General features: G+C 36.6%; 1 protein-coding gene and 1 long non-coding RNA gene across 3 annotated transcripts; one reads left to right on the top strand and one right to left on the bottom strand.

Moving 5' to 3' along the window:
* Nucleotides 1-28,931: 28,931 nt before the first annotated feature.
* LOC113735254 (guanine nucleotide exchange factor SPIKE 1-like) lies at nucleotides 28,932-50,290 on the top strand. Of its 2 annotated transcripts, none has more exons than XM_072082880.1 (31): nucleotides 28,932-29,356; nucleotides 29,718-29,808; nucleotides 29,914-30,076; nucleotides 31,965-32,092; nucleotides 32,179-32,291; nucleotides 32,406-32,461; nucleotides 32,586-32,683; nucleotides 32,851-32,988; nucleotides 33,586-33,891; nucleotides 34,405-34,692; nucleotides 34,933-35,100; nucleotides 35,163-35,369; nucleotides 35,514-35,557; nucleotides 38,031-38,100; nucleotides 38,299-38,460; nucleotides 40,034-40,141; nucleotides 40,323-40,360; nucleotides 40,531-40,675; nucleotides 40,966-41,092; nucleotides 41,615-41,808; nucleotides 42,684-42,814; nucleotides 43,411-43,486; nucleotides 43,618-43,728; nucleotides 45,475-45,657; nucleotides 46,269-46,412; nucleotides 46,541-46,714; nucleotides 46,791-47,138; nucleotides 47,234-47,566; nucleotides 47,656-47,841; nucleotides 48,587-49,558; nucleotides 49,777-50,290. In XM_072082880.1, exons 2-31 carry the CDS (start codon nucleotides 29,725-29,727, stop codon nucleotides 50,029-50,031), a joined length of 5,550 nt encoding a protein of 1,849 aa, XP_071938981.1. In that variant the 5' UTR covers nucleotides 28,932-29,356; nucleotides 29,718-29,724; the 3' UTR covers nucleotides 50,032-50,290. The 2 variants fall into 2 exon arrangements, with proteins under 2 accessions (XP_071938981.1, XP_071938982.1); XM_072082881.1 differs by having other exon boundaries at nucleotides 28,947-29,356; nucleotides 35,178-35,369.
* A 4,187-nt stretch (nucleotides 50,291-54,477) lies between these two features.
* On the bottom strand, nucleotides 54,478-58,396 carry LOC140038162 (uncharacterized). The gene is made up of 3 exons (XR_011841982.1): nucleotides 57,861-58,396; nucleotides 55,352-55,407; nucleotides 54,478-54,660 (listed from the first exon to the last, which is right to left on the bottom strand). It is a non-coding gene; the product is annotated as an uncharacterized lncRNA (long non-coding RNA).
* Between the last annotated feature and the right edge of the window lie 2,116 nt (nucleotides 58,397-60,512).

Here is a 60,512-nt window from a genome sequence, read left to right as displayed (position 1 = left end):
TCGGACACAGAAAATCTGCCTATCGGACGTCCGAAAGAATTGAAGAAAAAGTCTTAAACTCTCTGCCTGCTGTCGGACGCATAAAACAGAGCTATCGGACGTCCGACACTGCCAACGGCTAGTTGACTGTTCAGCTACTTTCTATCCGTTTGAAGCATTAATGAGGCACTTTCTTGGTCCTATATAAATAGTGGTTGGTCAGACACTTCAAACAACTTTGGCACACTGAAGATACAAAAGATCTAGAGAGATTTTAGTGAGAAAATACTCCAAAAAGAATATTTGTAGTCTTAGTGGTGTGAGGTTCATTGTAAGCGTTTCATTTGTGAGTGAATCTTTCATGAGTGTAGCTCTGTGAGGGTTGTCCTGAGGGATAGTAAAACGTCCTGGCTTGACCGAGTGCTGCTTGGGCCAAGGAGGAGGTGAACCTTCCTTTGTACACAAGAGTGATTGTAATTCATCAACTTGAAGTAGCTTGTTTCAATTAATCTACAAGCTCAAGAGGAGTTGGGTAGTTAATTGATTTGCAATCCTTTCCTTTTATTTACTTACTGTTACATTTGTGATTTTTCCATTGTTTATGTTTGTCTCATTGGTTGTTTTCGGGCCTAACAATTGGTATCAGAGCTTGGTCTCCTAGAGATTAAGCTCAAGCGGCTTGGAGTAAAGATGACAACCAGTCATGCTATGTTTGTTGAGGGGCAATCTGTTATTAGGCCTCCCATGTTTAGTGGCTCCAATTATGTTAGCTGGAAAGAAAGGATGATTATTTTTTTGCAATCTATTGATATTGAGTTATGGTTTATTGTGAGTGAAGTACCGCATGAAGCTAACTTTCTTGATGCAGATACAGGTTTGCTTCGGCCAAAAACGAGAGCTGAAATGAATGCTCAAGATAGGACTAATCTCACATTGAATGCCAAAGCCATGAATGTTCTTTATAGTGCCTTAGATTCAAATGAATCAATTAGAGTAAAAGGCTGTAAATCGGCCAAAGAAATGTGGGATAAGTTAAGAGAAATCCATGAGGGTGGTGACAACGTGAGAGAACAGAAAAAGGCTATCTTGGTCACAAAGTATGAATTATTTAAAATTGAACCTCTTGAGAATATTGACAAAATGTATTGCAGGTTCAATGACTTGATCAAAGATCTCGAGGTGTTGGGCAAAGAGTACACCTTGGGAGAGAAGAACAGGAAAATTCTCAATGCATTGGGCAAAGAATGGGAAAATAAAGTGACTGCAATAGAGGAGGCTAAGGATTTAAATTCTGTGCCTATTGAATCTCTCATTAACTCACTAACTTCTTATGAGTTGAAGTTGAAAACTAAAGTGCAGGAGGAAGAGGACGCTAGAGCAAAGAGAAACATAGCTCTAAAGGCAGCTCAAAGTGAAGATGATCCAGCTCTGTTGGATGATGAAGACTCGGATTGTGATGACAACGATCTTGCTCTCATCACAAAAAGGTTCAAGAGAATCTTGAATAAAAGGAAGTTTAGAAGGGGAGGACCTAGCAATCAATTCCAGAATCAGTCTTCAAACGCAAGGCACAAAGGAAAACAAGAATTCAACAAGAAACAATTGGACAAATGCTACGAATGTGGACAGCCTGGACACTATGCAAGTGACTGTCCAGTGATGAAGAAGAAAGAAGGAAGAAAACCAAGATTAAACAAATTTCAATTCACTTGGAATGAATGCAACTCCGATGGTGAAATTGAAGAGAAAGAAGAGCCTGCTCAATTGGCTTTTATGGCCATTGGAGATGATGAGGTAACATCTTCTAGCTCTCAATTTGAAAGTGATGATGAAAATGATGATGATCTTGAATCTTTCATTATAAAATTGCATGATAGTTTGAAAGAATCTTATGTTAGAAACAAGGAGTTAAAACAGAAAATTAGTTTTTTGCTTCGAGATAATGCAAATCTTTTTCAACAAAACAAAAAGTTGAAAACTGAAAATGATTACTTCAGAAAAAATGAGACTGCTTTACACTTGGATCTTGATAGAAAAACAAGTTTTTGTGAAATGTTCAAAAGGGAACAAGATGATTTGAAAAGAAGAATGGATGATTTAAATGAATTGCTTCAACATAAAAAACAGGACTGTTTTCAAAGTAATAAATCAAAACCTCATTTTAAGATAAATTCTGCTGCAAATGAGTGTGTTATCCATAGGAGAAGACATGTAAGATTTATTAAACCTGTTCATATAAATAATTCCCTAATTATGTGTAATTTTTGTTGTCAAAAAGGTCACATGAAAAGTGATTGCTATGTGAGAAATAATATAAAAAAAGGCATGAAATACATGTGGATAGTTAGACATGATGCTAACTTTAACAAGTAGGAGATTTTGTTAATCATTGCAGTGATTCTTGTTCACAATATTCTTCTTTTGATATTTCTGATATTTTGATTTGAGTTTTCGCTGATATTTTTGAATACTACTGAATCTATATGATGTCAAAAAGGGAGAGAAAAGAACTATTCTGATCTAACGATGATTTGCTAATTTCTCTGTGATAAGTTGGTATGTTGGTATTGCTGAATTCTGCTATCATTTCTCTGTTTTTGTTTGAAATATTGGATTTTCTGTTATTGTTGTTGGATTGTGGTGCTGGTTATTACTCTCATCTTATGATGACAAAAAGGGGGAGAGATGGATGCAATGTGTAAGGGGGAGTTATTATGAGATTATGAGTTTGGCTCTTAAAAGTTTTGGTTGCAATGATTGAGGGGGAGCTTATACTTATTTTTGTTTCTTTCCATCCATTGTTTTGTCATCATCAAAAAGGGGAAGATTGTTGATCTTGATCCCTATCTTTTGATGTTTACAAAACAAATGGATGATACTAATATTTCTTCAAGATATATTTTCAGTTATGAAATTATTTGATTCCATGAACAAGTGCAATTGGAAGAAGACAAAGTATGCTGAAGCTGTCGGACGCTCAAAAAGACTGCATCGGACGTCCGACAACCATTGAGTATCTTCGGACGCAGAAAACCAGCCTATCGGACGTCCTAAGGAATTGAAGAAAAATTTCCAGTTCTACATCATACCTTCGGACGCAGAAAACCAGCCTATCGGACGTCCGAAAGAATTGAAGAAAAAGTCTTAAACTCTCTGCCTGCTGTCGGACGCATAAAACAGAGCTATCGGACGTCCGACACTGCCAACGGCTAGTTGACTGTTCAGCTACTTTCTATCCGTTGGAAGCATTAATGAGGCACTTTCTTGGTCCTATATAAATAGTGGTTGGTCAGACACTTCAAACAACTTTGGCACACTGAAGATACAAAAGATCTAGAGAGATTTTAGTGAGAAAATACTCCAAAAAGAATATTTGTAGTCTTAGTGGTGTGAGGTTCATTGTAAGCGTTTCATTTGTGAGTGAATCTTTCATGAGTGTAGCTCTGTGAGGGTTGTCCTGAGGGATAGTAAAACGTCCTGGCTTGACCGAGTGCTGCTTGGGCCAAGGAGGAGGTGAACCTTCCTTTGTACACAAGAGTGATTGTAATTCATCAACTTGAAGTAGCTTGTTTCAATTAATCTACAAGCTCAAGAGGAGTTGGGTAGTTAATTGATTTGCAATCCTTTCCTTTTATTTACTTACTGTTACATTTGTGATCTTTCCATTGTTTATGTTTGTCTCATTGGTTGTTTTCGGGCCTAACAATTGGTATCAGAGCTTGGTCTCCTAGAGATTAAACTCAAGCGGCTTGGAGTAAAGATGACAACCAGTCATGCTATGTTTGTTGAGGGGCAATCTGTTATTAGGCCTCCCATGTTTAGTGGCTCCAATTATGTTAGCTGGAAAGAAAGGATGATTATTTTTTTGCAATCTATTGATATTGAGTTATGGTTTATTGTGAGTGAAGGACCGCATGAAGCTAACTTTCTTGATGCAGATACAGGTTTGCTTCGGCCAAAAACGAGAGCTGAAATGAATGCTCAAGATAGGACTAATCTCACATTGAATGCCAAAGCCATGAATGTTCTTTATAGTGCCTTAGATTCAAATGAATCAATTAGAGTAAAAGGCTGTAAATCGGCCAAAGAAATGTGGGATAAGTTAAGAGAAATCCATGAGGGTGGTGACAACGTGAGAGAACAGAAAAAGGCTATCTTGGTCACAAAGTATGAATTATTTAAAATTGAACCTCTTGAGAATATTGACAAAATGTATTGCAGGTTCAATGACTTGATCAAAGATCTCGAGGTGTTGGGCAAAGAGTACACCTTGGGAGAGAAGAACAGGAAAATTCTCAATGCATTGGGCAAAGAATGGGAAAATAAAGTGACTGCAATAGAGGAGGCTAAGGATTTAAATTCTGTGCCTATTGAATCTCTCATTAACTCACTAACTTCTTATGAGTTGAAGTTGAAAACTAAAGTGCAGGAGGAAGAGGACGCTAGAGCAAAGAGAAACATAGCTCTAAAGGCAGCTCAAAGTGAAGATGATCCAGCTCTGTTGGATGATGAAGACTCGGATTGTGATGACAACGATCTTGCTCTCATCACAAAAAGGTTCAAGAGAATCTTGAATAAAAGGAAGTTTAGAAGGGGAGGACCTAGCAATCAATTCCAGAATCAGTCTTCAAACGCAAGGCACAAAGGAAAACAAGAATTCAACAAGAAACAATTGGACAAATGCTACGAATGTGGACAGCCTGGACACTATGCAAGTGACTGTCCAGTGATGAAGAAGAAAGAAGGAAGAAAACCAAGATTAAACAAATTTCAATTCACTTGGAATGAATGCAACTCCGATGGTGAAATTGAAGAGAAAGAAGAGTCTGCTCAATTGGCTTTTATGGCCATTGGAGATGATGAGGTAACATCTTCTAGCTCTCAATTTGAAAGTGATGATGAAAATGATGATGATCTTGAATCTTTCATTATAAAATTGCATGATAGTTTGAAAGAATCTTATGTTAGAAACAAGGAGTTAAAACAGAAAATTAGTTTTTTGCTTCGAGATAATGCAAATCTTTTTCAACAAAACAAAAAGTTGAAAACTGAAAATGATTACTTCAGAAAAAATGAGACTGCTTTACACTTGGATCTTGATAGAAAAACAAGTTTTTGTGAAATGTTCAAAAGGGAACAAGATGATTTGAAAAGAAGAATGGATGATTTAAATGAATTGCTTCAACATAAAAAACAGGACTGTTTTCAAAGTAATAAATCAAAACCTCATTTTAAGATAAATTCTGCTGCAAATGAGTTTGTTATCCATAGGAGAAGACAAGTAAGATTTATTAAACCTGTTCATATAAATAATTCCCTAATTATGTGTAATTTTTGTTGTCAAAAAGGTCACATGAAAAGTGATTGCTATGTGAGAAATAATATAAAAAAAGGCATGAAATACATGTGGATAGTTAGACATGATGCTAACTTTAACAAGTAGGAGATTTTGTTAATCATTGCAGTGATTCTTGTTCACAATATTCTTCTTTTGATATTTCTGATATTTTGATTTGAGTTTTCGCTGATATTTTTGAATACTACTGAATCTATATGATGTCAAAAAGGGAGAGAAAAGAACTATTCTGATCTAACGATGATTTGCTAATTTCTCTGTGATAAGTTGGTATGTTGGTATTGCTGAATTCTGCTATCATTTCTCTGTTTTTGTTTGAAATATTGGATTTTCTGTTATTGTTGTTGGATTATGGTTGCTGGTTATTACTCTCATCTTATGATGACAAAAAGGGGGAGAGATGGATGCAATGTGTAAGGGGGAGTTATTATGAGATTATGAGTTTGGCTCTTAAAAGTTTTGGTTGCAATGATTGAGGGGGAGCTTATACTTATTTTTGTTTCTTTCCATCCATTGTTTTGTCATCATCAAAAAGGGGAAGATTGTTGATCTTGATCCCTATCTTTTGATGTTTACAAAACAAATGGATGATACTAATATTTCTTCAAGATATATTTTCAGTTATGAAATTATTTGATTCCATGAACAAGTGCAATTGGAAGAAGACAAAGTATGCTGAAGCTGTCGGACGCTCAAAAAGACTGCATCGGACGTCCGACAACCATTGAGTATCTTCGGACGCAGAAAACCAGCCTATCGGACGTCCTAAGGAATTGAAGAAAAATTTCCAGTTCTACATCATACCTTCGGACGCAGAAAACCAGCCTATCGGACGTCCGAAAGAATTGAAGAAAAAGTCTTAAACTCTCTGCCTGCTGTCGGACGCATAAAACAGAGCTATCGGACGTCCGACACTGCCAACGGCTAGTTGACTGTTCAGCTACTTTCTATCCGTTGGAAGCATTAATGAGGCAATTTCTTGGTCCTATATAAATAGTGGTTGGTCAGACACTTCAAACAATTTTGGCACACTGAAGATACAAAAGATCTAGAGAGATTTTAGTGATAAAATACTCCAAAAAGAATATTTGTAGTCTTAGTGGTGTGAGGTTCATTGTAAGCGTTTCATTTGTGAGTGAATCTTTCATGAGTGTAGCTCTGTGAGGGTTGTCCTGAGGGATAGTAAAACGTCCTGGCTTGACCGAGTGCTGCTTGGGCCAAGGAGGAGGTGAACCTTCCTTTGTACACAAGAGTGATTGTAATTCATCAACTTGAAGTAGCTTGTTTCAATTAATCTACAAGCTCAAGAGGAGTTGGGTAGTTAATTGATTTGCAATCCTTTCCTTTTATTTACTTACTGTTACATTTGTGATCTTTCCATTGTTTATGTTTGTCTCATTGGTTGTTTTCGGGCCTAACAATTGGTATCAGGGCTTGGTCTCCTAGAGATTAAGCTCAAGCGGCTTGGAGTAAAGATGACAACCAGTCATGCTATGTTTGTTGAGGGGCAATCTGTTATTAGGCCTCCCATGTTTAGTGGCTCCAATTATGTTAGCTGGAAAGAAAGGATGATTATTTTTTGGCAATCTATTGATATTGAGTTATGGTTTATTGTGAGTGAAGGACCGCATGAACCTAACTTTCTTGATGCAGATACAGGTTTGCTTCGGCCAAAAACGAGAGCTGAAATGAATGCTCAAGATAGGACTAATCTCACATTGAATGCCAAAGCCATGAATGTTCTTTATAGTGCCTTAGATTCAAATGAATCAATTAGAGTAAAAGGCTGTAAATCGGCCAAAGAAATGTGGGATAAGTTAAGAGAAATCCATGAGGGTGGTGACAACGTGAGAGAACAGAAAAAGGCTATCTTGGTCACAAAGTATGAATTATTTAAAATTGAACCTCTTGAGAATATTGACAAAATGTATTGCAGGTTCAATGACTTGATCAAAGATCTCGAGGTGTTGGGCAAAGAGTACACCTTGGGAGAGAAGAACAGGAAAATTCTCAATGCATTGGGCAAAGAATGGGAAAATAAAGTGACTGCAATAGAGGAGGCTAAGGATTTAAATTCTGTGCCTATTGAATCTCTCATTAACTCACTAACTTCTTATGAGTTGAAGTTGAAAACTAAAGTGCAGGAGGAAGAGGACGCTAGAGCAAAGAGAAACATAGCTCTAAAGGCAGCTCAAAGTGAAGATGATCCAGCTCTGTTGGATGATGAAGACTCGGATTGTGATGACAACGATCTTGCTCTCATCACAAAAAGGTTCAAGAGAATCTTGAATAAAAGGAAGTTTAGAAGGGGAGGACCTAGCAATCAATTCCAGAATCAGTCTTCAAACGCAAGGCACAAAGGAAAACAAGAATTCAACAAGAAACAATTGGACAAATGCTACGAATGTGGACAGCCTGGACACTATGCAAGTGACTGTCCAGTGATGAAGAAGAAAGAAGGAAGAAAACCAAGATTAAACAAATTTCAATTCACTTGGAATGAATGCAACTCCGATGGTGAAATTGAAGAGAAAGAAGAGCCTGCTCAATTGGCTTTTATGGCCATTGGAGATGATGAGGTAACATCTTCTAGCTCTCAATTTGAAAGTGATGATGAAAATGATGATGATCTTGAATCTTTCATTATAAAATTGCATGATAGTTTGAAAGAATCTTATGTTAGAAACAAGGAGTTAAAACAGAAAATTAGTTTTTTGCTTCGAGATAATGCAAATCTTTTTCAACAAAACAAAAAGTTGAAAACTGAAAATGATTACTTCAGAAAAAATGAGACTGCTTTACACTTGGATCTTGATAGAAAAACAAGTTTTTGTGAAATGTTCAAAAGGGAACAAGATGATTTGAAAAGAAGAATGGATGATTTAAATGAATTGCTTCAACATAAAAAACAGGACTGTTTTCAAAGTAATAAATCAAAACCTCATTTTAAGATAAATTCTGCTGCAAATGAGTTTGTTATCCATAGGAGAAGACAAGTAAGATTTATTAAACCTGTTCATATAAATAATTCCCTAATTATGTGTAATTTTTGTTGTCAAAAAGGTCACATGAAAAGTGATTGCTATGTGAGAAATAATATAAAAAAAGGCATGAAATACATGTGGATAGTTAGACATGATGCTAACTTTAACAAGTAGGAGATTTTGTTAATCATTGCAGTGATTCTTGTTCACAATATTCTTCTTTTGATATTTCTGATATTTTGATTTGAGTTTTCGCTGATATTTTTGAATACTACTGAATCTATATGATGTCAAAAAGGGAGAGAAAAGAACTATTCTGATCTAACGATGATTTGCTAATTTCTCTGTGATAAGTTGGTATGTTGGTATTGCTGAATTCTGCTATCATTTCTCTGTTTTTGTTTGAAATATTGGATTTTCTGTTATTGTTGTTGGATTATGGTGCTGGTTATTACTCTCATCTTATGATGACAAAAAGGGGGAGAGATGGATGCAATGTGTAAGGGGGAGTTATTATGAGATTATGAGTTTGGCTCTTAAAAGTTTTGGTTGCAATGATTGAGGGGGAGCTTATACTTATTTTTGTTTCTTTCCATCCATTGTTTTGTCATCATCAAAAAGGGGAAGATTGTTGATCTTGATCCCTATCTTTTGATGTTTACAAAACAAATGGATGATACTAATATTTCTTCAAGATATATTTTCAGTTATGAAATTATTTGATTCCATGAACAAGTGCAATTGGAAGAAGACAAAGTATGCTGAAGCTGTCGGACGCTCAAAAAGACTGCATCGGACGTCCGACAACCATTGAGTATCTTCGGACGCAGAAAACCAGCCTATCGGACGTCCTAAGGAATTGAAGAAAAATTTCCAGTTCTACATCATACCTTCGGACGCAGAAAACCAGCCTATCGGACGTCCGAAAGAATTGAAGAAAAAGTCTTAAACTCTCTGCCTGCTGTCGGACGCATAAAACAGAGCTATCGGACGTCCGACACTGCCAACGGCTAGTTGACTGTTCAGCTACTTTCTATCCGTTGGAAGCATTAATGAGGCAATTTCTTGGTCCTATATAAATAGTGGTTGGTCAGACACTTCAAACAATTTTGGCACACTGAAGATACAAAAGATCTAGAGAGATTTTAGTGATAAAATACTCCAAAAAGAATATTTGTAGTCTTAGTGGTGTGAGGTTCATTGTAAGCGTTTCATTTGTGAGTGAATCTTTCATGAGTGTAGCTCTGTGAGGGTTGTCCTGAGGGATAGTAAAACGTCCTGGCTTGACCGAGTGCTGCTTGGGCCAAGGAGGAGGTGAACCTTCCTTTGTACACAAGAGTGATTGTAATTCATCAACTTGAAGTAGCTTGTTTCAATTAATCTACAAGCTCAAGAGGAGTTGGGTAGTTAATTGATTTGCAATCCTTTCCTTTTATTTACTTACTGTTACATTTGTGATCTTTCCATTGTTTATGTTTGTCTCATTGGTTGTTTTCGGGCCTAACAATTGGTATCAGGGCTTGGTCTCCTAGAGATTAAGCTCAAGCGGCTTGGAGTAAAGATGACAACCAGTCATGCTATGTTTGTTGAGGGGCAATCTGTTATTAGGCCTCCCATGTTTAGTGGCTCCAATTATGTTAGCTGGAAAGAAAGGATGATTATTTTTTGGCAATCTATTGATATTGAGTTATGGTTTATTGTGAGTGAAGGACCGCATGAACCTAACTTTCTTGATGCAGATACAGGTTTGCTTCGGCCAAAAACGAGAGCTGAAATGAATGCTCAAGATAGGACTAATCTCACATTGAATGCCAAAGCCATGAATGTTCTTTATAGTGCCTTAGATTCAAATGAATCAATTAGAGTAAAAGGCTGTAAATCGGCCAAAGAAATGTGGGATAAGTTAAGAGAAATCCATGAGGGTGGTGACAACGTGAGAGAACAGAAAAAGGCTATCTTGGTCACAAAGTATGAATTATTTAAAATTGAACCTCTTGAGAATATTGACAAAATGTATTGCAGGTTCAATGACTTGATCAAAGATCTCGAGGTGTTGGGCAAAGAGTACACCTTGGGAGAGAAGAACAGGAAAATTCTCAATGCATTGGGCAAAGAATGGGAAAATAAAGTGACTGCAATAGAGGAGGCTAAGGATTTAAATTCTGTGCCTATTGAATCTCTCATTAACTCACTAACTTCTTATGAGTTGAAGTTGAAAACTAAAGTGCAGGAGGAAGAGGACGCTAGAGCAAAGAGAAACATAGCTCTAAAGGCAGCTCAAAGTGAAGATGATCCAGCTCTGTTGGATGATGAAGACTCGGATTGTGATGACAACGATCTTGCTCTCATCACAAAAAGGTTCAAGAGAATCTTGAATAAAAGGAAGTTTAGAAGGGGAGGACCTAGCAATCAATTCCAGAATCAGTCTTCAAACGCAAGGCACAAAGGAAAACAAGAATTCAACAAGAAACAATTGGACAAATGCTACGAATGTGGACAGCCTGGACACTATGCAAGTGACTGTCCAGTGATGAAGAAGAAAGAAGGAAGAAAACCAAGATTAAACAAATTTCAATTCACTTGGAATGAATGCAACTCCGATGGTGAAATTGAAGAGAAAGAAGAGCCTGCTCAATTGGCTTTTATGGCCATTGGAGATGATGAGGTAACATCTTCTAGCTCTCAATTTGAAAGTGATGATGAAAATGATGATGATCTTGAATCTTTCATTATAAAATTGCATGATAGTTTGAAAGAATCTTATGTTAGAAACAAGGAGTTAAAACAGAAAATTAGTTTTTTGCTTCGAGATAATGCAAATCTTTTTCAACAAAACAAAAAGTTGAAAACTGAAAATGATTACTTCAGAAAAAATGAGACTGCTTTACACTTGGATCTTGATAGAAAAACAAGTTTTTGTGAAATGTTCAAAAGGGAACAAGATGATTTGAAAAGAAGAATGGATGATTTAAATGAATTGCTTCAACATAAAAAACAGGACTGTTTTCAAAGTAATAAATCAAAACCTCATTTTAAGATAAATTCTGCTGCAAATGAGTTTGTTATCCATAGGAGAAGACAAGTAAGATTTATTAAACCTGTTCATATAAATAATTCCCTAATTATGTGTAATTTTTGTTGTCAAAAAGGTCACATGAAAAGTGATTGCTATGTGAGAAATAATATAAAAAAAGGCATGAAATACATGTGGATAGTTAGACATGATGCTAACTTTAACAAGTAGGAGATTTTGTTAATCATTGCAGTGATTCTTGTTCACAATATTCTTCTTTTGATATTTCTGATATTTTGATTTGAGTTTTCGCTGATATTTTTGAATACTACTGAATCTATATGATGTCAAAAAGGGAGAGAAAAGAACTATTCTGATCTAACGATGATTTGCTAATTTCTCTGTGATAAGTTGGTATGTTGGTATTGCTGAATTCTGCTATCATTTCTCTGTTTTTGTTTGAAATATTGGATTTTCTGTTATTGTTGTTGGATTATGGTGCTGGTTATTACTCTCATCTTATGATGACAAAAAGGGGGAGAGATGGATGCAATGTGTAAGGGGGAGTTATTATGAGATTATGAGTTTGGCTCTTAAAAGTTTTGGTTGCAATGATTGAGGGGGAGCTTATACTTATTTTTGTTTCTTTCCATCCATTGTTTTGTCATCATCAAAAAGGGGAAGATTGTTGATCTTGATCCCTATCTTTTGATGTTTACAAAACAAATGGATGATACTAATATTTCTTCAAGATATATTTTCAGTTATGAAATTATTTGATTCCATGAACAAGTGCAATTGGAAGAAGACAAAGTATGCTGAAGCTGTCGGACGCTCAAAAAGACTGCATCGGACGTCCGACAACCATTGAGTATCTTCGGACGCAGAAAACCAGCCTATCGGACGTCCTAAGGAATTGAAGAAAAATTTCCAGTTCTACATCATACCTTCGGACGCAGAAAACCAGCCTATCGGACGTCCGAAAGAATTGAAGAAAAAGTCTTAAACTCTCTGCCTGCTGTCGGACGCATAAAACAGAGCTATCGGACGTCCGACACTGCCAACGGCTAGTTGACTGTTCAGCTACTTTCTATCCGTTGGAAGCATTAATGAGGCAATTTCTTGGTCCTATATAAATAGTGGTTGGTCAGACACTTCAAACAATTTTGGCACACTGAAGATACAAAAGATCTAGAGAGATTTTAGTGATAAAATACTCCAAAAAGAATATTTGTAGTCTTAGTGGTGTGAGGTTCATTGTAAGCGTTTCATTTGTGAGTGAATCTTTCATGAGTGTAGCTCTGTGAGGGTTGTCCTGAGGGATAGTAAAACGTCCTGGCTTGACCGAGTGCTGCTTGGGCCAAGGAGGAGGTGAACCTTCCTTTGTACACAAGAGTGATTGTAATTCATCAACTTGAAGTAGCTTGTTTCAATTAATCTACAAGCTCAAGAGGAGTTGGGTAGTTAATTGATTTGCAATCCTTTCCTTTTATTTACTTACTGTTACATTTGTGATCTTTCCATTGTTTATGTTTGTCTCATTGGTTGTTTTCGGGCCTAACAATTGGTATCAGGGCTTGGTCTCCTAGAGATTAAGCTCAAGCGGCTTGGAGTAAAGATGACAACCAGTCATGCTATGTTTGTTGAGGGGCAATCTGTTATTAGGCCTCCCATGTTTAGTGGCTCCAATTATGTTAGCTGGAAAGAAAGGATGATTATTTTTTGGCAATCTATTGATATTGAGTTATGGTTTATTGTGAGTGAAGGACCGCATGAACCTAACTTTCTTGATGCAGATACAGGTTTGCTTCGGCCAAAAACGAGAGCTGAAATGAATGCTCAAGATAGGACTAATCTCACATTGAATGCCAAAGCCATGAATGTTCTTTATAGTGCCTTAGATTCAAATGAATCAATTAGAGTAAAAGGCTGTAAATCGGCCAAAGAAATGTGGGATAAGTTAAGAGAAATCCATGAGGGTGGTGACAACGTGAGAGAACAGAAAAAGGCTATCTTGGTCACAAAGTATGAATTATTTAAAATTGAACCTCTTGAGAATATTGACAAAATGTATTGCAGGTTCAATGACTTGATCAAAGATCTCGAGGTGTTGGGCAAAGAGTACACCTTGGGAGAGAAGAACAGGAAAATTCTCAATGCATTGGGCAAAGAATGGGAAAATAAAGTGACTGCAATAGAGGAGGCTAAGGATTTAAATTCTGTGCCTATTGAATCTCTCATTAACTCACTAACTTCTTATGAGTTGAAGTTGAAAACTAAAGTGCAGGAGGAAGAGGACGCTAGAGCAAAGAGAAACATAGCTCTAAAGGCAGCTCAAAGTGAAGATGATCCAGCTCTGTTGGATGATGAAGACTCGGATTGTGATGACAACGATCTTGCTCTCATCACAAAAAGGTTCAAGAGAATCTTGAATAAAAGGAAGTTTAGAAGGGGAGGACCTAGCAATCAATTCCAGAATCAGTCTTCAAACGCAAGGCACAAAGGAAAACAAGAATTCAACAAGAAACAATTGGACAAATGCTACGAATGTGGACAGCCTGGACACTATGCAAGTGACTGTCCAGTGATGAAGAAGAAAGAAGGAAGAAAACCAAGATTAAACAAATTTCAATTCACTTGGAATGAATGCAACTCCGATGGTGAAATTGAAGAGAAAGAAGAGCCTGCTCAATTGGCTTTTATGGCCATTGGAGATGATGAGGTAACATCTTCTAGCTCTCAATTTGAAAGTGATGATGAAAATGATGATGATCTTGAATCTTTCATTATAAAATTGCATGATAGTTTGAAAGAATCTTATGTTAGAAACAAGGAGTTAAAACAGAAAATTAGTTTTTTGCTTCGAGATAATGCAAATCTTTTTCAACAAAACAAAAAGTTGAAAACTGAAAATGATTACTTCAGAAAAAATGAGACTGCTTTACACTTGGATCTTGATAGAAAAACAAGTTTTTGTGAAATGTTCAAAAGGGAACAAGATGATTTGAAAAGAAGAATGGATGATTTAAATGAATTGCTTCAACATAAAAAACAGGACTGTTTTCAAAGTAATAAATCAAAACCTCATTTTAAGATAAATTCTGCTGCAAATGAGTTTGTTATCCATAGGAGAAGACAAGTAAGATTTATTAAACCTGTTCATATAAATAATTCCCTAATTATGTGTAATTTTTGTTGTCAAAAAGGTCACATGAAAAGTGATTGCTATGTGAGAAATAATATAAAAAAAGGCATGAAATACATGTGGATAGTTAGACATGATGCTAACTTTAACAAGTAGGAGATTTTGTTAATCATTGCAGTGATTCTTGTTCACAATATTCTTCTTTTGATATTTCTGATATTTTGATTTGAGTTTTCGCTGATATTTTTGAATACTACTGAATCTATATGATGTCAAAAAGGGAGAGAAAAGAACTATTCTGATCTAACGATGATTTGCTAATTTCTCTGTGATAAGTTGGTATGTTGGTATTGCTGAATTCTGCTATCATTTCTCTGTTTTTGTTTGAAATATTGGATTTTCTGTTATTGTTGTTGGATTATGGTGCTGGTTATTACTCTCATCTTATGATGACAAAAAGGGGGAGAGATGGATGCAATGTGTAAGGGGGAGTTATTATGAGATTATGAGTTTGGCTCTTAAAAGTTTTGGTTGCAATGATTGAGGGGGAGCTTATACTTATTTTTGTTTCTTTCCATCCATTGTTTTGTCATCATCAAAAAGGGGAAGATTGTTGATCTTGATCCCTATCTTTTGATGTTTACAAAACAAATGGATGATACTAATATTTCTTCAAGATATATTTTCAGTTATGAAATTATTTGATTCCATGAACAAGTGCAATTGGAAGAAGACAAAGTATGCTGAAGCTGTCGGACGCTCAAAAAGACTGCATCGGACGTCCGACAACCATTGAGTATCTTCGGACGCAGAAAACCAGCCTATCGGACGTCCTAAGGAATTGAAGAAAAATTTCCAGTTCTACATCATACCTTCGGACGCAGAAAACCAGCCTATCGGACGTCCGAAAGAATTGAAGAAAAAGTCTTAAACTCTCTGCCTGCTGTCGGACGCATAAAACAGAGCTATCGGACGTCCGACACTGCCAACGGCTAGTTGACTGTTCAGCTACTTTCAATCCGTTGGAAGCATTAATGAGGCAATTTCTTGGTCCTATATAAATAGTGGTTGGTCAGACACTTCAAACAATTTTGGCACACTGAAGATACAAAAGATCTAGAGAGATTTTAGTGATAAAATACTCCAAAAAGAATATTTGTAGTCTTAGTGGTGTGAGGTTCATTGTAAGCGTTTCATTTGTGAGTGAATCTTTCATGAGTGTAGCTCTGTGAGGGTTGTCCTGAGGGATAGTAAAACGTCCTGGCTTGACCGAGTGCTGCTTGGGCCAAGGAGGAGGTGAACCTTCCTCTGTACACAAGAGTGATTGTAATTCATCAACTTGAAGTAGCTTGTTTCAATTAATCTACAAGCTCAAGAGGAGTTGGGTAGTTAATTGATTTGCAATCCTTTCCTTTTATTTACTTACTGTTACATTTGTGATCTTTCCATTGTTTATGTTTGTCTCATTGGTTGTTTTCGGGCCTAACAATTGGTATCAGGGCTTGGTCTCCTAGAGATTAAGCTCAAGCGGCTTGGAGTAAAGATGACAACCAGTCATGCTATGTTTGTTGAGGGGCAATCTGTTATTAGGCCTCCCATGTTTAGTGGCTCCAATTATGTTAGCTGGAAAGAAAGGATGATTATTTTTTGGCAATCTATTGATATTGAGTTATGGTTTATTGTGAGTGAAGGACCGCATGAACCTAACTTTCTTGATGCAGATACAGGTTTGCTTCGGCCAAAAACGAGAGCTGAAATGAATGCTCAAGATAGGACTAATCTCACATTGAATGCCAAAGCCATGAATGTTCTTTATAGTGCCTTAGATTCAAATGAATCAATTAGAGTAAAAGGCTGTAAATCGGCCAAAGAAATGTGGGATAAGTTAAGAGAAATCCATGAGGGTGGTGACAACGTGAGAGAACAGAAAAAGGCTATCTTGGTCACAAAGTATGAATTATTTAAAATTGAACCTCTTGAGAATATTGACAAAATGTATTGCAGGTTCAATGACTTGATCAAAGATCTCGAGGTGTTGGGCAAAGAGTACACCTTGGGAGAGAAGAACAGGAAAATTCTCAATGCATTGGGCAAAGAATGGGAAAATAAAGTGACTGCAATAGAGGAGGCTAAGGATTTAAATTCTGTGCCTATTGAATCTCTCATTAACTCACTAACTTCTTATGAGTTGAAGTTGAAAACTAAAGTGCAGGAGGAAGAGGACGCTAGAGCAAAGAGAAACATAGCTCTAAAGGCAGCTCAAAGTGAAGATGATCCAGCTCTGTTGGATGATGAAGACTCGGATTGTGATGACAACGATCTTGCTCTCATCACAAAAAGGTTCAAGAGAATCTTGAATAAAAGGAAGTTTAGAAGGGGAGGACCTAGCAATCAATTCCAGAATCAGTCTTCAAACGCAAGGCACAAAGGAAAACAAGAATTCAACAAGAAACAATTGGACAAATGCTACGAATGTGGACAGCCTGGACACTATGCAAGTGACTGTCCAGTGATGAAGAAGAAAGAAGGAAGAAAACCAAGATTAAACAAATTTCAATTCACTTGGAATGAATGCAACTCCGATGGTGAAATTGAAGAGAAAGAAGAGCCTGCTCAATTGGCTTTTATGGCCATTGGAGATGATGAGGTAACATCTTCTAGCTCTCAATTTGAAAGTGATGATGAAAATGATGATGATCTTGAATCTTTCATTATAAAATTGCATGATAGTTTGAAAGAATCTTATGTTAGAAACAAGGAGTTAAAACAGAAAATTAGTTTTTTGCTTCGAGATAATGCAAATCTTTTTCAACAAAACAAAAAGTTGAAAACTGAAAATGATTACTTCAGAAAAAATGAGACTGCTTTACACTTGGATCTTGATAGAAAAACAAGTTTTTGTGAAATGTTCAAAAGGGAACAAGATGATTTGAAAAGAAGAATGGATGATTTAAATGAATTGCTTCAACATAAAAAACAGGACTGTTTTCAAAGTAATAAATCAAAACCTCATTTTAAGATAAATTCTGCTGCAAATGAGTTTGTTATCCATAGGAGAAGACAAGTAAGATTTATTAAACCTGTTCATATAAATAATTCCCTAATTATGTGTAATTTTTGTTGTCAAAAAGGTCACATGAAAAGTGATTGCTATGTGAGAAATAATATAAAAAAAGGCATGAAATACATGTGGATAGTTAGACATGATGCTAACTTTAACAAGTAGGAGATTTTGTTAATCATTGCAGTGATTCTTGTTCACAATATTCTTCTTTTGATATTTCTGATATTTTGATTTGAGTTTTCGCTGATATTTTTGAATACTACTGAATCTATATGATGTCAAAAAGGGAGAGAAAAGAACTATTCTGATCTAACGATGATTTGCTAATTTCTCTGTGATAAGTTGGTATGTTGGTATTGCTGAATTCTGCTATCATTTCTCTGTTTTTGTTTGAAATATTGGATTTTCTGTTATTGTTGTTGGATTGTGGTGCTGGTTATTACTCTCATCTTATGATGACAAAAAGGGGGAGAGATGGATGCAATGTGTAAGGGGGAGTTATTATGAGATTATGAGTTTGGCTCTTAAAAGTTTTGGTTGCAATGATTGAGGGGGAGCTTATACTTATTTTTGTTTCTTTCCATCCATTGTTTTGTCATCATCAAAAAGGGGAAGATTGTTGATCTTGATCCCTATCTTTTGATGTTTACAAAACAAATGGATGATACTAATATTTCTTCAAGATATATTTTCAGTTATGAAATTATTTGATTCCATGAACAAGTGCAATTGGAAGAAGACAAAGTATGCTGAAGCTGTCGGACGCTCAAAAAGACTGCATCGGACGTCCGACAACCATTGAGTATCTTCGGACGCAGAAAACCAGCCTATCGGACGTCCTAAGGAATTGAAGAAAAATTTCCAGTTCTACATCATACCTTCGGACGCAGAAAACCAGCCTATCGGACGTCCGAAAGAATTGAAGAAAAAGTCTTAAACTCTCTGCCTGCTGTCGGACGCATAAAACAGAGCTATCGGACGTCCGACACTGCCAACGGCTAGTTGACTGTTCAGCTACTTTCAATCCGTTGGAAGCATTAATGAGGCAATTTCTTGGTCCTATATAAATAGTGGTTGGTCAGACACTTCAAACAATTTTGGCACACTGAAGATACAAAAGATCTAGAGAGATTTTAGTGATAAAATACTCCAAAAAGAATATTTGTAGTCTTAGTGGTGTGAGGTTCATTGTAAGCGTTTCATTTGTGAGTGAATCTTTCATGAGTGTAGCTCTGTGAGGGTTGTCCTGAGGGATAGTAAAACGTCCTGGCTTGACCGAGTGCTGCTTGGGCCAAGGAGGAGGTGAACCTTCCTCTGTACACAAGAGTGATTGTAATTCATCAACTTGAAGTAGCTTGTTTCAATTAATCTACAAGCTCAAGAGGAGTTGGGTAGTTAATTGATTTGCAATCCTTTCCTTTTATTTACTTACTGTTACATTTGTGATCTTTCCATTGTTTATGTTTGTCTCATTGGTTGTTTTCGGGCCTAACAATTGGTATCAGGGCTTGGTCTCCTAGAGATTAAGCTCAAGCGGCTTGGAGTAAAGATGACAACCAGTCATGCTATGTTTGTTGAGGGGCAATCTGTTATTAGGCCTCCCATGTTTAGTGGCTCCAATTATGTTAGCTGGAAAGAAAGGATGATTATTTTTTGGCAATCTATTGATATTGAGTTATGGTTTATTGTGAGTGAAGGACCGCATGAACCTAACTTTCTTGATGCAGATACAGGTTTGCTTCGGCCAAAAACGAGAGCTGAAATGAATGCTCAAGATAGGACTAATCTCACATTGAATGCCAAAGCCATGAATGTTCTTTATAGTGCCTTAGATTCAAATGAATCAATTAGAGTAAAAGGCTGTAAATCGGCCAAAGAAATGTGGGATAAGTTAAGAGAAATCCATGAGGGTGGTGACAACGTGAGAGAACAGAAAAAGGCTATCTTGGTCACAAAGTATGAATTATTTAAAATTGAACCTCTTGAGAATATTGACAAAATGTATTGCAGGTTCAATGACTTGATCAAAGATCTCGAGGTGTTGGGCAAAGAGTACACCTTGGGAGAGAAGAACAGGAAAATTCTCAATGCATTGGGCAAAGAATGGGAAAATAAAGTGACTGCAATAGAGGAGGCTAAGGATTTAAATTCTGTGCCTATTGAATCTCTCATTAACTCACTAACTTCTTATGAGTTGAAGTTGAAAACTAAAGTGCAGGAGGAAGAGGACGCTAGAGCAAAGAGAAACATAGCTCTAAAGGCAGCTCAAAGTGAAGATGATCCAGCTCTGTTGGATGATGAAGACTCGGATTGTGATGACAACGATCTTGCTCTCATCACAAAAAGGTTCAAGAGAATCTTGAATAAAAGGAAGTTTAGAAGGGGAGGACCTAGCAATCAATTCCAGAATCAGTCTTCAAACGCAAGGCACAAAGGAAAACAAGAATTCAACAAGAAACAATTGGACAAATGCTACGAATGTGGACAGCCTGGACACTATGCAAGTGACTGTCCAGTGATGAAGAAGAAAGAAGGAAGAAAACCAAGATTAAACAAATTTCAATTCACTTGGAATGAATGCAACTCCGATGGTGAAATTGAAGAGAAAGAAGAGTCTGCTCAATTGGCTTTTATGGCCATTGGAGATGATGAGGTAACATCTTCTAGCTCTCAATTTGAAAGTGATGATGAAAATGATGATGATCTTGAATCTTTCATTATAAAATTGCATGATAGTTTGAAAGAATCTTATGTTAGAAACAAGGAGTTAAAACAGAAAATTAGTTTTTTGCTTCGAGATAATGCAAATCTTTTTCAACAAAACAAAAAGTTGAAAACTGAAAATGATTACTTCAGAAAAAATGAGACTGCTTTACACTTGGATCTTGATAGAAAAACAAGTTTTTGTGAAATGTTCAAAAGGGAACAAGATGATTTGAAAAGAAGAATGGATGATTTAAATGAATTGCTTCAACATAAAAAACAGGACTGTTTTCAAAGTAATAAATCAAAACCTCATTTTAAGATAAATTCTGCTGCAAATGAGTTTGTTATCCATAGGAGAAGACAAGTAAGATTTATTAAACCTGTTCATATAAATAATTCCCTAATTATGTGTAATTTTTGTTGTCAAAAAGGTCACATGAAAAGTGATTGCTATGTGAGAAATAATATAAAAAAAAAAGGCATGAAATACATGTGGATAGTTAGACATGATGCTAACTTTAACAAGTAGGAGATTTTGTTAATCATTGCAGTGATTCTTGTTCACAATATTCTTCTTTTGATATTTCTGATATTTTGATTTGAGTTTTCGCTGATATTTTTGAATACTACTGAATCTATATGATGTCAAAAAGGGAGAGAAAAGAACTATTCTGATCTAACGATGATTTGCTAATTTCTCTGTGATAAGTTGGTATGTTGGTATTGCTGAATTCTGCTATCATTTCTCTGTTTTTGTTTGAAATATTGGATTTTCTGTTATTGTTGTTGGATTATGGTTGCTGGTTATTACTCTCATCTTATGATGACAAAAAGGGGGAGAGATGGATGCAATGTGTAAGGGGGAGTTATTATGAGATTATGAGTTTGGCTCTTAAAAGTTTTGATTGCTATGATTGAGGGGGAGCTTATACTTATTTTTGTTTCTTTCCATCCATTGTTTTGTCATCATCAAAAAGGGGAAGATTGTTGATCTTGATCCCTATCTTTTGATGTTTACAAAACAAATGGATGATACTAATATTTCTTCAAGATATATTTTCAGTTATGAAATTATTTGATTCCATGAACAAGTGCAATTGAAAGAAGACAAAGTATGCTGAAGCTGTCGGACGCTCAAAAAGACTGCATCGGACGTCCGACAACCATTGAGTATCTTCGGACGCAAAAAACCAGCCTATCGGACGTCCTAAGGAATTGAAGAAAAATTTCCAGTTCTACATCATACCTTCGGACGCAGAAAACCAGCCTATCGGACGTCCGAAAGAATTGAAGAAAAAGTCTTAAATTCTCTGCCTGCTGTCGGACGCATAAAACAGAGCTATCGGACGTCCGACACTACTAACTTTAGTGTTCCAAAGAAAGGAAAAGCTGCTGCAACAAGTCGATTGTTTTCAAGCTTATTGCAGCAGACTCTATACGCAATGCTCATCCCAAGGAAATCTAAACCCAAGCAAGGGAGTCATAAAACATTCCAATGGCTATCCATCCTAGAGTTCAAGCAAAAAGGAGATTTCTTGTAACTAAACAATGCGTCATTTGCCACTGCCGCAACAAAGTGCCGCTACGAACTTCACAACTTATCCCATGCATTTATGTTCATATGACCAGAACCAAACCATCATTTTTTAGCCAAAAACCCACATATTCCTTAACCCTTTATTGCTTACAGAAACCAAGCAGAATAAAAAAATCTTAAGATAAACTAAAACAGATTAAAGGGTCATGCAAATCTGATAACAGAGAGAAAACCTATAATTTGCTGGGCTTACTTATCACAAATATCAGCCATAAATCCCAAACAGAAGCATCTCAAATTCATCATAAAACCACCACTGAGGAGCCTCAAACTATTGTCCCTAAAACCCCAGGTTAGAACCTCCATGCGTTCACCAACCATAAATCAAACATTAACAACAGAAAAATCCAAACTTGGCATGAGTTTGTGACTGAAATACCTTGGTGAAGATCTGCTGCGGGGCTGGAATGATGGCGGTAGTGAAGGTTACTGATTCCAACAGTCGCTTTGCTCCTTGGGAAGTAGCACCGGGTCTCCTTTCTTCCTTGCTCAGAAACTCTCTTCCGTTGTCCTCGACCTCAGCCGCCCCAGATTCCTTTCATCCGTCGTTCTCTCCCTCGGTTCCTTTCCTAATACTCTAGCCGCCAGTCTCCCCCTCTATTCTCTCGAACCCCAGCCGTCACTCCCTTTTTCTCCTCACTCCGCTCTCTCTAGTTCTCTCCTGTCTCTTCTCTGTTCTATCTTTTGCCGTCCCTTACATTCAGCTAACCTCCCGACCTCCTGACTTTTTCTTCTCTCGTTTTCGTTTTCACTCTCAACCTTGCCCAGCTCCCTTGTTTCTTGCTCTCTCTTTGCTGTCTTGGCCCGCAGCCTTTCCCTCTGTCTTTCTTTCCGTCCCCCTTTTTCTCTCGGTTGTAGCTCTCGCTCTTTATATCCCTCAAACCCTGATCTTCACGGCCCTTGATAAATCTCATTTCCCCACTTTTCTATGACTATCCGATCACTCTTCATTCCAGATGAGAGCCAGGTAGGATAAATCAAGGTAATCCAAGGGTAAAGGAAAAACAATGGGAAAATGGCAGAAAAACGAAATGGGCTAAGCTGCATGTTTACTTCTGTAATTTTTCCGTGCATTTTTCTGCTTAACTTGTAACATGAAAAAGGGGCTAGGATCCTGTGCTTCTCATGGTTCGTGAGCTTGTTTCCCTCTTTTTTTTTTAACACATAATGAAATAATTTTAACAAAATAAATAAAACGCTACAAAATTGAATTCAAAAGAAAATAAACAAAATTTTGTGAACATTTTTTTTTCTCTCTTCTTTTTTTTTCGATAAACCTCAATACTAGAAAGTCTTAAAAAATAAAAATTAAACGATTAAATGAGCAACAATAAATATAGAAACATAAATAAAACTAGAATAAAATAATAAATAATAATAATCTAAAATACTATAAAATGCTAAAAAAAATGCCTGAAACAAAAATCATGAGATTAGTAAATAAAAAGTAAATAATAATTATCACTAAAATAAAAATAAAAAATAAGAATAAATTAAAAAAATTTGGTGTCTACACCTGAAAGTAGCTTTGGTCAAGAGAATAAGAGTACATCCCCTAAATTTGGAAGGGGAACAGGCGGAGTATGATTACCGGGGGTGTCAAGAGCTGTCTCGCAGGAAGGCTCGGCCTCTTGTCGTGGTCCCTGTGGATATTGTAGAGGGCCAACACACACAGAGGAGAACTGTTGGAAGAAAGAGGGAAAATGCCTGCGTTGTGGGAGCGCCGATCATCGGATTGCTCAATACCCAGTTCTACTACGTGAAAGGAGAGGGACCCAACAACCAACTAAGACCAACCCTGGACAGTCAAAGGGAGAAGGAACTGGAATGAAGGTGCCGGCTCGAGTGCATTCCTTAGAGCAACATCAGGTCCCTGACTTGTCTGATGATTTAGAAGGTACGATCCACCATTTAACTTAGATGTTAATAGATCCCGTTGCTAAGAAAATCTCGAGGACGAAATTTCTTTAAGGGGGAGAGAGTGTGAGGACCCATAAAATTTCTTTATTTTATATTATTTTATTTTATTTCTTCGGGTGTATTTTCTTTACGTTACTTTATTATATTTATTTTCCATAGATTTTTATAGGGGAGTATAGTTTTTAAATCTTTTTCCTGGTATAAGATAGTTCATGTTAAGTATGAAGTGTATTATGGGCGTGGGACCCGCTAGTGCGTTAAGTGCGTTAAATTTTTTATAATTAGATGAAGTTTACATAAAGGAATATTATGCTATAAGGTGCTAGAGGATAATTAGAGGGTAGTTATATGGTGTACCATTGGGAGAAACGAAGATAAGATTAAACATTCAAGGCGCCAAATGTCGCGACCCGATTGGTAGTTGGACTTTGACCAAAGGTTTCTTAACTTTACTAAATCAAAAAAATTGACCAAATTCATCTCATTTTCTTCATGCTTTGGCCGAACCTCTTAAAGGAAAAAAAACAAGAGAAAACTTTCAACCTCAACTTCATTTTCTTGCTCAATCTTGAGTTTCAACCGTTAAAATTTTAAACTACTCTGTAGAAGTTGCTCTCCAAGGGATATTAAAGGTATTGGTGGAGGGATTTTGGAGGGAAAGGCACGAAGCTGCTATCTTTCTTGCGGTTCTAAGGTATCTTGCCATAATCTCTTTTTACTTCTAATACTAGCTTATTTGTGGTTCAAGGTTGCAAAATATGTAGCTTTATGAGAATATTTCATGGTTTGAAATAGTTTTATGGTAAATTTCAGTTTTATGGTGAAAATTCTGGTCACATGTGATGCTTGAGGATTGTTCATGTTTTGATAGCTTTGCTATATGAATTATTGAGGTATTATGTGCTAGATGGACTTGCCTAAAGAAATTTCCATCTTGGGTGCAAAAAATTCCAGCTTTAGGGTTTCTAATTTGAGCTACCATTTGGTTGTATTTGAAGGGTATTGTGACCCTAATTAGGTGTGTTCAATAGCTTGTGATTTATATGGGAAATTGTGACTGAAATGAGATGAGATTGGGTGCTGATGTTAGGTTGGAAAAGTAAAGAAAAACAAGGGAAGTGCTACTGAAATTTTTCGCAGCAACCCTTGAGCAGTTTTGGGAAATTTGCTATATCTAATTGTAGAAATATCGGAATTGAGTTCCATTTGTTGCGTTTTAAACTAGATTCATCTATAGACCATGAAAAGTTTAGACCCTGGTTCTGCCTGTACGATTTATGGTGATTATTCAACATTGACTGAAATTGCATACCTGTTCCGTCTTTTACTAGATAAAACAGCAATTTGAGACTCGAATTTGACTGACTTGTGATCTGAATCTTATAAATGTGTCTTCTGTGAAATTGTATCCCTTTAAGTCTATTTTCCGACAGTATAAATTTTATCAATTTTGGACTTAAGAATCTTGAGATATGATTTTTCAAATAGTGGTGCGCAAAACTGGAAAATCCTATTTTCCTAAAATTGTCCATACACTCATTTCCCATCTTAAGTTTGGAGTTAGTAAATCATTGTAGGTATGGTTTTTGGTAGAAGCGAAGGGTTTGTGGTCATTTATGTTCTTAGGATCAACCGTTACCTTTTTACTCCAAAACCGCCTTTTATCTCCTTGTGCTAGTAGTTAACTTGGAGTGGCATATGACTTGTTGTCGAACATCATTTATGCATTCCGTTTACTGGATTCGTGAATGTGGGAACTATAATTGTTTTACGTTGGTTATTCAAGGGTTTCTCTTTGATTAAAGCCATACTATGGGTGAAAACTTTTGAAGTTTTTTTGCTTGAACTGATGAGTGTACCACTCCCTTAAATTGGTGCTTAAATTGCAACCTGATTATCTGTGACTTCTGTATACTCTGTATGAAACGAGGGTGTACTTTATCACACTCATCTCTTTCGTCTATCTATTATGGTTCTTGTATACATTTGAATCTATTATTTGTATCTGTTATCTATATCTGTTTCGATGTCGTTGGGAGGTTTGTATCCAACGACCATTCTATTGCTTTTGAGCTCAAAACCTATGGCTAGTTACTTGAGTCGAGCCAACAAGGGTCTGGTCGATTAGATAACGAACCCCATTAGTCTGTTTTTGGGAAATCTTTAGGTATTGGAGACTCTAGATTTCCGGTATACTCGAATATTACCACTTCTATTTTTGAATGTTTTGCAGGCCCGAAAAGGGGTATGTTTGGTTGCAAAATTTGGTGTAAAATGGTGCTCTACTGGACTGGTTCCTTTATTTGAAAGTTGACGGAGTGTCAACTACTATTTGATCAATCTCTGGCAAAGCAAAAAGGGGAATTTGGCTCTTGAGAGCCACCTGTATCGTTTCTATTTAAAGTATTTGTTTACTACCTTATCTGGCGGGCATATTTGACTACGTGTACTTCTGGTACCTCATTGAACGTAAACTCACCCCGTTCCTATTACTTTGTTTTCCTCACAGGAATACTACTATGGAAATCATGATTTTTGGAAAGAAAAATTGAGCTAATAGATGTATATGATTTTGTTAAGCTCCTTTGTAACAAAACCCTAGTCATATTTTGTATATGTATGAAGAATGAATACTATGGCTTGTATTTCAGGTTATTTTGTTGAAACTCCGATGTATATATGTATTTAAGTGCTTAATCATGTATATTAAGTGTATTTGTTGAGATGATACGTTATTATGGCTCTGGTGAACGTTTCTTGTATCCATCGGGGAAATCGAGCGAGCGTGGAACTTGAACGAGGAAGAAAAGTATTTTTGTGGGAAACTATTCACCGAATCCAGCCGTATATTCGGCCAGTTTTTGGCCGAATATTTGGCCGAATTGGTAGGAGAGATTGAAAAATTTTGGTTTCGCCACCGCCTCGAATCCGGCCTGTAATCCGGCCGAATTGTGACTTGGCAGTGGCACTTTCATTTTGTTTTCGATTTTCATTGTAGCATCGTATCAAAGTTCTATTGCATCGCTAAGTTTAGTTAATTTGGTTTCTGAGAGTTCGTTTTCTCGAAGTCTTTTTGTGCGTTTTGTAGGGTTTATGTATGTTTCGGATCCGTAGTCCCGACGAGAATTAGGCAGGCAGTCTTCTTGTAGACTATGTCTTCTTCTAGGCTATGGACGGAGCGAATGGAAGGCTCTTAGTTAGATGTTTTGTACTTTTGGGCCTAGTTTGTATATTGTATTTTGGATATGACCCTGCTACTTCCCTGTGGTTATTTTCGCTTGTATCTGACTGTTACTGTGTCATAAATATGTTAAAGTTGTGTTGACTGTTTGGTTTTGACTTGTATATACCTTTGTAACTTGTTTATGCCATTATCTCTCTTTAATCTTATATTCACGCTTCGACCCTAGATTGATTAAATCACATGGAGGGTATCCATAGTGGACGAGGTCGTGGGCGCGGATGTAGGCAACTCTCGAAGGAAGGGGAAAATCAGGAACCCATACCTGAACCCAATCCTGAACCTAGGGTCGAACCTAATGCTCAAGTAGTTGCTGCTATCCAGCATATTACGGATTTATTGGCTCATGTAGTGGAACAACAGGGCCAAAACGCTATTCCTCAACCTAAAAATCTTGGTAGCCAGGTAGAGGGCGAGGATAGAGCTCTCGAAAGATTTCAAAAATTCACCCCACCAAAATTCATTGGAGGATCAGACCCAGATGTGGCTAAGATGGTCGATATTTTTACAGCGTTGCATTATATTGAGACGAGACATGTGACATTTGCTGTCTTCCAATTGGAGAGAGCAGCTCGTTCTTGGTGGAATGTGATTAGAACCTAAACCCTAAACCCTAAACCCTAAACCCTAAACCCTAAACCCTAAACCCTAAACCCTAAACCCTAAACCCTAAACCCTAAACCCTAAACCCTAAACCCTAAACCCTAAACCCTAAACCCTAAACCCTAAACCCTAAACCCTAAACCCTAAACCCTAAACCCTAAACCCTAAACCCTAAACCCTAAACCCTAAACCCTAAACCCTAAACCCTAAACCCTAAACCCTAAACCCTAAACCCTAAACCCTAAACCCTAAACCCTAAACCCTAAACCCTAAACCCTAAACCCTAAACCCTAAACCCTAAACCCTAAACCCTAAACCCTAAACCCTAAACCCTAAACCCTAAACCCTAAACCCTAAACCCTAAACCCTAAACCCTAAACCCTAAACCCTAAACCCTAAACCCTAAACCCTAAACCCTAAACCCTAAACCCTAAACCCTAAACCCTAAACCCTAAACCCTAAACCCTAAACCCTAAACCCTAAACCCTAAACCCTAAACCCTAAACCCTAAACCCTAAACCCAAAACCCTAAACCCTAAACCCTAAACCCTAAACCCTAAACCCTAAACCCTAAACCCTAAACCCTAAACCCCAAACCCTAAACCCCAAACCCAAAACCCTAAACCCCAAAACCCCAAACCCTAAACCCTAAACCCTAAACCCTAAACCCTAAACCCTAAACCCTAAACCCCAAACCCCAAACCCTAAACCCTAAACCCTAAACCCTAAACCCCAAACCCCAAACCCCAAACCCTAAACCCTAAACCCTAAACCCTAACCCCAAACCCTAACCCCTAACCCCTAACCCCTAACCCCTAAACCCTAACCCCTAACCCCTAAACCCCAAACCCCAAACCCTAAAACCCTAAACCCCAAACCCTAAACATGCTTACTAGATTGCCTAAACATGCTTACACAGTTGCCCTCTATTTTTGCTAAATTATAATTTGACCCAAAATATTTTTGTGAAATTATAAGTGGCGCCTAATCCTCTAGTAAATTATGATTTGTACCTCTACTTTTATGTGATTGCAAACTGAGCCCTAATTTTTAGCTAATTTACAATTAAACCTGCAAACTTTAGTAAACTTACAAATTGACCTGTGATATTTTGATTATTTATTATTTGACCACTAAACCTTTAATAATTACAAACCAACCCCTTATGATTTTTTGTTTTCCTTAATTCAGTTAGCCATATGTCAGGTGGTGATGAAGCATGAATTGCTTTCTTTCAACGTAATGTTTGTTTTCCGTCAGAAATGAAGTTGAAGGAGTTTGACCTTTTGTTAACTGCTGCCGCTGTTTTGACCCTCATTTCTCAACTCAAATCGTAATGGAGTAGAGTGAGGAGCACCCTAACTCCTCTTCCTCTGAGTAAAGAAATGGGACGCTGAAAGGACCCCAGTCCCAACCCCGCCAACGCCGACGCGATAAAACTGGTTCCCCCACCTCAACCCCACCCTGCCCGGGCAAAATCGCACTACTTAACTGTGCTTTATACTTTCCAAACTAGTAGCAGAAGAAGAAGAAGAAGAAGAAGAAGAAGAAGAAGAAGAAGAACTCCGAAGAAGCCCTAATCACTAGAAGTAGTAAGTAATAAAACTTAACGAGGTAGGTGGCAGAAGAATTGCAAGTAAAAGCAAAATGCTTATGGATATTAATTACTATTGACACGGATCTGGGCGAGCAGTAGCTGCCGGACTTCTTTCCCTGGAGGAGCACTGCGTCTTCTACATTAACATCAGGTGCACGATCCCTCTTTCTTTCTATTTGTTTCGCTTGTTGTGCTGCAAAAATGTGAAAGGAAGCATCCGCTTATTTAATCAAATTGCAAATGTGCTTTCTCCATAGCCCTCCCTCTCCCCCAAGAGTTGCAATGCAATGACTACCTTTCCCTTTCAACCCATCTCCTCAGTCTCAGTCTCATTCTCTACCAGTAGTACGCACGGTACAACAGCTTTGAGTGACCCCTACCACTCTTTCTCGCTTCCCCATTCTCACTTCATTCTCTTTCTTTCTTCCTTTGGATCCACATTTCCAGATGCTTCCGTCACTGATCTTTTAGGCCCACTTAATTGACTCCTTTTTTTTTGTTTTTTGTTTCAGTAAAATTATGGAGAGTTCTGCATCCAATGGCCACCGCTTCCGAAGGATTCCCCGGCAATCCTATGCTGCCTCTTTGAAGTTAGACCCCCTTGTAAGACTTCTTTTTTTTTTGGTGCTTCTTCATTTTTTCTGGGTTTCTTAGAATTTTTTTTTTGTATTCTTTTTCATACCTTTAATTCCCTCCCCTTTTCATCAGCTTGACGAAAACTTGGAACAGTGGCCACATTTAAATGAACTTGTTCAGTGCTATCGAACTGACTGGGTGAAAGATGATAACAAGTACGGGCACTATGAAAGTATCGGCCCCATTCAATTCCACAACCAAATATTCGAAGGACCCGATACAGATATTGAAACAGGTATTCCCTTGCCCTCCCCTCACACAACTCTTGTCCTTCCCACTTTCCAGGAAATACTAATTACCATTGAAGAGGCGATGTGAGAAAAATATAATAAAATAAAATCTGATATGATATGATAGATGGCGTGCATGATGAGCTTACTATGTTGGGGAAAATGTGGTTGAATCTTGAGGGGTTCTTGCGACCATAGGTTTTGATCAAGTTCAACATGTAGCATTTTGGTGACTTGTTGCTCAAACGATGAACAGATTTGTTTAATGTACTTACCATCAATTATCTTTTCCCCCTACACCTAAGTTAGTTAAGATGGAGATCCTTCTGATAAAGTTGGGAAGGGCATGCCGTTAAACCATTGCATGCGCGTGCGGCCGGGGGGGGGGGGGGGGGGGGGGGGGGGGGGGTCAGTCGGCCACTTTATAAACTACAGACAACAACTAATCAAAATTATCCCGGAATACATTTAAGAAAATAACTGTTTTTTCGATATCATTTACTTCTCCCTGTTGGAATCTTTTGTTGCTCTTTGGTGGGTGGTCTCTGGATGACATGGTCGGAATAATATGACCAAGGACTTCAAGTAACACAATGGAATCAAGTTTGGAGTTTGTTTAGGGCAATAACCATTAACTGGACCATTAATATATTTGACAGAATAAAAGAAAATAAATCAGTTAGACTACTTTTGCTCCATCCAAATTGCTGTGACTATAGCAACCAAATGAACACCATAACTTCCAATAAGGAATAAAAAACAGACCTGTGTAATATAGGACTCTTTGTGCAGCCAACTTGAAACTTGATGTACATGTAAAGAACATAGATGTCCAAGTAATATCTGCAGTAGCTTCTCAGAGATTTAGGGAACTTTTCATTTTGGTAATTCATCTTTGCAAATTCTGCTCCCATCCCCACAGCACCCTTGGTAGTCTCATATTGCCCGAGCTCATGTTGGGTCATTAACATCTGACCTTTTCCTTTTGGAGTAATCTCTAGGTACTTGGTCATAGGATTCACAATATTCTTAATCATCAATTACTTTCAGCTCATTTTTTATATATCAAAATAGCACCGTGGTCCGGCAAAGAATAAGCCTTGATTTTTATTGTTTTCTTAGGGACAGGAAGCAACTATCAGCTTTTAGGCTGGAGACAAACTCATGGATTATTTTTCGTTCTCCTAGGCAAAAGGGAGATATATGATATTTAAAGTTTAAAAGGATTTTTCGAGGGCATTGTGTTATGCTCACAAAAGTAGCTTTTTGACAAGTTCCTTTACAACAAAAGAACAGCTATTGGCTCTAAAAGGATGTAGAAAAAATTCTTCGATTATATTTTTATACTTCTAGCCAAAGGGGAGATATTCATATAGTCCAATTCCTACTTATAAGGATCTTACTGGGAAACTACATTAAGTTCACAAGAACACTTTTTTGAGAGGCTCCTTTGTAGCAGAAGAGCAACATCCGAAGCATTAGTATGTTGGATGAAGATGATAGCTGAAATAAATTTTAGCACAAAAATGGAATAATTTGTTTGAATGCTCCTTGCATGAAAAGATTTTCTTTTGTTTTCAAGCATCTCACAGAGGGCTGGAAGTAGTATTATGGCATACAATAGCTGATTTAAAATGTTTGGTGGTGCTAAATTGTAGCTAACTTCATCAACAGGTTGTATGAGATGCTATGTTTCTGGAGTTCAGTAGTACCTGTATAGAAGATTGGTGAACTAAATTACCATTTTGAAAAGATTTTAATCAGTAATGACTCTCACTGTGGGAGCAAGTTATGTTTACTGTACCTACAACTTTGACAGACATACCATTATTTTTTGGGTAGAAAACTGTGCTGTTCAACATTGCTGCTGATATTATTCTGAAATGTCTGCAGAAATGCATCTTGCTAATGCTAGGCAAAGTAAGACTGAAGATTCAGCTGATGAAGAACTTCCTAGTACGTCTGGGATTCAACCTTCAGGATCTAGTATCCCGGAGTCATCGAACTTGCTACTACTGAAGGTTTTGCTGTTATAGGATTCATTTATTTGTCTTTGTGTGTGCATATGCTAGTTCATTATTTGGTTATGGAAATGTTACTTTTGCAGCATTTCGGTGAATCCCCCCTACCAGCTTATGAACCCGTTTTTGACTGGGAGAATGAGCGATCTATGATATTTGGTCAAAGAAATCCAGAAACACACTTGCCTCAATATGCCAGGTTTTTACTGTTGTGTCAAAATCTGTCTGTGTGTCACTCACTCTTATCATAAACAAAGTTGCACTTAGTTTTTGAACATGTGTCTGATGTTCATGTATTTTTACATGGTTATAGTGGACTAAAGATCGCTGTGAAAGTTCTATCATTATCATTTCAAGCTGGACTTGTTGGTGAGTTTGAATTTGTCCAAACTTTTAATCTATTATTAGTAGGATTTCATTTTAGTTTTCTTCATTTTATTGAGCTTTTAGCTTCCAGAAGTTCCACATCTGAGATTCAGAAGTTTTCTTGTAGAGCCGTTTTATGGCACCATTTCTTTATATAATAGGGAGAGAAGAGAAAAACTGTCAGAGGATTTCAGTTTTCAACTGTCACCTCCAGAAATGCAAGATGTAAGCTACGGTTCTTTATCCATCGAACTTCGAATGGACTATGTTTTAGGAATTTAGTTGCTTTTCTTGTCTCTCTCTCTCTTTCTCTCTCTCTCTCTCTCTCCAATTTATTCTGTCCTCTGAGGTTTCTACGTGATATATTCATCACCTATTTCAACTGTCACCAGGCCAGCAGTTCTTCTGAACAGCGCGGTATTTTCCATCTAGATGCTCCATCAGCATCAGTTTGTCTGCTGATTCAATTAGAGAAACCTGCAACAGAAGAAAACGGGGTGACTCCTTCTGTTTATTCACGCAAAGAACCAGTAAGAGCTAGATGTATATGAACTTCCAAATGAAGGAGTCAATTGATGTCACTAAATCGCAAAACTATCTGATTTAAAGACTGAATCCAAGAGTGATTATAATCCACTCACCTTTGAGTTTTTCTTTGTGCATTTTATTCTAGGAGTGAAGTGTTATGTTTCTTAAAATCTACCTTGTTCCATTAGTATGGTTAATGTGAGAGCTTGTAAGCCATGGAATTGCCTCTTTGCTACAGGGTTTGATCTGTCTATCTACTTCTGTTTGATCTTGGGTATCATCCACCCAATGTATCATAGAAGGTGGTTAATGTGTTAGATTCCCTACCTGCAGGAGGAAAATATTCCCAATTTGTTGCCTGATTCTTGATAAGATTTTATACATCTACAAGTTAACTAAATAAAATGAATGCCGTAAAACATGGTTTACAATGCTTGCCCTTAAGGAAGAGCTGCACTCTTGTTTACACCAGCTTGAGTTCGATTTATTTCTAATGTAAAAGATAAAATTTTTTTTTTTTTTGTTGAGTTGGTTTTGGCTTTTAACAATGTGCTGGATTACATTTCTGGCTGCACTAGTAGTAACTTGTATTTGATTAGGTGCACTTGACTGAAAGAGAGAAACAGAAGCTGCAAGTGTGGTCCCGGATCATGCCTTACAGAGAGTCTTTTGCTTGGGCCATCATTCCACTCTTTGATAGCAATATTACTGCACCATCTGGGGGTTCTGCTTCACCAGGCAGCCCCTTGACTCCTAGCATGTCAGGTTCAGGTTCTCAAGATCACGTTATGGAGCCAATCGCAAAGATTACTTCGGAAGGGAAGCTTAACTATACAAGTGCCGTGGTGGTTGAAGTTTCCAATTTGAATAAAGTTAAAGAAGGCTATACTGAGGACTCACTCCAGGTATTGTAAAGATCTCTCTTGTCTTAGGTATTACCATCTTCCGCTTTCTGGGTTCAGACTGTTGTTAATCTTGAAATAATATCAGCTAACAGTTAAATAATTATATGCTAGTTTTCACCTTAAGTATACAATATGGCAGCTATAAGATAAGGTCGCTTCTGGTTTTGGCTTTGGTAAAGTTGGTACTACTTTTCTCATTTTCTACTATTTGTTGCTCCCCAAACTGAACCTTTTACTACATATTCAGCAGTTACTATGATATGATCAGCATGGACACTACTTCTTGTCTTTTATGTGGAAATTAATCTCCTAAGACATATTTGGTATAAATAATATAACATGCTTAATCATGAATGATTTCTGTAGAACAACCTTTTTTTTTTCTGCTTCATGTCGGCCTGAACAATTGATTTTTGTCTAAAATCACATAATCTCAACGTCTGTTTTTCTTTGGAACTAAAACTTCTATATAATGTTTTATGCTTGTCATTCAACTCAATCTCCGTATGCTAGGATCCAAAGCGGAAGGTTCATAAACCTGTCAAGGGTGTCTTAAGATTGGAAATTGAAAAGCTCCAAGCCAGCTCTGTTGATTGGGAAAACACTTTGGAAAGTGGGCATACCATCTATGGGTCCGTTGAACATGTGGACCGGTTGAATGATCCCAGTATAACTAGATGCCCCAGCAATGGTTCTTATGGACCTCACTATGCCAGCTCTAAATCAATATCCTTTCAGGGGAAAGAGATGGCTCGAAATGGATCAATTGCTCAAAGTAACTTGGAATTTGCTGCCGACGATGTATGTTATACAGTATTTCCCCCATAATCTACTTATATGATTATATAAAGTCCTATGCAAACAAGGTTCTGTCTATTATATTTCTTCTGCCAAGTATTGTTTTAGCCAACAAAGTTAGTGTGCAAAATATTCGTTCAGTCTTTTCATCTCATAGTTGTATACCATTAAATGGTTTAGTTGTTAATTTTTGTTTGTACATCGATCAGATATCAACTGGAAATTTGATCACATTTTTTGCAGTTCCAAGCTTTTGACTTCCGTACAACAACAAGAAATGAGCCTTTCTTGCAGCTCTTCCATTGTCTTTATGTGTACCCTTTGAATGTTAGCATGAGTCGGAAAAGGAATCTGTTTATACGGGTTGAGCTGAGAAAAGATGATGTTGATATTCGTAAACCACCATTGGAGGTAGGTTGGGGTGCCATAGCGAGCACTTTTCAATAATAGACCAAATCTGAGTTTGAATGCAGTTTTCTATTCTCCAGGCAATGCATCCAAGGGAACCAGCTGCATCACTTCAGAAATGGGCTCATACTCAAGTTGCGGTTGCAGCTAGGGTTGCTTGCTACCATGATGAGATTAAAGTTTCCCTGCCAGCCATTTGGACACCACTGCATCACCTATTGTTCACATTCTTTCATGTTGACCTTCAAACGAAACTGGAAGCGCCAAAGCCTGTGAGACAGTCATTTGTCTAGCTTTTTAAGGACTTCTTTTCCTCTTATATGTTTGATTAAGCTTGACTGCTGATTTGCAGCAACTTCTTTTATTCTGTTTTATAATGGCATCTTTTGTCCTTTAATTTGTTTTCCCTTTGGCAGGTTGTAATTGGATATGCTTCAGTTCCATTATCTACTCATGCTCAGTATGTTTTATTTCTCGTTAGTCATTTCCATTTGTTGTCAAATTCATGAAGTTCATTGGCCCTTTTTTATGCTGACTTTCACTACAAATTCTATAACAACAAGGCAATGCAACTTAGCCCCTTTTATGTTGCAAGATATATTTGATCATAAAAATATGGTCCTGAAGCACATATCTTTAAAATTGATGGTTTTTTTTAACTCTATCTCAAGCTTTTAGTTTTTGATTAAGCAGTTGTATCAGCGCTACAAAATTATTGCTGTTGAGAGATCTAATATGAGCGACACGCCACATTTGAATGAACAGATGGCCTTGCTTCTATTTAACTCAGCTTTAAGAACCCTAGAACTAAACCTAGAACTTTACTGCCAAAAGGTTAGCAAATGGGGTTTCAAGGCTTCCTGTGGTTCTTGCTTCCTTAATCCTCTGTAGTGCAATTATTATTTATGGATAGCTACTGTTTATTAAAATGTCAATGTAAATCCAAGTTTCCCACTTTTGTTAATAAAAGGTTTGATTACCTTTTTCTCCACAATCGGAATGCTTCCTTGGCCATGCATTCTCATGGGGAACTTCTTTTGCTGTTTGTAAGCTTGATAAAAGAATGCTTACTGGTATGCCAATTGGTCTTTCAAATACATCAAGAAACAAAATACAAAGCCAACTTTTGTTTCCCAACTCACTGCACGAAGTGATTTTATCTCAATAAAACTGTCATGAGAATTTGCCTTATGCATCAGTCTATGGGTTGGCATTTAAAATTTGTCGAATTTACTATGTCTGGTTGGATTTCAGACTTACTCTAAATATCTTTGACGCAATATAAGGTTTCATTACCTTTTTCTCCACAATCGGAATGCTTCCTTGGCCATGCATTCTCGTGGGGAACTTCTTTTGCTGTTTGTAAGCTTGATAAAAGAATGCTTACTGGTATGCCAATTGGTCTTTCAAATACATCAAGAAACAAAATACAAAGCCAACTTTTGTTTCCCAACTCACTGCACGAAGTGATTTTATCTCAATAAAACTGTCATGAGAATTTGCCTTATGCATCAGTCTATGGGTTGGCATTTAAAATTTGTCGAATTTACTATGTCTGGTTAGATTTCAGACTTACTCTAAATATCTTTGATGCAATAAAAGGTTTGATTACCTTTTTCTCCACAATCGGAATGCTTCCTTGGCCATGCATTCTCGTGGGGAACTTCTTTTGCTGTTTGTAAGCTTGATAAAAGAATGCTTACTGGTATGCCAATTGGACTGGTATGCCAATTGGTCTTTCAAATACATCAAGAAACAAAATACAAAGCCAACTTTTGTTTCCCAACTCACTGCACGAAGTGATTTCATCTCAATAAAACTGTCATGAGAATTTGCCTTATGCATCAGTCTATGGGTTGGCATTTAAAATTTGTTGAATTTACTATGTCTGGTTGGATTTCAGACTTACTCTAAATATCTTTGATGCAATAAAAGGTTTGATTACCTTTTTCTCCACAATCGGAATGCTTCCTTGGCCGTGCATTCCCGTGGGGAACTTCTTTTGCTGTTTGTAAGCTTGATAAAAGAATGCTTACTGGTATGCCAATTGGTCTTCCAAAGACATCAAGAAACAAAATACAAAGCCATGGATGTGTAAGGGTATTGGTGCAAGGAAGGGGCTTTTACGCTCCGCTTGAAAGGCTTTGGATGAACAGTGGATATGTAGCTGTAAAGATCTGGAATTGGGAGTCTATGGGATCTGTCTGAATGCTGCATGAAGAATAATCAAATTATATGTGTAGCTGGGGTATGGATTAAATTGCTTGACAAAAGATTTAACCGATGAAAATATGCAGTTTCAATTATGTGATAGTCTTTTGTGGTATGTTAAGAATTGTAGGCTAGGATATGGATAGCGACCGAAGGAAACATATGTGGTTTTGTGATAACCGATATGGTGATTAAAAATCTTGGATTGTTGAAACATGTTACTTCCTGGATTTTTTTGGGGTAAGTTTAGAGTGAGAGCCCCATGTAATGAACGACAGAAGACAGTTTTTTTTTCTGTTGTTTGTGAGAACAATTCAGAAATTTTAGAATCATTGAGTAGGGGTTTTTGCAATTCTTCCAAAAAGGTCGGACCCTGTCGCTACTTGGAGATCCGCTGAAATGTGTTGGGATTATCTCCAGTTTCTTTCCGAAACCTGAGCACCTGTTCAGCTTTGAATCCATGAATGTCACATTTCTGGTTTAAAACACTATAATCTGTGAAATGGTGTTGTTGAATGTTTGAAAGCGGACGGGGCTCTTGAATTAAACAGTCTACGGGTTTGGAGTGTTCTCATTTTGATAAATGGTGTATTTTGTTGTGGTATGCTTTATATTATCATATGAAATCTTGTCAGAGCATGTGTTGGGCTCTTTTTTTTCCATATAAAATCTTTAATTGCTTGTGCTTGTCAAATGTTAATTGTCCCTGTGGATTAAATTAGGTTCAGGTCTGAGGTTTCTTTGCCAATAATGAGAGAGTTGGTTCCACACTACCTTCAGGATACTGTTAAGGTAATCTTCATTTGTCTCCTATGTAATCTTGATCTCTTGTCTAGCATATCAATGCTTCTCTTTCTCTCTGCATGTTTGTCTTGAAAATAAGTGTGTGCCGCTTCCATATATATAATCAATCCATTTGATGGCTAACCACAGATTTACTGCTATGCTTCTATTTAATTTCTAATTCCCATTCCTTTGAATATTTTGTAGGAGCGACTGGATTACTTGGAGGATGGGAAAAATGTATTCAGGCTTCGCTTGCGACTATGTTCATCATTATACCCCATTAGTGAGCGAATTAGAGATTTTTTTCTTGAGTATGACAGACACACTCTTCGAACTAGTCCACCTTGGGGATCTGAGCTACTTGAGGTGATTATTTTCATTGCTTATTTATGCTTAAAATTCAACTCTGTAAATTACTGGCGATCTTTGTGATATTACGGACAAAACTTCTCCTGCTTCTCCTCCTCCTCCTCATCCTCCTTCCTTTCCCTCCCAAAAAAAGAAAAACTAAATATACACAAACTTAAATGCGTGCTACTAAAGAGAAATTTGTATGAGGTAGCACTGAATCCAGCTATCCAGATCTGGCACGCTATATTTCTTCAAAGTGAAAGAAAATTTGTGAATCCATTTTGGCTTATGATGTGCTCAAAGATAAGTTGTTTCTTCAATTATAGAGTTGGCTAGGTATTCTGATTGTTCTAATTTATTATGTTCTCTTAGAAAAGTTAACACACCTACCTTATTCTTTTATGCCTTGTATTGTCATGCTCAAACGGTAGCTGGTTCTGCAAGATGTTCAATAGAAGATAGTTGTGAGTTCCATGTGTGCAAATGCAATCAGAGTATAATAGAGAGGGGAAAGTAGACTTGCATGGTATCCATAAGGAATCAATTGAACAGTTATACTTTATTTGGGAGCAATTTAACTGAAGGAAAAGATGCAACACCTACTATTGGTTATGACCTTTTTGCACCTTAGAACATGATTGCGAGCTGAGCCTCTAAATTACACCCAAAAGGTAAGAAGTCCCAGGAATTCCTTGCTCTGAACCAATTCATATGGACAATTTGAGTAGGTGGTTCCAAAGATGACCAAGGTCCATTTAAAGTTCTTACTAAGCCCTTTGCTATCTTGACGTGTATTGGCAGACCTCTTGTGTGATAAAGAGTCCTGTGTGATTGAGTACATTGTTGTTAAGAAAGGTCATTTTAATGTTGTCAAAGAGCAATGTGTTGATATGGCAATGCAAGATATTTGTAGCCATGTGCTGGCTTTTTTACAACTGGTAATGAATTGTTTACCTCAATGGCATGTAGAGTTTTTGTGTGGCACGATTTCTCTGCTGATTCCTGAAGTCTTTGCTGTGTGAAGTACATCAAAAGTGTTTTAGTGGGTGCAGAGTTCGCTAAGTCCAGTCAAGTTAGTCTAAGCAATTTTGCAGTAACTTCACTTGATACTTCGGAGGACCAAGGCAAATATTTACCCACACAGCCAAAAAGGGAAAAAATGTTAGTTAATTCAAGTTCCGTTCATTTATATTCTATAGAAGAATATTACTATGGAAGAATCAGAAAGGGAGACCCGGTGAATATGGTAACTTAGATTTCCGAATCTTATTATGCATATTGTATATATAGCATATCACGTTATTGAATTCATGAGATCTGCTGGGCCATTCCCAGAGGAAAAGTAATCCAAATTTAATAGCAGGATAAATTTGCGAGTTCTCACTTCTTTTACAAGTTACAACACCTCTGTATTGCAATCCTTACTGCTTAAATTAGTGTATATCAAGGGAAACTGATCTTTTAGAATTTTGACAGTTGCTAAATTATGTTCTTTTTTATCAGCTTAACAGCTGATTAGAAAATGTTAAGAAAATGAACATGTCAAATCAGATGATGAGATTCAAGCTTTTTTTGAGTATTCATGCAGGCTATCAACAGTTTGAAGAATGTGGATTCTACTGCCTTGCTTCAGTTTCTCCATCCTATACTAAATATGCTCCTCCATCTTATAGGCAATGGTGGAGAAACTCTCCAGGTTCACCCTTATTTTTGAACGTTTCCATACAATCCATCTCTATACATGTCTCTATTTATATACTTGTTGGTTCTTTACTGTCAGCATTGTTCTTTTTCTTACTCAACAGTTTTAGTTGGGTTTTGGGTTTATGTGTCTTCATTCTGATGTTTTCTATTTTCTATGCTCCCCATATATCCAGGTTGCTGCCTTCAGAGCTATGGTTAACATTTTGACGAGGTATACTTTTCTGTCACGCATATGAATGGTGTATTTCAAGAACATTGTTGGGGCTATATTTGAAATTTCATTGGTCGTATATTTACAAGTGAATAATTTATAGGTTTTACTTAAAGTCATTTTGGTCAACAGCTTTTTAATTCCTCCTTTTCTTCTCATGGAGTATTTAGGGTGCAGCAAGAATCAGTAGATGAAGCCGAAAGAAATGTTTATCTAGTGAACTATGTTGATTTTGCCTTTGATGATTTTGGTGGTCGTCAGCCGCCAGTATACCCTGGTTTATCTACAGTCTGGGGAAGCCTGGCTCGCAGTAAGGTACATACTTTGCTTCCTGCTGCTTATTGGACCTAGCCCCTGGACAATAGGCATTCAATGGCCTGAGGTTTATAATGCAGTTTTTTAAAAAAAATTCAATTTTATGGTGGTTGAATACTTGAATACCAACAGGCCATGGCCAAAGAGTGCAAAAGACATATCGTTATAACAAATTTGTTGGATTCCACAAGTTTATAGTTTCAAAAACAGGCCGGAGGCCATTTTTTCTGTATGACTGGGCTGCACAACTAAACTGCCAATTTTTTCTTACCCATTAACTATTTGTATAGGCAAAAGGCTACCGTGTAGGGCCGGTTTATGATGATGTTTTGGCAATGGCTTGGTTTTTCCTTGAACTGATAGTGAAATCAATGGCATTGGAGCAGACGCGACTGTACTATCACAATCTTCCCTCAGGTATGTTTGCATCTTTAAACGTGTGCTATTTGGCATAAAGATTGAATAACTTACAATGAAGACCTTTACTCTTGTAATACTTGAGGGATAGCTCCAGGCAAGCTAAAATTCTTACTTTTGTTTGATACATGGAAGCATGCATAAGATGTTTTCCTCAAAAGATCTTAACGAGATGTAAGATTACATGCTCACCAATCACAATTGTCAAGATGGTACTTGTAATTTTTGTGCATCATTTACCTGGTACTTCTATGTAGGCAAGATCATATCAATGCCACAGATTTACGGTCTGCCTTTAATGATCCGAAATCATAATATGTTTCTTCTTCCTCAATCATACACATTTCATATATTTGTGTGCCAAAGGAAATGTTGTAACTTTGATTTGGCTAGAAAAGCTTTTGGAGATTGTTTCCATCTTGAATCAACTAATCTACTATTAATATCTACCCCCATTTTCTTTATTTCAGTCTTTCTTCTTTCTTTCTTAATGAACTCCATTTTCCTTGTTCTTCTCTTCAGGTGAGGATGTCCCACCAATGCAATTGAAAGAAGGTGTTTTCAGGTGTATAATGCAACTATATGACTGCCTTATTACGGAAGTTCATGAGCGTTGCAAGAAGGGTTTAGGGTTGGCCAAATATTTAAACAGCAGTTTGGCTTTCTTTTGTTACGACCTCTTGTCTATCATAGAGCCACGACAAGTTTTTGAATTGGTTAGTTCACTACCTATTTATATTTCTTTCAAATTTAGTTTTTTTCTTCTTCATGGAAACATTTGAATGTGCATACTGTTGGGTGGACATTTGAATGTGCGTACTGTTGGGTGGTGTTGTTACCGAGAAAGAGGAGGAAAAATGATACTTGACAGTATTCTGATGCCATCTTAAGGAGTAATGAATGAGTTTCAACACTGGGCAAAGTTACAGATCTTTGGGTGGTTGCTAGGATGGCTTTGTGATGTTTGAACATTCTTAATCTTCTGCAGTGTATTATCAGTTTCAAGCAGAGTCCTTCCCCATTAAAAGATGGAATTTTGGTACTCAATTAATACCAGTTTAGAAGAAAAAGTTCAAGCAGTTTATTTGTGAACTTTGGTCCTAATTCAAATGTTTTAAAGCGCACTATGTCACAAATTTGTGCCGTTTTGGCCTCTGGGGACTTGATATTTAGTGTATTTTGCATATTTAAAGAAGTAAAATGCTGGCTATAGCAGTGCAAGGATTCTGTCCATCATTTTATCGGACATAGCATGAGATTAGTTCGTGTGAACTTCGTGCAATTTCTAAATCACTTTTCAGAATCCTGCTGTAGTTGAAAAATTAATTATAGTATGTTAGTTGAGAAATTAATGTCTAATGTTGTACTTCTTTTACATTGCTGATAAGACTGGAAGGTTTGAACCTTCCTTCTTTAACTGCTTTGACTGTGACAAGTTGATCTTCTTCAGATGTGTTCCCTTGTTAAAGTTTGTTGTACTTATGTGCTGCAGTGCTCATCTAGCAATTTTATATTAATCTTCTAGAGTTTCCGTTTCTCAACAATCTGGTGCTGCATTAATTGAAGTTATTGTTTCCTTCATGTTACATAGGTATCTTTGTACCTGGACAAATTTTCTGGGGTTTGTCAAGCTGTGCTGCATGACTGCAAGCTTACTTTTCTACAAATTATATGTGACCATGATCTTTTCGTGGAGATGCCTGGGCGAGATCCTTCGGATAGGTAAAAGTTCGACAGTGGTCTATCTTTCTTCTTGTTTGGAACTTCTATATATGAACCTTCATTCTTGTAATAGTGTATTTACTTTGAACTCCTCTGAGGTTTGGTAGAGTATAAAACTATCTTTAGCTTCCATATAGTATTAGGGTTCTGTACTTTCAGCTTGGCATGGACATTAAACAATTGAACTGAGTTCAAGCTGGAAAATCACTTCAGAGAATTTGAGTTCAATCTGATTCATCTATACAACTTTCAGCTTTAGATTTGGAGATAAAGACAATAGAAGGGATGGAAGGAACTAATCTGGCAATAATTGACTTCAGAGAATTGTAATCATAAATGTTTCTTTTGACATAGCAGATACTTCAAGCAGGACAGGACAAGAGGATATTTTTTCTTTTAAAGTGGCAGATAAAATTCATGTTTGACAAATTGGTATGTCATATTGGCAAAAATGAGCATAGGCCATTCATTTGTCTGGTCTCCATGACCTGTGTGGCCCACTTCTCTCACCTCTGTCTCCCAAATTTTCTGTCTTTGCCATCATGTTTGAGTGCATCAGACCTCATTCTAATGATAGCTTGATCTTCTTATAACAGGAATTACCTTTCTTCTGTCCTAATACAAGAAATTTTCCTAACGTGGGACCATGATGATCTGTCCATGCGGGCAAAAGTGAGTATAGTCCTGTTGCTTGCCTGGATATTTATTTTGTGATATTCAATAGTTGACATATTTCAGTTGAGATGCACGAGCGGTAGGCCTGCACATTGACAACTAGATCCTTTTTTTTGGTGCACTTGTAGGCAGCTAGAATTCTGGTGGTCCTACTTTGCAAGCATGAATTTGACGTGCGTTACCAAAAGACTGAAGATAAGCTCTACATTGCCCAGTTATACTTTCCTCTTGTTGGCCAGGTAAGTTGGCTTTAATGGTGCTTAGAAATGTTATCTCATAGACCTGTTATATTGCACAATTTAACTCTTTCTAGTATTAGCCTCATGGTCTTGTCCTGTTCAAGATCCTCATTTAAGCCAAGGAAGCATTACAGGAAAAAGAAACAATAAGTAAACAGAAAACTGCAAAAACAAACTGAAACAACTAAAAAATGTATGGTGATTGCACCGATGGGTTAGCTCCAGCTCTAACAATTTAAGAAAATGCAGTTAACTGTTGAACTAAGGATGACGCTGTAGAGCTTAACATGATAAACGTATTGCTCTTAATATGTTACTTTTATTTGACCTGGTTAAAATTTTTTTTCTTGTTTCTTTGTGGTTGTATGTGATTTGTAATGTGATGCAATTGTTGATATAATCTGTTTGGCTAGGTCATTTTGTTATCATCCCATAGTTATTATGGGCTTAATGTTTGCATAAGACAGTTGATGGATGCGTATTTTTTGAAGTCCAGCCCCTTTACCAATAAAAGTGCAATGTGGTTAACTAACCTTAACAGATTGGTTACAGTTCAAAAACTGATAATTTTAGATTGGTTCATGGAGATGTGCTTGGGTTCAGGTGTCAGCACTATGATTCCATTTTCTGCTTCTAAATTTCTAATTGATATGAAGTCAAATGCATGTTGTGTTAATGTGGAAATTGCAAAGAAGTATGAATTGCATTGCAAAACGTATTGGTAAGTGTCAACATTAATAAATTAACATTGCTATACCACGTTTCCATTTACTGGCCATTTGGAACACCTCTTTGTGTTCATTTTCTTTCGATGGCCCATTGAGTATTTTGATCATGGGCCCACCTCAATGTTTCCTAATAATTTATAAATTGTCCCTCATTATTGGTTACAAAGCTTTGTTGTGAACCTGTGATCAGAATATCTGATATTCCATCTTTTACCAGTTTTATTGACCTTAGAATCCTGTGTAAAGGGGCTGCTGAGTTCAACATTTCTTCTGTATCTTTCCACCCCCCTATAGAAACCCTCTGTTTATGTGTTTAAACCATATTTTTACAGTTTTTCATAATATAGTACTTCATATACTTCCTTTAACAATTTTGGCGAATAATCTGTCAAGTGGAAGTTTATCTCTTTCCTCTGTGCCCAAACTCTGTATTTGTTAACCATGCTGTCCTAAAGAGAAGCTTCAGACCAACTGTTTATGCGTCTACGGCTTCATAAGCTCGAAGTGTAAAGTACTAGAATGGAGCTACTCATTGGATAAGCTGTTTTGCTTTCCTTCTCTAGCTTGCTATGGGTGGCTTATTCTTTAAGCACTACTTAGCCCTTTCCCCTTTCTACTTCTCAAAGACTTTATCTGATTCAATTTTCTCGCATTTTGAAGTTGCATGCCTGAAAGGTAGGATAGATTTTAGATTGGTAGCTTCAGTAGCTTTAAGTGTATACAAGTTCTGGATTATAGTGTTACTCTAGTTCTTTTCTAGGACTTGGATGTCATTAGTTGACTTTTTTTGTCTGCCATTAAGATCTGTTTTAGGCCCTGGAAGGCATATCTATGCATCCCTCAATCTCAAGACTTCTTACTCGAAGCCTTCTTTTCTAATGTGTTAGGTTTAAGTAGCTTGCTTTCCCTTGTTTAAATAATATTGCAGGTGTCATGGTAAAATATTTTAATTTGCTGAATGAAATTTGGAAGTCAACAAACTTCTATCCATCTCATTTTGAAAGTTTTGTCTGTGCAGATCTTAGATGAAATGCCTGTCTTCTACAATTTGAGTGCAATAGAAAAGCGTGAAGTATTGATAATTATTTTGCAAATAATACGCAATTTGGATGATGCCTCGCTTGTGAAGGCATGGCAACAAAGCATTGCTCGGACTAGATTATTTTTCAAACTTTTGGAGGAGGGCCTAGTTCATTTTGAGGTTAGATTATGAATTTGTGCATTTGTTTATTTCTTCACAATTTTGCTCAATTCTAGTATGTGTTTAGCGTGACGGTTTTTAGCCCTACTCTTTTCTTAATGGAGCATAATTGTTAATACTTGTACACTCAATTAGTCATCTAATGTGTGGCGATAACAATTCTTTAACAATGTTCACAATGAATTGTGCTTGTTTAGTTTGTACACTATGATACGAGTATTGGTAATAAGGAGTTTGTTTGGATAGGAAGATTTGCCAAAAAAAAATTCAAATTTTTTTCTACTTACATCATAAACACAATTTCCAATCACTTTTTTATCTCACATACATCACATCATAAAAAGTGCTACAGTAATTATTTCAAATAACCTCCTATCCAGACAAACTCAAGGAATTTGAGGACAACAGAATTAACATGATGGAGTTTGATATGCTATAAGAGGCCAGATTATTCTTCCTGCCTCCTCATCGGAGGATGGTCTAAAGCTGTCAGTCCAACCAAGAGCACCTCTTCCTAGTCTGCTTAGTCGGTTGAGATAACTTTCTTGTGTACAATGTTGGTAATGAAATTGATTTCTCATTTACTAATATTGGCCAGAAAAATTTTGCAGCACAGAAGACCTGCTGATAGCATGTTAATCAGCAATAGTTCTCGCAGTCCCGGACAGGAAAAACCTGCATCTCCAAAATATTCTGAAAGACTTTCACCAGCAATTAATCACTATCTATCTGAGGCAGCACGACACGAAGTGAGAGTACGTTTTATCTGAGCTTTAGCATCCCCTCCCCCCCCCCCCCTCCCAAAAAAAAAGACTTCTGCTTCTTTGTCGTTTCCGTCTGTGCCGGTAAATGGTTGAAGATTTAGGAATCTCTATTAATCCAGCCTCAGGGAACACCTGAAAATGGGTACTTGTGGCAAAGAGTCAATTCCCAGCTTAGTTCACCCAGTCAGCCATATTCTTTGCGGGAAGCTCTTGCTCAGGCACAGTCTTCCAGGATTGGTGCCTCTACTCAAGCGCTGAGGGAATCTTTGCACCCAATCCTAAGACAAAAACTGGTATAATATCTCTTAGTAATACTGTTGTGCGGTTGGATTTTCTATTTGCTAGCTTGACAGAAATGCATAATTTTAGGAACTTTGGGAAGAAAACCTTAGTGCAGCCGTCAGTCTTCAAGTTCTGGAAATAGCTGAGAAATTTTCAAGAACTGCTGCATCCCACAGCATCGCAACTGATTATGCGAAACTTGACTGCCTGACTACTATATTTATGAATGTCTTCTCACGTAATCAACCCCTGGAATTCTGGAAAGCTCTCTTCCCTGTGTTCAACAGTGTCTTTGAACTCCATGGAGCAACACTAATGGCAAGGGAAAATGATCGATTCTTGAAGCAAGTTGCTTTTCATCTTCTTCGTCTTGCAGTTTTTCGGAATGACAATATCAGGAAAAGAGCTGTTATTGGCCTACAAATACTTGTCCGGGTATAGTTACTGATTTACTTAGGATGGTTATATGGCTCCAGCAGTAAATATGCTTCTTGACATGTCGAGTAAAGTTCGGCTTTTTCATGTTGCAGAGCTCTTTCTCCTACTTCACGCAAACAGCTAGGCTAAGGGTCATGCTAACTATTACTCTTTCTGAATTGATGTCTGAAGTTCAAGTGACTCAGATGAAATCTGATGGAACACTTGAAGAAAGTGGTGAAGCTCGCCGTCTTAGAATATCGTTGAGGGAAATGGCAGATGAATCTAAGAGTCCTAACTTGTTAAATGATTGTGGTCTTCCAGATAATTCACTTGTCTCTGTTCCTCAAAATTCATCAGAGAACCATTGGTCCTGGACTGAGGTCAAATATCTTGCTGACAGTCTTCTTTTGGCTCTTGATGCTAGCTTGGAACATGCGCTTCTGGTATATTAGATATTATGATCAATCCTACCACATATAATATGCATGATGGATTTTTATTAATATATGGTATTAACCAAAAAATCTTTTAGGCATCTGTTATGACTGTGGATCGATATGCAGCAGCAGAGGGCTTTTACAAACTTGCATTGGCCTTTGCTCCTGTTCCAGATCTTCATATAATGTGGTTACTGCATTTGTGTGACGCGCATCAGGAGATGCAGTCTTGGGCTGAAGCTGCACAGTGTGCTGTTGCGGTTGCTGGTGTAGTAATGCAGGTTTTTTCTCCTTCTGTCTATCTTGGAGAAAACACAAGCAGCTTCCTCTTAACTGTTTTGTTGCTTAATCTACCAGTTTACATTATATGATTAGAGCTAATTTAAGTATATAATTTACGAAAGCTACATTTAGTGTTTCTGTAGGACCCAGGAGTTTTCAGACCTCCATTTATTCAGCATTTTACTTACTTTCCATCTGATGATTGAATTCTGAAACCTTTCCATGTAGGTTTAGGCAGTGCAGGTACAACATTTTGCACCCAAAAATAAATAATTAGTGATCTTGCAATTTTGGGAAATTGAGATACATAAACAAATAGTTTGTAAATTAAAGAAATGAAGAAAGATCCTTAGACATGCTTTTTCTTTGGAATTATTAGTCCTACGTTGGAGTTTTATGGACCAATGAGTTCTATCCAACTTATTTAGGACCACTGAGCTCTAAAATAATAAGGTATACTATGTTGTTCTCCACTTTGATTTGCCAAAGCTTCCAGCAGACCTTTTAACTTCACTGAACATAAACGGTGTTATGCTGTGGCATATATTGACATAACTACCTGCAATAAAATAAAAGTAAATAAAAAATTAAACAAAAAAGGAAACGGAGAAAGAGCTGGCACCCACTGTGGAAAAATCATATATTTTGGACCTTATTTTTAGCGTGATTGATTTTCACTATTTAGGAACTAACTATCAATATACCAAGTTTTGGTGCTAGTATAACATTCACAACTATTTCTAGGCCCTTGTGAGCAGGAACGATGGTGTCTGGAGCAATGAACATGTCAACGCCTTGCGCAAAATATGCCCAATGGTCAGCAGTGAGATAACTTCTGAGGCCTCAGCAGCAGAGGTAGAAGGCTATGGTGCCTCGAAACTTACAGTTGACTCCGCGGTAAAATATGTACAGCTTGCAAACAAGCTTTTCTCACAAGCTGAGCTCTACCATTTCTGTGCAAGCATTTTAGAACTTGTGATTCCAGTGTACAAAAGTAGAAGGTCATATGGACAGCTAGCAAAATGCCATACCATGTTAACCAATATCTATGAATCCATCCTTGAGCAAGAATCTAGTCCTATACCATTCACAGATGCCACATACTATAGGGTGGGATTCTATGGTGAAAAATTTGGGAGGCTAGATAGAAAAGAGTATGTTTACAGAGAACCCCGTGATGTCCGGCTGGGTGATATAATGGAGAAACTTAGTCATATATACGAGTCAAGAATGGGTGGAACCACGTTGCATGTCATTCCGGATTCTCGACAAGTTAAAGCTGATGAGTTGGAGCCTAGTGTTTGCTACCTTCAGATTACTGCTGTTGATCCGGTCATGGAAGATGAGGATCTCGGAAGCAGAAGGGAAAGAATATTTTCTCTTTCTACGGGAAGCATACGTGCCCGTGTCTTTGACCGTTTTTTGTTTGACACTCCTTTTACTAAAAATGGAAAGACCCAAGGTGGATTGGAAGATCAGTGGAAGCGCCGTACTGTTTTGCAGACTGAGGGCTCCTTCCCTGCCTTAGTTAATAGGCTTGTGGTTACTAAGTCAGAGTCACTGGAGTTTTCCCCAGTTGAGAATGCAATAGGAATGATTGAAACTCGAACTGCTGCATTACGTAATGAACTTGAAGAACCTCGCAGCTCTGAAGGCGATCAACTTCCAAGGCTTCAGAGTTTACAAAGGATACTTCAAGGCTCTGTAGCTGTTCAAGTGAGTTTGGCCACACTTTAAATGATTCATCGGTCTCTTCTGTTTTGTGATTAACTGTAATCTTTTCAAAATTTTCTGACATGCTTGGCTTCAGATGCTTCCTGGCATCATCTTCTTTCTGGAAGAATGCTTGCCTTAATTGTATTGTTTGCTTGTGGTCTAATAAGATCTTCTAAGTTGGGGGCATTATTAAACTCAAAAGATTAATGCATTTACAGGTGAACAGCGGAGTTCTGAGTGTATGTACAGCTTTCCTCTCTGGTGAGCCTGCAACAAGGCTGCGCTCACAGGAATTACAGCAACTAATTGCTGCCCTCCTGGAATTTATGGCTGTCTGCAAGCGAGCTATTCGGGTGCATTTTAGATTGATTGGAGAGGAAGACCAGGACTTCCACACGCAGCTTGTCAATGGGTTTCAGTCACTTACTGCAGAATTGTCTCACTATATCCCTGCAATTCTTTCGGAACTCTGATGTACACTTCGAATTCTTGTTTCTTCCGTTCAAAAGTGTGCATCGTTGTATATCAATTGTAATTGTTTAGTTATGTGCTCCCTTAGTTCACACATTAGTCTTTTCTTTTCGCCTATTCTTGCATTATGTTTTGATTTAGATGATAGTTTTGCGTTGTTTCCCTTGGTAGATAGTTATTTGCTATGGGGTTGAAGGGGCTTGTCTGTAATGTAGCATAATGCACAAGGAATATAGATCAGTAGTTTCATGTTTTGTGCAAGGTGCAAATGGTCTCACTATTTGTCAAAAAATTAGAATAGATTGCCAAGTGTCACGGCTGCTTGTTTTCCTACAAGCTAACACCTTGTGCAGCACTAGCGTACGTTCAAGATTTAAGCTATGAACGCTTGGCTAGTTAGTCTTAACACATAATGTGCGGTTATAATACGGAATGAACGCTTGGCCGACTGGGTACAGCCGCATGCGACTAGGTACGGTCATGTGCGGGCGTGCGTGAGGATGGGCATGGGCACGGGCGCGTGGGCACAGGCACGGTCATGCGCGCGGCTGAGTGCAATCCGTGTCACAAGGAACCCTGTTGTCAAAGCCAACTGGGCGTGCTGCGGTTTTTATTTAAAGCTTCTTATAAACTTCATAACTTGTGCTGCTTTGTGCCTAAGAAGCCATTAGATGGAGCCATGCGCGCAGCGCAGCTCAGTGGCAAACGAAGCATGCAGATTATGGGTCGGTATTTTTTATGAATTCCAGCAATTCGGATTGTACCTCTCGATATTTCTAAAGTGGATTAGTGATTGAGGCGGTATTCCAAATAATATGACACTCTATGTTCTTATGTGTGTTTTTGTGAAAATTACACGTGTTTTGGTGAAATTAACTAACAACATTACAGTAAAACTTCTCTAAATTAGTACTCGACAAATTAATAACATCTATTAAATAACAAACTTTTTCGATCTTGATTTAGACTAATGAGCTAAACTAATAATTTTGATAAAATAATAAGATAATATTTTTTGTTTTGAAAACCTTACATAGCTCTTTAATTTTATTTGTATTATAAATTAATAATTCACTAAAATTATATATCAGATTTTTCTAAAATATGAGCCTAATAGAAATCTATAGTTTAGTAATAAGATAGAGTAAAAAACAAAACAAAAAAAACTCCCGTGATTTCAAAACGTATAACATGACATCTCATGTTTTGAACTAAATTATAAAAGTGACGGAATCCATTAAACTTAACGGAAACAACTTATCGAAACCTAAAAAAAAAAATTTATACCTAATTTTTAACAAATATATCTGTTCTATCCCTTAACCTTTAATTCTCTCTATTTAGAGAATAAAACAAATAATTTTTTTTGAGTTGTCTTTTGCTTAATTATATCATGGTATTTTGGTCATTTTGTCCATTTCCGTTAAATTTAAAGGATTCCGTCACCTTTACAATTTTGTTCAAAATATAGGGTGTCGTGTTGTATATTTTGAAACTACAGAGGACTTTTTTGTATATTAGATTTATCACAGGATTTTTTTATTTTTTACCCAATAAGATATGGAAGAAAAATTTGTGTTTGTCCATTATAAAAAGACTTCCTCATTATTTATATACATAGTATTATTAATTTGATTCATTGTGTGCATTTAATAAAATGGAAGTGAACATTTATCATTGGGATAATTTCAGAAACCTCCCCTGAGATTTTTGAGAATTTCACTAGACTCTCTTGAAGTTTGTAAAATCACACAAACTTCTTTTGAGATTAAGGTTTTGATAACAAAATTATTTCAATTTAAAAAAGTAATGTTAAAAAAGTACTTTAAAGAGAGAAATGAAATTTTTATTTCATAAATACCCCTTATGCATGTATATAAGTTGTATTAGTAAAAGAATGAAAATAATTAAAAATTAAAAATAATTAATACATACATTTTACTACTCAAAAAGTTCACATTCAATAAATTAGATAGCATAAATAGCAACAAACTATGCTAATTATCACAGGATTTAGCAAAACAAACTAGTTATCTCTTTTGTCATGATACTTGTTATAATTCTTGTGATTTTGAAAACAAAAATTCAAATTTTTCAAATTTTCACAGAAAGGAGGGAAAAGAAAAACTGTTTTGTCATGATATAGCAAAATTATGTTAAAAAAACTGACTAGTTTGTTTTGTTGAATCTTGTGATCATTAGTATAGTTTTGTTACTTATTTATGTTGTCTAATTTATTACATGTGAACTTTTTGAATGGTGAAATATGTGTATTAATTGTTTCTAACTTTTAATTATTTTTATTCTTTTACTAATACAACTTATTTACATGTATAATGGGTATTTATGGAATAAAAGTTTCATCTCTCTCTTTAAAGTAATTGAACTAATTTTGTTATCAAAACCTTAATCTCAGGAGAAGTTTGTGTTATTTTGCAGACTTCAGGGGAGACTAGTGAAATTGTCAGAAACCTAAGGGAGGTTTCTGAAATTATCCCTTTATCATTTAGTATTTCTAAATCTTTTATCATTTAGTATTGCTAAATCTTCTTGACATTTTGATGATAGAAAATGGTATCACTTATGTACATATATTGAAGACATTAATAGAATTAAATTATATTTGCAAATTAAGTAGATATGGATTGGTTTATATTTCTTCGACTTTTAACTTCCTTTTATTAATAGAATAATTCATATTTTTATAAAATAAAACAAAAATTTAGCTGATTAAATGAATTTTTTTTAATTTGTAAATACACTCAATAAATTAGTAAATTATTAATTTATCGATTAATTAGTAGCTCTTTGAATTAAAAGAATATGTATGGTTCCAAGATTATTAATTTATAGAGGTTTTAACGTAATTAAGCTAATAACATCACTCTAATTTAAAAGACAATAAAGGGAAGATAAATAATTTTTAGGGAAATTTGTGAATCCAATCCTAGAACTTTTACATTAAAATCATTTTTGTCCTTCATGATTTTTTTTAATCAATTTAGTCCTCAAACTATAATCTTGGTTATAATGTAGGACTTCTACAACTATAGTCATTTTTTTTCCTCTTCCCCACAACTAGTCAGGAGTATTTTTTAAACTTTCAATTAAATTCTGCAATATTTTTGGTCTTGCTTGCTTTTTTTAATTGCTTGCACTTTCGTGCATCTTCTTTAGGCCCGTTTTCGAAGCAACCAAGGGTCCGCCTTAACTATCCAATTATTAATTTTTTTCTTCCAAATTTAACTGTTCCTCTTCATTTTCCGATAAACAATAATGATTGTTTTGATCATAGGTTTCATGATAATATAGGCAATAAGTATAGCACACTTGGATTTTCAATTTATTCCATGGTGGCAGGAGCGACAGTAGCCATAACTATTGCAAATGCGTCAAGATGTTTCAGCATTTTTCTCACCAGGGTTCTCCTTTTGTTTTAATTTATTTTTCAATTTAAAGCATTTAGCCTTAATGTGCTACAATATGTGACAATAATTGCACTCCAAATTTCAGTGTTTGGATTTAAATATAAATTTAAATCCACTCCTGTCAAATTATCTTTTATCAATTCGGTCAAATTTCTATATCTCGGTGATATCCTTGTCTATCTATTCCTTAGATTTAATGCAAATTTAATTTCTCGATGCAAAATTATTTCTTTTCTATAAATCATAGTATCGCGAAAATATTTAAAGGATTGGGAAAAGGGACACAAAAGCAACAATGTCGGATCCTCATCATTAATTTTCGAATCTATATTCTCCAAATCCATAATAATAGAATCAAATTTATCAAGATGTGAGAGTATAGACGTATCTTCAGTTATTCGAAACATATACAAACTTTGCTTTAAATTTACATCTGTCACATTTTTTGACTTTTTTTCTCAATTCTCTGTATCACTAAGTCAACTCTGTTTTAAACCAAAATGATTTTCATCTTTTACTGCCATATTCCGAAATTGACATTTCTATCGAATTTCTCAACAACAACAGAACCCAAAGCCTCCGCAGAAATTATGATACCAATTTGTTAGGTTTGGTTCCATGGAATTAACTTCTTAGCAATCCTAAAAGACAAATAACAAAGCAAAAAATAAATAAAACAAGAACACAGAAATTTATATTATTCAGTCAAATTGACCTTTGTCCATGGATGGAGGATGAGTAGTGTGGCGACCCCACTTCCCCCTGAGGCGAACCAAAGGGTTGGCGGGCCGTCTGCCCAGCTCTCGCCAGGTCTCACGCAAGCAATCTAACCCAAAACCTTTCGAAGAATAACTAATTTATTACAAAACAATTTTTCCCGAATAGAATCATACCTAAAGCCACATTAACTTCAGAGATAGCAATGATAAAAATAACCAGTCAAGGCCCTAAAACGACCTACGTGCTACGTAACGAAGTATAAGTCGTACCCAACCAGATAGATAAATACATAAATCCATAATACAAGCTTACAAGCCAAGTAATCGAATTAGGGTTTACACATTTTCCAGTTTCAAGTGGCAATCCAAAAAGGAAAATACATTATCCCAAATAACACATTACAGCCCACAGAATAAGTTATAGTATTCAAATACAGTCCAAAAGAAAAACATAAGTAAGCATCCAGCTTTCAGTTTCCAGAACCTGTTAAGGAAAACAATAAACGTGGGGTGAGCTAAAGCTCAGTGGTGCTCCAAAAACATGCAATCACATAATTTCAAACAGCGATTAATAACTGAACAACTTTAAACAGTTAGGAAAGCGTATAACAGCACAAGGTAGGATACGTGGGCTCTCAGGAGCCATTTTTCCTCGCTTGATCACCATTTATCGTAGTTGACCCTCCGTCAAATCTCACTACTTATAATCCATGTAGAGCGTCTTATTTTGATACCTAACCCGTCACCATTCATACCCCTGTCCCGGGCCCGCTCTTCGACTAAGGACGCAGTATACTCGAGATATACCCGTAGATGATTGGTCGAGGGATTCACCCAATGACGTGATTGCAATCAGATTCATGCGTCGAGAAATTCACCCAATGACTTATTGCAATTAGATTCAAGCGTCGAGGGATTCACCCATCGACGTAACTACATTTAGATTCATGGTAGTTGGATACAAGAGTCGAGGGATTCACCCAACGACGCAACTCCATTTTGAATCAAGGATTCAGGAGAAAATATTTTGCACAAGTCACCACTCGAACGACTAGTGTGATAAAGTACACACAGCTCACTTCGATGGATCCGAAACCAATTTTTTTCAACTTATCACATAACAAGTCAAGAAAGCACTTTAAACGGTTAGGCATAGAACAAGCAGGGACACTCACCAAGAGTGGAGTTCAGATATCAAGTTGGAAATCAAATTCCGCGTCCTCGCAGTATCCTAAAAACCAAATTTTGAAACCATAAGTTTTTACTCAGTTTTTTTTGAGCTTATAGACATTGAGGTATATCTAATATACTACTAGTCCACTTTCCCTTAGAAAAATCTAGAGTCCCTTAGGTTAAAACTTGACAAAAGTAGAAGAAATGTTTCCTATAGTTTTCCTTGAGTTACTTTTCTTATAAAAGGGTAACTAGTATTATTTTCTTGAAATAAGTCGACCAACCTCTTAATATCAATGTTAGAAAGTTACTTTGAACATTTCTTTAAAGATACGGCTTTTGCAAGATTTATTCCCAAAAACTATTTTTCCTAAAATAGGGTTTCTTGCCGAGCAAGTTTCCCAGGCTTTTCACTAAAATTAGTAAAACTCGTATTTTGGAACTTTTTCTATAGTGAACTAGCCAAGAGCAATACTTAAAGAAAAGAAAAGGAATAAAATAAGACTTAGAGTTTTCAAAAGCTATAGAACTTATTTACTATAGCTATCAAAGCTAGTTTGAGCTAAAGGGAATTATCGGTTTGGAAAGTTTTTTTTAGGCAAAACACTCGATATAGAGTTTATAATATAATACTAGCTGGAAAATATTTTTGATTACTTTAATCACAGTTACTCGAGTTCGCAAGGTAGAAACGACTTCCACAGCTCCGATCCCGGTTCGAAGTCATATTATGGTTCAAAATATGGCAAAAATCACATAGCAAATTACTAGGGTTTCGTCAATCATTAGCCCTAGATTTCAACAATTGCATTATTGATAAAAATAAAATGAACGACCAAGGCTTCATCAATCATTAGCACTTGGTTTCAGCAAACCCATCATAAGCAAATAAAATAAAAACTAAGGCCTCCAAGACATTCCAGCAATTAACTTTCATCACCCAGCAGTACTTATAAAGTCATTCAAATGGCCAAGGGCTTCATCAATCATTAGCCCTTGAGAACAGCAATTACTTCAAACCACAATTTAATCCAGAATTTAAGCCACAAGTAAGCTACAAGATCAAACCAAATAAAAATTTAGTTTCACGAAGAACAGGACATTCCTACTAAAACAGTCTACTTCAAGGATTCACAGACAGCAGTACACTTGAAGGAAAAATAAGAAATTTCTACAGGACAAAGGCCTATGATTCTAGTTTCAAACGCCACTGACGGCGCCTTAAACGGATTTTCCTACACCAAGATATAAACAGTTTATTGGGACTGGTCAGGGACATCCGAAAATCTGAAATTTCAATTTTTCACTTGTGAAAACTCCTTTTTCTCCTTTAACACCAAAATGTTTTAATTCAAACCATCCATACACTTCTTATAGAATCCAAAACAACATTTTCCAGGCATTTCCATCCATCAAGTTTCAAGGAACAAATTTAAAAATCAAGTTAAGATTCCAACTCAACCTTTGACTATCACATAATAATTTCAGCAACTAATATACTTTAGATCCAATTTTTCCCTTGGTTAAAACAGGGTGTTAGGTACTCAAATTCAGCATTTAAACACTTAGTTACCTATTAAAATTTCCACTTCAAAATCAGATTCATTCAGCAACTAACATCATCTAGAAAAATCCAGAAATTTTGTCCATCGGCCACGGATGCACATGCATGAAGAGACGTCCTGTTTTCATTTTATTTTCTGGGTTAAAACATGCTTTTAAACTCTCAACTCCCTCATGCAATTACTTAGCTAGAAAATAAACATTTCCAATTCAGAAATCAAGTTCAAACAACAACCGTTAACATCGAAATTTTCTAAAATTCTCCTGCTTGGTTCGGATGAACATGCATGGCAGATTGCCCTTGATTTTTATCTTTATTTTTTTCTTTCTCTGGTTTAAACTACTAATTAGCTGCATGCAGAGCTTAATTAACTGGTAATTAACTATCTAATTATGGTTATAAGCTTAAACAACAACAAAATCGAACCAAATTAGGCTGCAATAATCCAGCTAAGCTCTCGGTGGTTTTTATACTAGCACATATCAGAGATTCTTTTCTTAAAAATCTCATCCGGATGCCTAACCCCCACATGCAAGTTCTTAGATGACTTAACTTTATTGTTATTAGTTGGTTAAACACCTAATTGAGCTCAGATTATCGCAGGAAGTCAGAAATAAAATTACAATCCCAAGCCAGCTCCTCGGCAGAAATTTTCTTAACCAAACCAGAAATTTTCTCTGCTTTAACACATCATCCGAATGCACAATTCAACATGCATGGTCTAAATCTTCAAGTCTTCACTCAGCTAAAGGCACTTAGGTGTTCAGATGCCACAGAAAAACACGAATGGAGTTGCATCATCTCCTCAAAGTCTCGGTAGCAACATTTTAACAAAACAGAATTTTTTTCTAATGGTTGGATTTCAATATCCGACTGCATAATCTGAACACGCAAGCTCAGATGTAGCTTGCTCAACTAATAATCAACCTAATTAGACCAGAAATTACCTCAGATAGCAGCTAATCCTTCACACGAAATATTCCAGAAATTTCTTCCCTAGCCTCGGCCAAGTGCAGTCGGTGGTTCCTGGCTCCTAAGTTGCGGCTGGAATTGGTTGTGGCTGGTGGATTTGAGGTCGGTTGGTTGGAGTTGGTGGGGATGAAGGTGCAAAATGGCGAAGCTTCCTGCAAATCTCCTCCCTGGCTTCACTTCAACTCACGGCAGGACCAGAAAATTTCTGGCAGCTCACGTTCCCTCCTCCTAGCTTTCGGATGCAGCTCACCAAGCAGCCCTCTCTCTCGGATGCTCTCGATCAAGGCAGAGGAAGAGGTATGGTGTGGTTGTGGAGACAAATTGCAGTGGTTTCGGTGGAGTGTGCAAAGAAGGAAATGAGACTTGGTGATGGTGGTGTCTCGGTATCAAGAGAGGAAGCGGTTTGTGGTTTACTTGTGCAGAGAAGAAAGGAAGTTGCGGTTTGTGTTTGTGATATGAAATGTGAATTAGAGTGAATGGTTTTGTGGTTTTAGCCGTGAGATAGAAAGGATGGTTTGGTGGTGCCGTTGTTTAAGGAATAGAGGTTTCGTGTAAGAATCGTTTTCGTATAACAATTGGTTGCGTATCGAATTGGTAATAGCAAATGTGATTTGATTTGCGGTCAGACGTCTTGTTTGGTTTGCATGGAAAGGTGAGGTAAGGGTATTTTAGTCTTTTCACTTTACTCCCCAATCTCAACTTAATTTCTCAATTCCAACTTAATTCTAAAAATTATCCTCAAGTGTGATTTGAACGCCTAATTATACCATAATATACCTAAACCATTTTTTTATCGAATAATTATCGATTAAACCTGGAATATTAAGGTTCCTAGTAATTCTTATATTATTTAGTGAATTAAATTAGTTATTAGATTTTTCAATTATTATTACTCAAGAAATAGAGTTAGTCTAACTCGAAATTTATCGATTTAGTAATATAAAGTCAAATGAAATAATAATTTAATCCAAGGGTGTCAATTTGCACATAACAATTATTTTTACGCACTTACTTGAAAAACAAAGAAAGATAAGGATATATTTATTGAATTTTCACGCATTAAGTCTATTTAGTATATTAGAATCATATTTATCTAAAATTCATTGGTTTTTATCTTAACGCGGAAATTTTATCAACATTTACCATTAGGAACTAATTGGAATTAATCACAGGGCTTTAAATAATTTATTTTAAGATAGTAAATCTAACGATTCAATTATCATTAATTTAGCATAAAGGAATTAAGTATTCTAACATTTTATTTTAAGGCGAAAAATTATTCCAACCCTAAAGATATTAATTTAGTCAAATAAAACCAAGAAATTTCATAACTTAGGAAAATTATATCATTTTTCACATAACCCTATTTTTACATACTTAATTGCGAACAAGTAAAAGTAATGCCAGAAATTATTAAGGAATAAAAGAAATGCAAATGAAATATACACTAGCTTATATATCTATTTTCAGGGTTCTCACAAGTAGAATTTTATTATGAAGAAAAGAATACAAAAATACCTTAGAAAAGTGTTCCTAAACCCAAAAATACCTAATGCTAAAACACAAAAGAATCCAAAATATTTTTAATTAACACAAGATTTAATGACCCAAAGGTCCCAATAGCTTGCTAAAACTTTCTTGATTTGATGCATTTTAATCTCGTCGCAGACTCACTCTATTTATAGCCAATTAAGGAAAAGACTCCTTTATACAAAAAGCAATGTGAGACCACAAATAGCAGATTAGGAGTCCTGGTAATCGAATTCAAATCATGATGTCAAGATATCTTCTCCGACAACTCGAAATTCTAGTCTCCACTTGCTAACTATCACATAGTGGCCTTGTACAACGTATAAGCCCTCATCTTTTATTCTGAGCTTGCTGAGGTGGAACCCACTTTCTAGGTCTGTGATCTCAAAATATTGCTGCAAATTTCATATTTTCCCCAATTTCTATTCTAGAGTTTGAATCCAACCGACTTCACTAAGACCTTGAGGATGAGGCTTTTCCTCTAAGGTTTCCAGCTGATCCTTTTCTTCTCTTTAGTTGAATAGATCTTAGAAAAGATGGACAAATTTGTGATGCCCTCATTCCTTTGATTGATACCCTTAAACTAGCTTTCCATTTTATTGCCCGTTTCATCATCTAATCCTTCACAGAAACAGTCATTCATTTTCCTGTATAATAGTGTGTTATTAACAGATCTAGCTCTACAGACTCCTCTTCTATTTCTCTAGGTGTTGGCTCACTCCGATGACTTAAAAGGCCGTGGCTTGTTGTTGGGTACTTGCTCACCATTGCTTCTTCACTGAAATTTCCTAGGGTTTGATAAATGGATTAATCTTTCCTACACTATCAGCATTGAATGAATGATAACTATTCAAAATTTGAATTTGAAATTCAATTTTTGCACACATGTCGTAAATCCAATGCTGATAGTGTATACACCGTCAGTGTAAGAAAGATTTATTCTTGATAAATAGCGTCTTTGGTTGTCTTAAAACCATAGCCCACATTCGGATCAAGATTCTCCTTATCTATCTCCATACAAAACAGATTTGGGTTAAGGGTTTCTTCCATGCAACTTTGGAGAGAGATGGTCATACAATTTCTAAAGAGACTAAATC

This window comes from Coffea arabica, chromosome 3c, assembly GCF_036785885.1.
Source record: "Coffea arabica cultivar ET-39 chromosome 3c, Coffea Arabica ET-39 HiFi, whole genome shotgun sequence".
Taxonomy (NCBI): Eukaryota; Viridiplantae; Streptophyta; class Magnoliopsida; order Gentianales; family Rubiaceae; genus Coffea; species Coffea arabica.
This window is presented reverse-complemented; position numbering and strand designations above follow the sequence as displayed.

Excerpts from the sequence above, each read along its gene's own strand:
- LOC113735254 (XM_072082880.1), top strand. The coding sequence starts at position 29,725 with ATGGAGAGTTCTGCATCCAATGGCCACCGCTTCCGAAGGATTCCCCGG. Across the intron at positions 40,361-40,530 it reads ATGGTTAACATTTTGACGAG|GGTGCAGCAAGAATCAGTAG; the intron begins GTATACTTTTCT and ends TGGAGTATTTAG. Across the intron at positions 43,729-45,474 it reads ACTTTCCTCTTGTTGGCCAG|ATCTTAGATGAAATGCCTGT; the intron begins GTAAGTTGGCTT and ends TTGTCTGTGCAG.